We start from the raw sequence: 60,948 nt of genomic DNA on the forward strand, positions 1-60,948 counted from the left end.
TTTAATTAACATTTCATCTATCCTAGTTCAAACTGGGCTAGAAAATGTGGTGGTTAAAATCAGAGCTGGCCAAAACTTGGCATTTCCATTCTGTAGGAAATTCCAACGTCAAAGAAGTTTTTGTTCTGATCTGGAAGAAAGCATAGACATTTCAAAATTTCCCACAGAAAGGAAATTCTGAAATATTTTTGTTTCTGAAACAAAACAGAGCAGCCAGCTGCTCCAGACTCTGGAGGGGGAACCTAGAAAGTACATCTACGCAGTCTGTGGCAGCGAGTGTCAGAGCCCAGGTCAACTGATTCAGGCTTATGGGGCTTGTGCTATTACACTAAAAATAACTGTGTAGATATTTGGGCTGGAGTTCAGGCTCTGAAAGATATTTCTCCTCCGCCCGCTCCCCACCGATGAACTCAGTCAAAACCAAAACATTCTGGTTATGACAAATTTGTATTTTCCTATGGAAAAATGTTTCATCAAAATGTTCCCGACCAGCTCAGTTAAATAGCATCAATAGAAAGGGCCTTATCTACACTCCTGCTCCCCACATTTCTAATATCAATTCATCTTGATTTATGGTAGCAAAGATGGGAAATTTTAGGGAAAAACCATAATGTAGACAAAGATTTAGAGGTTCTTTGAGCAAACTGCTTTACATTATACCAGTGTAAATCTGAAGTCTGTGGAATAACTGCTTTCCATTGCTGTGGATTTACATCAATATAAATGAATACAGAATTTAACTCTTCTTGCCTAAATAGTAAGGATGTATAGACATGTCTTATAGGCTGCCAACTAGACTAGCTTATTTGATGGTAAAATGTTCTATGTAATGATATAGTGCATGAAGGACAGTATGATCCCAATCCTAGGTCTAAAATGTGTGAGGAGAAAGCAAAGCACAACATTAGGTGAAAACATTTATAAGGTAGTTGAAAACACAAGTTAAAAGTTGTGTATCTATGATATAGTATATGAAAAATTGCATACGGATAATGTCTGCTATTTTGAGCTTAACACAGATGATGGATATAAAAGGCATACATGGAAATTAAAGAAAAACTGATTTTAAACAGATGTCAGGAAGCCCTTTTTCATGTAAAGAATCATAAATGTATGAAATGACCAAGCAACAAACCATTCAGATGAAAACACTGCGGCTATTCAAAAACAATTGCACTGAATCATGGGACAGAACTGGATATGAAATTAATGGGCCTTCTTTTGACATATCCCAACATCCTGCATGTGCATTTTTAAATATATAGTGTATACACATATACACAAAAATCTGGAGTCTCCATTGAAATAGCTGTTCCTTAAAAATAACCTGAAAAAAAGTCAGACGTGCTGATGACACAGTAACAAGAAATGAACACATACCACAAACACAACACAGAGCAGGAAAGCCAAGTCCTTAGTTCTTTCTATTTCCACATTTGGCACTCAAAATCAAATTTATTGAAATTCATTTTGAATGTTCATACTATTCACAGTCATGCTCTTTTGGTCTTAAGACTAATTGCTTTGTACTCAAGACCAGAAAGCTCTTGGTTGCAAAATACAAATCCTTTTCTGGTTAAAATACTTGGGTTTTCTTGGGCTTCTCTTCCTCTGAAATCCTTAGAAATTACTCTAGTACCATCTGAAATATTTATACTTTGTAATTGTTTGCATTTACTGTATCTTTGAAAAAATCAACTTTTTAAAAATTGAACCTGCTTCAAATTTGGAAAGTTCAAAATTGAAAAAATGCCATATATTATATTCACGCACATTCAAACAAAGTCACACACATACATCCATAAAGATTCACACAAACACCCCACATATGTGAAGAAGATATCCATGTGATTAATTATAGGCACATATGAAAAATTGCAGAACCATGTGATAAGTTAATTTAACATACACCTTTGACCAGCTTACCAGCTTTGCCCAAAATGGAGCTACCAGGGCTTCTTTTAATATTCCAGCTTCCTGAGCAATGTCAAATTGCAGCTATTTGATCCTCAAATCAACCTCACAGATTCCTTTTCCCTCAAGTTTAGAATTTCCTCCCGGATTACACCCTGGAAGGCCCAGGAAGGGGGGAAAAAAATCAGACATGGTCCAGTATGTTTGTATTGTCAATGTTATGAAAGTTTATATTTATTATTTATATGTCAATAGCTCTAGATCAAGCCCCAGTAAAGATCAAGCCCTCATAGGGTGACCAGACAGCAAGTGTGAAAAATCGGGACAGAGGGTGGTGGTAATAGAAGCCTATATAAGAAAAAGCCCCAAATATCAGGACTGTCCCTATAAAATCAGGACATCTGGTCACCCTAAGCCCTCATTGTGCTAGGCACTCTATGAACACTGAGTAAGAGACAATCTCTGCCCCAAAAAGCTTACACTCTAAATAGAGAAGACAGACACAGGGTGAGGAGAAAGGTTGTAACATGTAAAAAAAGAGAACAGATTGATGGTGTGCAAGTGTCATAAAAGTTCCACCATTTTGGGTGTTTTCTATACATATATAAACCAGAACATGCTAAAAATTTTGTAACAATTTTTCTTAACATATTTGACACATGAAGAATCCACAATGGTCTAGTGTGCTAAAACATTTCAACTGAAACTCTTGTGATGACATCTTTGTGTTACTTGTGGTTTTGTCACTTGTGAACCATATAGTCATCTTCATACCTTCATACACCATTGTGCATACAATAGTCTTGCAAAATTGTCATAAAATATTCACCAGTCCATGCTAAAAATCTATTAGTCAACCCTTACATACAACACTTCACAACTATTTTGCACAGATGCCAACATTCAGCTCTATTTTCAACATTCCACTCAGTCTCTCTCTCACACACACACACACACACACACACACAAAATTTACCCCTATTCAGGGCTTGTCTACACTACTGCTTAGTCGATGTAATTTACATTGTTTGGGGTATGAAAAAGACTCATAGACTTTAAGGTCAGAAGGGACCATTATGATCATCTAGTCTGACCTCCTGCACAATGCAGGCCACAGAATCCCACCCATCCACTTCTATAACAAACCCCTAGCCTATGTCTGAGTTATCGAAGTCCCCAAATTGCAGTTTGAAGACCTCAAGCTGCAGAGAATCCTCCAGAAAGTGACCCGTGCCCCATGCTGCAGAGGAAGGCGAAAAACCTCCAGGGCCTCTGCCAATCTGCCCTGGAGGAAAATTCCTTCCCGACCCCAAATATGGTGATCAGTTAAACCCTGAGCATGTGGGCAAGACTCACCAGCCAGAACCCTGGAAAGAATTCTTTGTAGTAACTCAGATCCCAACCCATCTAACATCCCATCACAGACCACTGGGCATACTTACCTGCTGATAATCAAAGACATCCCCCTGAGCAGCATAACTTACATCAACCTAAGCGCTGTCCACATTGGCACTATGTCAGTGGGAGACATTCTCCCACTGACATAGCTTCAACCTCTTGTGGAGGTGGAGTAATTATGCCGACGGGAGAGCGCTCTTCCTTCAGCACTGGGTGTGCTATAGCAGTCCAGCTGTGCCAATGTAGCACTGCAGTGTAGACTTGCTCTCAGTCACAATTCCATTTGCTTACCGTCTGTTCACTCTGACTTAGGGTAACATTTGCCCAAGTGACTTAGGCTTCTAAATCCCATTTTCAAAAGTGACACGTGCTTAAGAGTTTAAGTCCATTGTTTTCAAATATGTCTAAACTGGTGTCCAAATTCATCAGTTCTATTTTCTCACTTCTTTAATTCTTTTGTATCTCTCTGTCCTAAATTCATGATTTTTTGTTTTCTCAACAACTCTCCAGAATATGTGGAGGAAAGATTCATTCAGGGGGATGGGGTGGGTATCATCCTAAAAATGATAAGCTTAGCTGCACTGAAAATTTGGAAGAGGTAAGGTTTGGTGGTAGGAAGTTTAATCCTGGGAGATTCTGTAGTTGTGAGAAATTCTCTTCAGGAGAATCTCACCATGTTTTGGAGGATTATCAACAATGTTTCCTACCGTGGTAATGGGAATTTATCGAACATAGAAACAATGAGCAGAAAGCATGGCTGCAACTTGTGATGAAGAGGTAAATATGATTGATAGAGAAAACCGCTAAGGTCCTAAAACTTCCTGACAGCTCAGCTCTTTATCACAAGCTAGCTTAAAATCAAGCCATAATTCAGAGCTCCAAACTCCCTTGAATGCTAACCTTTCAATTACTAGAATGCAATCACTACTGCCTGCTGCAGTGTGAAGGAACAAAACACTTCAAATGTCACTTTCTTGATTATAAACTACATTTTCACTACAATACAATTGAAAGAGTTCTAAAAGCCTTAGGCATTAGCCTTACCATTGCAAGTCGTTCTGGTTATCGCCAGCTGGAAGAGCCATGTCAAAATCCTGAGAGTGTCATCTTCCTGGAAAGGGCAAAAGAAAAAATAATGGATGGGAGATATGAAAAAGTCCTACTTGTTTAAGGAAAAATAAAACAACAACTAGAAAGCCTGTTTAATTCTTCTGTGGCCATCTTGAGATGTACAGGAGAAATAAGGAAGAAAATAGTATGAATATAGATTAATCTGAATTGGAAACACAGACCTGAACTTCTACCTCCCCCAAACCTCCTGGAATTTAGGGAACACTGTATTCCATATCTATATCCCAACTTCAGAGTCCAGGTCTGTCTTTGTTATTAACATGAATTACTTTAGAGTATTCAGAAGTACTTAAGTCCTTCAAAAAAGACATAGGAGAACTTTCCCCTTCCCAAGAGATCTTACCATCTAAATAAATGATATGAAAAGTTATGGTACAGAAGACAAGAGATGTGCAAGGACAAGGATGAAGCAACATAACATTCAGTGCAACAATGAGAGAGTTTCCCTTTCTGTACATTGCATACATACATCCTCACTCCCGACCTGATTTTGTAAATGAAAATTGACAATGAAATGTTGATTAAAAGAGTTATATTAAGTGTTTCAATCTTTAATTGTTTTTCCGTGTAATTGGTCCATAAAGAAAATCAAAGTTGGAGCTGAACTTGAGAAATGTAAGAGTAACTGAAGAGTAACTGTACAAATATTCTGCTTACCTAATCTTTCTCTGACCTAGTAGGTGCAGGCATTTAGAATATTGCCTAAGTCACCCCCTATTCCCTTTCAGTAGACCACCTCATCCTGTGGGGGAGGGGGACAAAGCAGGCACCACAGGCTGCAATGTTTCCCCCTCTCATAGATGGACAGGAAGAGGTGGAAAGAGTGAAGCCTTGATTGCACATATGTGCATACACCCCAAAGCACCTCTCATCGTAGTTACACACCAGTGCATTGGGGAGCATATGCTGTCATAAGTATAACTCTCTTGCAGTGTACTCCTCAGTGGCAGATTAACAAATTTGGCGCCCCTAGGCCCTGAAAAATTGCCGCCTCCTCCCACCCCCCCTCGCCAGCTCACCTCTGCTCCCCCGCGGTACGCCTGGGAGGGAGGGGGGAGAAGGGGAGTTGTGGTGCGCTCGGGGGATGGCAGAGGTGGATTGGAGGTGAGCTGGGGCAGGGAGCGGTTCCCTGCTCCCCCCGCCTCCAGAGTCACTCCCCACACCTGCGGGCCCCAGCTCACCTTTGCTCCGCCTCCTCCAATCGTGCCGCTACTCACTTCTCCCTCCCTCCCAGCGCTGTCGCGCAGCAAGCCTGGAAGGGAGGAGGGAGAAGGGAAGCACGGCACGCTGGAGGGAGGAGGCGGGCCAAGGATTTGGGGAGGGGCAGAGTTGGGGAGGGGTCACGAGCAAATTTGCCGCCCCTGCTAATTTGCCGCCCTAGGCCTAGGCCTTGTTGGCCCAGGCAATAATAGGCCACTGGTACTCCTCCTAAGAGCAGTAGGAGATCAAGAGTGATATTGTGACTGCTGGAATCACAGTCTCCGTCCCAGGCTGCTCAACAACGTACTGCCCGCTACTCTGGGCTAGACTGCAAACTGATGATTTAGTCACAAGGAGAACTTTTGGCAGTATCGGTAGATTAACATGGCTGCCCTTATAACAGATCACCATAAGTTATGTTAGATAGAGAACTGAGGTAAAACTTATCGTCACTACTATCATTTGGCTAGAGATTTCAGTCCATGTTATGTTAAGTAGGACTAAGTGTTCATTCAAACAAAGATTTGAGCAAGTTTTATTCAGCTATGCTGAACCAATCCTGAACATGGCAAGTTTGAATCAGAAGGTATCACTGCAGTGCAATCACTGTTATGTTATGGCATCAGCCCAGAGCTCCTCTGTTTCAGGTCATGTGCAAGTTCACTAAACTAAAAGCAGAACCCACACATTGTTCACCTGCTTCCAACATCAAGCATGAATTAAATGCATGTGCTACCAGCAATAAGTAGGTACTACAGGTTTGCAGAGTCAAACTCTTTACATTAGTAGGAACAGAGGAAATAACAGTATATGCTCTGAGCTGAAACCTTATCTTTCAATAGTAGCGCAAGCAGAAAATCTGAACACAAAGACAGTTTGCTCTATTTCCATAACTGGGAGACAAACAAAATTTCAAACAATAAAAAAAAGGAAACTAGATATTTGTGGCTCCAATGCCAGAACAAAGAAAGAAATATAAACTTTCAGCTCAATTGCCATGGAGGAAGTCCCGTGAAGGATAAAAGAGCACTTTAACAAAGTGAGATGCTTAACTGATCAGACCTACTCTGTCACTTTCATCTTTTGCAGCACATAGAAAAGAATGACTTCCGTGCCAGCCCTTGGCATGGTGACCATGGACTGAAAGAAAAGGAGTCAGGAAGGCTGAAGACAAAAGTGGAAGCAGTTAAAGGCAGCAGCCAACTCTACAGAAACAAAGCAGCTGGCAGGAGACAATGACAAGGAAGAGGCTTGCGCCTGTTTGGTGAGTAGAATGGCAACAATATAATCAGAAACCTGAAAGACACAAACAAGGATAGCTGTATGCAAAGTGGAAGAAAACCCTCCAATTACTGCTTTAGACAGCCCTATTAATCCTGAGAAGTACTCCTGACAGAACATCTATTCAATTTTCACTCTATGTGTTCTGTCTAATGAGAACCATATTATGTTTGACAGTGAGAGTAATTACCTCATGAAATTTTTGCATACAAGAGACATAAAGGCTTTAATTTTCTGCAGGTGTCTTGGACACATTCCTTACAAATTCTTTGACCTAAAAGGAGGTGCACATTCCTGTTTTGCAGGGCTGCTCTCAGAGTGGGATGGTTTACATTTGAGGGCCAAGTAAAAGACATTTCTCATACAGTAAATGGAGCAGCACATAATATATTCTCCCATCATCACACAATCATGGGTCATTGATTGCTCCAGCAAAACTAAATTAATAACCCCCACTCCCGCCCCCACTACTTACTAGAATGTTGTGGATTTTAAAATACTCATCCTTTTGCATCAGAAGAACTGAAGGCTAATACTGACCTGGTATCATTTGATTGCTCTTGCAGTTGAAACAAAAACATTAGCTCTTGTATATCAGGGTTGTCATATAATGTTTTATGCAGTGCAGGCCTTACCATGAGGTGAACTGAGGCGGCCGCCTCAGATGCCAGACCGTGGGGGGTGGGGAGCCACTAGGACCCAGAGTGTAGAAAATTGTGTCTGCTGCTGGTGCATGTGTATTCTCTCTGCTCTAGATGCACAGAGATGGTGGACTGCTTTGCTGGAGGAAGGAGGGCACAAGAGACATAACAGGCAGGCAGGAGAAAAGGTGAGAGGGAATAACAGAAAGCAGCAGGAGCTGCAGGGAGAGAGAGGAAGAGGAGGAGCCTCTTATGTACCTCTCTAGCACCCTCAGGAGCCTGGCCTGATAATACCAGCTTCTCAGGGATCTTCTTGTTTCCTGCTGCTTCCCTGAGCCCACTTGAGGAGAACAGAAGACGCTGATATCTTCCCTCACTCAGGCCCTGCTACCAGCCTGCTTATTTGTCCCCTTCAACTGAGTGTTGAGAGCCACTATAACTGGCACAGAACAAAAGTCATGAGTAAAGGAAGAAAACGCCCCTCTGGGGCAGCCTTCAGAAAAGAAAGCAAAGGAAGCTTTTCTATCTAAGCAGGAAGGAGCTCTCCTGAGATACACAGACATAAATGTTCATGGTGAGCCTTCCGGCCCCAGTGAGGATGTGAGTGGTGAGGAGATGCCTGATCTTCCAGTTAGTCAGAGTGCAGGTGACCCGGCAGCTACTGCAGCATCCATATCTCCATCTCAAATTGATGTAACCATGCACATTTCTGAACAAAAGTGTAGATCAGAGAAGACTGTGGTGGAGGCACAAGAAACAGCTGCTGCTGAGTTTATTAAGTCTAGATGGTCCATGACTGTGGACCCACTTGAGTAGTAGCCTGAGGGACTTCCTTGTACTGCATGAGCCACAGCAAGTGAAAAACTTCATGTTCCCTAAAGACAATGAAAATAGAAGTTTCCATCCAACACATTACTGGTGTGAAATCCCCAATGGTGACAAAGTGGAGAGGCCATGGCTTATGTACTCAAAAACCCAGAATGCTGAATACTGTCTTTGTTGCAAACTCTTCCAGTCTAATGTTCCAGCCACAGTGGGTTCTGCAGGAACAAAGGACTGGAAAAATCTGGCTAGAAATCTGGCATGCCATAAAAAGGCAGCAAATCACCAGAGCGCATTCCATAGGTGGAAAGAGCTTGAGATGAGACTAAGGTTAAAGGTCAGCATAGATGATCAGCATCAAGAGAAGATTACATCAGAGTCTCTTTACTGACAAAATGTTCTGAAAAGGCTCATTGCCATTGTGAGAATGCTTGCTACCAGGGCCGGCTCCAGACCCCAGCGCGCCAAGCGCGTGCTTGGGGCGGCATGCCGCGGGGGTCACTCTGCCTGTCGCCGGGAGGGCGGCAGGCGGCTCCGGTGGACCTCCCGCAGGTGTGCCTGCGGAGGGTCCGCTGGTCCCGCAGCTCCGGTGGACCCTCCGCAGGCACGTCTGCAGGAGGTCCACCGGAGCCGCGGGACCGGCGACCGGCAGAGCGCCCCCCGCGGCGTGCCACCGTGCTTGGGGCGGCGCAATTGCTAGAGCCGCCCCTGCTTGCTACCCAAAACCTAGCACTGTGTGGCACTTCAGATCAGCTGTATGTGCCAAACAATGGAAACTTCCTTAAAATCGTGGAACTGATGGCGGAGTTTGATGCTGTACTCCAGGAGCATCTAAGAAGAGTCACCACCCAAGAAATGTACACACACCAATACCTTGGAAAAACAATTCAAAATGAGATTATACATTTACTGGCAATAAAAGTCAAACAGAAGATTTTGGCAGATCTGAAGTCAGCAAGATATTACTCTGTTATTCTGAACTGCACACCTGACATCAGCCATACGGAACAAATTACTTAAATGGTGTGTTTTGCAACTACAACAAAACCTAGTGAAAATGTCCCTGCAATGGTGACTGTCAGAGAGTATCTTCTAGAATTTTTGGCATTGATGATACTACAGGAGCTGGTATGACAAATGTGCTTCTTAAAAAGCTGGAAGATATGGGAATTGTGATAGCTGACATGAGAGGTCAGAGCTACGATAATGGTGCCAATATGAGAGGAAAGAACAGAGGTGTGTAGACACGGATCTGAGTTAAACCCTCAAGCTTTTTTTTTTTGTCCCATACAGTTCTCATTCATTGAACTTGGGGTCAGTGATGCAGCATCAGCTTCTAGGGAGGCTGCTGAATTTTTTAATGTAATTCAAAGCATCTATGTATTTTTCTCTGCATCAACTTATTGATGGCAAATTTTGAAGCAACATCTGGGAACATCCTCTCTGACACTGAAACCACTGAGTGCCACACAATGGGAAAGTCGAGTGGAGGCTATAAAGCCTATCAAACACCAAATTGGGAAGATAGATGATGCCATAGTTGCCATTATGGAGGATAATGCTATGACAGGAACTGTTTGTAGGAGAACAGTGGCAGAGGGAAATGGAATCACCAGAAACATACCTAACTTCAAATTTCTGTGTATCTTACTGTTTTGGCATGACATACTGTTTGAAATAAATGTTGTAAGCAAGAGACTCCAATGTGTTGACCTTGATATACCTGGAGCAATGGAACCAACTGGACAAAGCAAAGTCATACCTACAGTCTTACCGGTCAGATGAGGGATTTCAAAATGTTCTGGAGAGTGCACAGAAGTTGGCAGAGGAACTTCACACTGAAGCTATTTTCCCACCCATTCAAGAATACAAGAGTCACCAAAGAAGAAGACATTTTGATTACATGGCACAGGATAATCCTATAAGAGACCCCAAACAAAAATTCAAAGTTGAATTCTTTAACCAGGTTCTAGATTGTGCAATACAGTCAGTTGAAGAACATTTCATGCAGCTCAAGGAACACAGAAGCATATTTGGGATGTTGTATGATATTCCAAAACTCCTCACTATACCTGAAGAAGACCTACACCAGCAATGTAGGGCACTAGAGACAGTGTTGACATGCAATGACATGTGCGATATTGATGCGAGCGATTTAGGTGATGAACTGAAAGCCCTTTCAAGATACATTTCAGCAGGATCAACTCCAAAGCTATTCTGGAATATATGTGCACAGATAAGATGACCACTCTCCAAATGCTTTTGTTGCTCTGCGCATACTTCTAACACTTCCTGTAATAGTTGCCTGTGAAGAACACAGCTTCTCTGAGCTGAAGTTAATAAAAACACATCTACGCTCCACAATGACACAGGAGAGGCTGGTCAGCCTTGCAACCATATCAATAGAGCATGAGCTGGTCCGGACTGTGGACCTTCAGCAGGAAGCAGTTCAAATCTCTGCAACCAAGAAGGCACAGAAAGCACCACTTTGATTATTCAAACAGATAAAAATGCCAGTGTTTACTACGCAGACAAGAAAAGTTACATTTGCTGTTCAGGCATTTGAAAGTTAAGCATTCCTTAAAATTTTTGAACAAGGCATTTTAAGTTGTTAGTTCTCCTTTATTGGGGTAGGTAGCAGAGCAATACCATGAGAGGAGTAGAACAGGAAGAAGGCTGAATGAGACCTTTCAAAGTTTTGGCCCAAGTGAGGGGGTATGGGGGCATCATTTGAGCTCCCCGCCTCAGGTGCCAAAATGATGTGGGCTGACCCTGGTTTCATGGCACCTTGTGGTTAAAAAATAGAAAACGATAAGATAGGTTTAGGTTGGGGGCAGGGGGCTGTCCCCTGATAAAAAGTTCAGTTCAACAAAAATGTTATGTTTTATTAAAAGACAGCAATATCTGCTCAAAGGTAAGGTAGCTATATTGTTGCTAAATTGCTTGAAACAGTTCATGAAATACAGTATCCAGATTTTGCTGGTTTTCCATCAATTTGCAGACAAATAACAAAACAAGCCTCATCCAAAAGAGCTTTAACATGCAAGCTGTTAAATGATTCATGATAGCAAAACCCTAACATTTGAAAACAAGTTACTTCTTGCCTTTTCCCTGAGATGAATTAGGGAAAGAATCAACAACATTTCTAGGGATTTTTTTTAAAAGAAATCAATAAAATGTCTGAAGTCCTCCACAGTAGATGAAATACCAGGTATTTTTTTGCACAAAACACTAATATTTCACATTTACTAATAATTTACTTATATTTTACATTTGGACGGTATCTTTAATCTGATACATTTCTAAATAGCTACACACACACACACCCCATTGTGTGTACATTCACAAACATAGACTAACTTCAGTGGTTTAATGTAAGAGTGAGGTATCCACATCACTCCACTGCCGCCACCAGCACCACCATCATCACTCCTGTTGTGGCGGGTGGCAGTTTATGAGTATACTACACAGTGAGAAGAAATATTTTTGTCAAGGACATTGAGGTAAACACCTAATCCTACACAAGCTTTTCACAGCATCCACACAAAACTGATCAATGTTTGGTTCATAAGGAATATAACCCAAAACACCACAAAGTAGTAAACTCATGGTTGTAGCTAAGAAACACGAAGAGCTATGTCAACAATCCAGGACTTGAACATTAAATATCAAGCTTCTACATCCACAGTATACTAGACCTTGATGCTAAGCTATCTCTTCTAGATGCAGCATCCCTCTCCTATTTTTGGTAAATGATTCAGCGTCACTACTCCTCTAGATGAGTAGCAGGCACTTGCAACTTTGGCATCACGTCTCTTTAGAACCATTCAGGACAGGATTAGACAAAGAACTCAGGGGACATTCTGAGGCTGCCTGAAAACTGTACGAGTCTGTTGAACAAACCCAAACAAAGGTAGCCAAATTCTAGTATAACTCAGTAGAAATCAGAGGGGTTTAGAGCCATTTAGTTAGCTCTATACACAGATGCACACAAGAAAAAACTCTGCTGAACATGCTCAATATACCGTTTTCATATGTTCATAATAACTTAGTCAAAACAAACACATTTCTCTATAACAAAGTCATGCACTGCTCCTTCCCTTCACCAAAATAAAAACACCCCACCACTCCATGAGCCCTAAAAATACAAATCTATACTGGAACAAATACAAGCAGCATAATAAAGTCCCAGTAAAATAAAAGTAAATTAGCTTGACTTTCCAAAGATTCAAAACAGGAAAACACATTTTAATACACACAAACTGGCCATCCCATCTAAACCCTCAGCCCACCCCAACCACCCTAGCAAATAAATGGTCTTGGCAACTTTCAATAAAAAAGTCAACAGATTTGAGCTATTTTGGAGCCAGGGGGTAGAAGAGGAGCAAGCTCCTGAGCCAAGGTGCCCTCACAGAGACAGTCCTGGCAGCTCCCTCTCCTATACCAGAGGGCTCCTGTTTGAGTGCATCTGTGGACCACAGTAGTGGCCATATCCCATGGAGAAAGGTGGTCTTTGAAGTGAACAGACCCCAAGCTTTATAAGCCTTCATAGAATAAAATGGATTTATTATCTGTGGTGTGTGCTTCCCGATCAGATGGTAATTTTTTTTTTTAAAAGAAGAGAGCAACTAATGAAGTATGGTAAATAAAGCATAATACACTCCAAGGGTGAATTTTGGAATGACTAGTCAAGAGTGTTAAACATTTATGAAACTTAAGGGATTGGCAAATAATTTCATAAATATCTGACTTCTGTCAGAATACTCAAATATGATCCCCGCCAAAAAATGACAGTGAACGTAGTTCATTGCTTACATTCAAAGTATTAGTTTTTGATCTATCCAGCCAGATGTACATGAGTACATATACCTTGAAAACTACAGAATAGGACACCATCCTCATCTATATGCAACAGTTCTCAGTACATTAACAGGAGAAAGTTTATTTAGTAGGAGAAAGTTAGTAGGAGAAAGTTTAGTAGGAGAAAGTTAATTCAGGAGTGCCATGAGTCCCACATTCACTCAAGTTGAATCAGTTCAGTGTATATGTATATGGTATATAAAAGCGGCAAAGAGTCCTATGGCACCTTATAGACTAACAAACATATTGGAGCATGAGCTTTCATGGGTGAATACCCACTTCGTCGGCATCCAACGAAGTGGGTATTCACCCACGAAAACTCATGCTCCAATACATTTGTTAGTCTATAAGGTGCCACAGGACTCTTTGCCGCTTTTACAGATCCAGACTAACACGGCTACCCCTCTGATATAGTATATAAAGTTTTGCTGGGTGTAAACTTGGAAATTCGGAGTATATGAAATCATATGCATTAATCAAAATTCATAATGAATTGCTGCTGTAATTTCCATGCCACATTTGACAGATATTGTTTTAAACATATTGGTAAAAGAATGTCCTATATCTCTATCTCCTTATAAAGGAACATCAATTCTATGATGTATTGGCATCTTGTGGCTCTGGGACAAGCAGTTTACTGCACTGTACACAGTTCCTCAACAAAGTTATAAAATCACCAAATGTATTCCTGGTGTCACTAAACTTCCTTGAAAGGGTTTTCACTATGGGTGAATCATTTTAAAGGCTGCAAACAGAAATTAATTATTACACTGACTTTCTTGCCATGAAGTGACACCAAGACCACAAATATTTATATCAAAACTCTTATATAGCAATTCATCTGCAATAAGGGAAAAAACTACTGGAATGTAATCAGAGAATTTACCATGTGTAACAGCTACACTCCAGAACAGGTCAAATAGGAGGTCAGCAACATAGGTAGTTAGGCATCCAGAAATTTACTGGCTGGGAACGGTGAACTAGGAGCTGCGGGGGGCTGTGCTTGAGGACAGTCAACCTCAGCAAAATATCTCGCAGGCCACAAGTTGCACACAACTGGTTTAGAAGAATCAGCATTTTCTGACAAAACACTTCACCAACATCTCCCTGACCAGCTCTATGTAAGAGCAGAACAAATAAGCAGTAAAACAGAATTCAAACAAGCAAGTCTTACATAAGAAATCAGAATGATGCAAAGGATAAACTGAATTACTTGGCTGTATATTACCATCTGCATATTGAATCAAAGGAACCCAAACTCATAATGCTGATTATTTTTCCAACTTTCATATTCGTAACATTTTCTCTGACAAGAATATTCTCCCACCACATCAATAACATTTGAGTTATGTCTAGAGCCCTGCGCTGATACACAAATGTGTATCTGCACCTGATCCTCAAAAATTATCTGCAGATAGCTGTCTCAGGGAAAGACGTACTGGAAGCTGTGGGGAGTTGTGGCAGACCCTCCACCTGACCTAAGGGGGGGGCCTGAGCAGCCCCCCCACCCAGTGTCCCACGCCCCCACCCAGGGCAGATGGAGGGACTCAGGCTCCCCACAGCTGCCAGTGCGGCTCTCTCTGACCCGGCTCCAGCCAGAGAGGGGGGTGGCTCAGCGCCACAACCTGGCCATGATAAGAGCTGGACAGGCAGCTGTGCAGAACCACAGCGGACCCTCCACCTGCCCTGGGCATGGGGCTCAGGCAGCCCCCAGCCCCTGTCCCTGCCTCCCAGCTCCCCCGTCCAGTGTCCCTGTCCCCCAAGCCTCCATCCCAGGGCAAGTGGAGGGACCCAGGTTCCCCACAGCTGCCGGCATGGCTCTCCCAACCTGGCTCCAGCTGGGGAGGGGAGCAGCTCAGAGCCACAGCCTGACCACAGTAAGAGCCAGGTGGGCAGCTGTGGGGAGCCGCGGCGGACCCTCCACCTGCCCTGGCTGTGGGGCCCAAGCAGCCCCAGGCCCCTGTCCCTTCCCCCAGGCCCTCCACTCAGGGAAGGTGGAGGATCCGCCCCACAGTTCCTCACAGCTGCCTGCCCACTATTACCGTCAGAGCCCTGAACGGATACAAAATTTGTATTCACATCCCGCTGGTATCCGCAGAAATGGTCCACGGATATAAAGCAGATACCCACAGATTTTCAGGGCTCCAGTTATGTCATTGGAGTTCAATAGTGCTTGATCAATAAGAAACTAAAACAAAAAACAGCCACCATCTTACTTGCAGGAAATAGTTCTCACTGCATTCATGATCATTGTACAACCCAACTTTTGTTGTTGGATGCTTTTTATCTATCCCAGTTAAAAAAAGATATACTGATTAATATAAGAAATCCTAAAATCATACTGCTTTTGCTTCATAAATTGTACCCCAAATTACATGAACTCCAGGGCTATCCTACCACATGGATTTAAATACATCTCCTACTGAATTATAATAGTCCATATGTCTGTTAGAATTTAACATTTTATATAACCTTTATCATGTGAAATATAAATTGTGCAAGATTTGATTGGCACAATTACTATTCTTCTCCAGCCAAAAAAACCAAACCAAACCAAAACAAAAAAAACCCCACAAGAACTACAATGCTTTCATCATCATAACCATTCTATGTCAGTACAGTCCTGCATGGAAGTTTCATTTGCTGGTTCCATAAAGTCCCACGTTCCAGAATCCTGAGCAAACTCGAGCATGTCTGTTGAAATAAACAATTGCTAGTTTTTCCTGGAATAGCCTGTGACAAGTAGGTATAAGATCTAACATGCATCAGTATCTCAGATACAAAATTCTTCTACCATCTGTGTCAAACAGTTCAATCATCTGACTACAACGATCTGCAAATATCACGAATGACACATGCTTCAAGCTTTACAAGTTGGACATATTTTGAAACTAGACCAACAAGGAGGATCAAAACATGAAGAAATGAAAAACAGATAAGTAAATATGTAGTACAGACTTAAATGTCCAGCATCTTATATAATAATTAAAACAAAGAAAGCATTTATTTAGCATCTTGTAGTTTCTGGAATTCTTATTGGAAGCATTCCGATATGTTTCATAGAACATACTTCATTCCACTCATACTGAAAAATCAGACCAGATGGAGAAAGCCGGACTCAGAGGCTTGAAAAAAAGGAGCAGGGAAGGTCTATATTTTCATTAACTCGCTAACTGACAAAGAGAGCTGCAATAAAGATTTTTTTTCTTTCATTTCCTCTTTTAATGGTGTTTTCTCAAGTTGATGGAATAATTTGTGTTTTTGTTAGTGTTCTCCTTGCTCCCTGTAATATTCCTCTCCCCACAGTACCATGCATATTTAGTCTAATCGCATTTCTGTGCTGCTGCTTTTTCCTCTGTGTCTGTCTCTCTCTCCCTTCCCCTTGATGAAGGGCATAGAAATGGCCATACTGGGTCTAGCCCAGTATCCTGTCTTCCAACAGTGACAAATCCCAAGTGCTTCAGAGGAAATTAACAGAATAGGCAATCATCAAGTGACCCATCCCCTGTCATCCACTCCCAGCTCTTGACAGTCAGAGGTTTAGGGATACCCAGAGCATAGGGTTGTGTCCATGACCATCTTGACTAACAGACATTGATGGATCTATCCTCTATGAACTTATCTAATTCTTTTTTGAACCCAGTTATTCTTTTTGCCTTCACAACATCCGCAGGCAACAAGTTCCACAGGTTAACTGTGCACTGTGTGAAGTAGTACTTCCTCATGTTTGTTTTAAATCTGCTGCCTATTAATTTTATTGGGTGACCCCTGGTTGTTGTGTTATGTGAAGAGGTAAATAATACTTCCTTATCTCCACACCATTCATGATTTTGTAGACCTTTATCATATCCCCTTTAATTGTCTTATTTCTAAGATGAACAGTCCCAGACTTTTTAATCCCCCGTCCTTTGGAAGTTGTTCCATACCTCTAATCATTTGTTGCCCTTCCCTGTACTTTTTCCAAATCTAATATATCTTTTTTGAGATGGGGAAACCAGCACAACCAGTATGCAAGGTGTGGGCATAACATGAATTTAAAAAGTGGCATTGTGATAGTCTCTGTCTCATCTATCCCTTTCTTAAGGGTTCATAACATTGTTAGCTTTTTTGACCGCTGCTGCACGTTGAGCTGATGTTTTCATAGAACTATCCACAACGACTCCAAGATCTTTTTCTCAAGTTGTAACAGTTCATTTAGACTCCATCATTCTGTATGTTTTATGTTTCCCGGTGTGCATTACCTTGCATTTACCAACATCAAATGTCATCTGCCATTTTCTTTACCAGTCACCCAGTTTTATGAAATCCCTCTGTATCATTTTGCAGTCTGCTTTAGACTTAACTATTCTGAGTAATTTTGTATTCTCTGCAAATTTTGTCACCTCGTTTTTTACCCCTTTTCCCAGATTCATTTATGAATATGTTGAATAGCACTGGTCCCAGTACAGATCCTTGGGGGACTCCCTATTTACTTCTCTCCACTGTGAAAACTGACCATTTATTTTTATCGTTGTTTCCTATCTTTTAACCGGTTACTGATCCATGAAAGGACCTTCCCACTTATCCCATGACTGCCTTCTTTGCTCAAGATCTTTGGTGAGGGACTTTGTCATAAGATGTCTGAAAGTCCAAATACACTATAGCCACTGGATCACTCTTGTACACACTTTTGTTGACCCTCTCAAAGAATTCTAACAGATTGATGAGGCATGATTTCCCTTTCCAAAAGCCGTTGATCTATGCATTCACGCACTGAGGCCCCACAGTTCTGCCTGTCTAACTGGCCATGCAAATGGAAGTGGAAGCATTTCAAAGTATGCTACCATGGAGGTCCTGGACCTATCAGCCTATATTTGGCCTACAGAACCTCTCTCCTACCTTTTCCTATGTCATTGGTACCTACATGTATCACGACCACTACCTTCTCCCCAGCACTGCACATGTCTGTCTGGATGTCTCCAGTGGTCCACAACCTTTGCATCCAGCAGGCAATTCCCCGTGAGATTCTCCCAATCATCACAAACGTAAATATCTATATGTCTAATAATTGAATCCCTCATTACTATTATCTGTCACTTCCTTTCGCTGGGAAACAAAAGCACTTTTCTACATCAATTGCAATGCTATTGACCATCATTGCATTTAGCACACAGAGCTAGATTTTCAAAGCAGCAAAACTACATGCACAAGATGGTGTGAGTGGGCATGCAGTGCCTGCCAAGGTATTTTAAGAAGAAATGGTGGTCACGGTAAACTTGAAAGTGCATCTCTATGGCATCTAAGGAAATGTGGTTAGGGTGCAAAAAACTGTCAGTGCAACACATGGGCCTAGTTCAGGATCATAGGTTAGGCTTATTTTAGTGTACAAAAACAACACATTTAGAAAAGCTAGTCACAAATGGAAACAGTAACAACAGGAAGCAGCTCCCAAGCTCCAACCAGGATTTGGGGCACTTCTGGCATACATATTTCTGCTACATGAATGGACACTGTACCTGAGTAGCAGAATGAAAGTTCTGACCACAGTGGAGAGAGAGAAATCCAGATGTAAATTGGACACCAAAAAACAAAAAAAAAGTGTCCCTATTCTACTTACAGCTGCACCACAGGACCTCATGCGTCTCATGAGATGCAAACTCCTCAAGGAGCAGATGGCACAATAATCTGAAGGAAAAGACCTAATGGTAGTGCATAGTGCATACCCTCCTATGTTTAATTTATGTTTTCAATTTAATTTGGTTTCAATTATGCAAAAAGATGTCAATCCCAAGCCATGCAACAATATTCAAGGTAAAACAGTAGCAAATAAATTCTACGATGATGACAAAATTTATAAATCTCCTTGAAATTTCCTAGCATGAAGCTATCTAGTGGTGTATGCACACACTACAAAGAATAGAGAAAACAAACCTTCCAGCAAGCTCACAAAATACTCCTACATAACTGCTGAGAATGGACGTGTAGCGTTTACATTGTCCCTGAATAGGATTAGTCAGAACATTCTCTGATGCATGGTATCATTTGTTGAGATACTAATCTGTTTTAATTTTCCCAGGCAGACAAACCCTGAGCTGGAGTTATGCACAATTTCCTTTAGGAATAATCCACCATCTTTTTGGTTGCGCCATGCTGAAAACTATATAACTTAGCCCAGTGTGAAATGGGTAACATGGCATGGAATTGTTTTTCTCCTGTCTCTGTCCTGTTTAAAGGTAGTAGTTCAGGGATGGTGGTGAAGTAACTGATTACTTGAAGTCTGCAAGTAGTTCCATGTGTGGGCATCTGTCCGGTCCTGCAAGAGACCAGATATTATTGAGTTAGAGTCAGCCAGGGAAACATCACTCTTTTAGCAGGGTGGCAGTTCAGCTGGGGGAGGCGGGAAAAGGAGAAGGGAAGAGAGACAAAAGAATGCCATCCTAGGTGCTGGGCAGCTGAATAGGAAACAGGCAGATGAGCAGACCTCGAAGGCCCAAAGTTTAGCTGCCAAACCTTTTGGGGAAGTGACGTGTGGGAGGAAGAAGAACAGCCTATAGCATTTACCAATTGTGTCTCCAGTCAGACATGCTCAAGGTGGGGCTGAATAAGGTGGAGAGAGTAGATAATCATTGCACTGAATGAAAAGATGATCACACTTTTGAAAAAAAAATGTTGGGGGTTGAAAGATACATCATTGAAACTAGTGTACCCACCTTTCTTCATTGAAGATAGCTGTAAGAAACAGGTAAGTTCCTTTATTAAATCATAACAGTCTTCATCACAAACACAGGTATACATCAGCACCCAAAACAGAAGCACTTGTGAGCTCAGGAATTATAAGTATGTGGATGGAGAGATTTTCATTGAGCATTGTTCAGTGGGGACATGTTTGTCTGTGTGTGAGGGAAGAGGAGCGGGGAGAGACAGAAGCAGCCAGAAAGCCAAACTGACATTAATAGAAGGTCTGGGAATGTCGCTTTTGAGAAAGCTAAGACAGCAGCTTTTTGGGCCCAGAGTGCTGGCTGGAAAGGCAGTTTTGGAACAAAGAAACTGTCCCTCTGCTGTTCAGTTTGGACTGTGTTCAACAAACAAACAAAACTGAATCAAAGAAAGTACCTAGCTCTATCATCAGTTCCTCCTCCTGGTGGAAACAACCCACTGGTCCCTGAACTTTGGCTTAGCAAAGAGGGGTAACAATACACAAAGCACATGTGATATCTTGGTCAACAGAATTCTAGCTGGGTCTTATATGCATATATGTTAGGCAAAGCCTGACTAATATCTGCACACTTCAGACAGCATCAACCATGAGCTGCCTGTTTCATAAATCCTACCACCACTCATGCAGAGTTCAAAGCTGCCTCTACATTCCATACACCAAAAATGAAGGATTCCTGGACTGGCTTTAGGAGTGGTTGGTTAGTACAATGCAGGTGACTGCTGTATATTGGTTCCTCCATCAGCAAGCAATCAACATGGAGTTTGTGGCCAGATAATTACACTCTCAGCTGCATAATCAGTTTCATCTGTACTCAGGTTGTAGACTAGAACCATGCCCATCTTTTCCCACCCAGCCCTTATCTGTGTCCTTGCAACAAATTTCTCGGTGTAAATTAGAGTCACAATTCCATTCATGTTTTTAAGTTGATCAAAAGATAGCAAGTTTTACTTGCATCTCTCTGGTTGACATACAAAAGCACAACTCTGAAAATCTAGTTCACACAATTCAGTTAAAGCAATTATTTACACAAAGCTGCATTTAAACTAGAAGAAGGCTCAGCCTGAATTTGTATATTAGAATGGAATGCCAGAGAGCACAAAAACCCCTCTCTTAGGATCTCATGACATTCTCGAATTTAGTAAAGGCTCTAAAGTAATGAAATATCACTTAGTTCCCACATCCATAATGTAAGGTAGTAGTCAGAATAAGATGTAAACATTTCAACCCAATAATCCCATTTATATCTTCATTTAGACAAACAAGGCCTCCTTTATAAACACAGTAATAGACACACAGGCTCTACAGTATATTTTGGGAAGAAATTACTACTGGGTTCAGTTAATTGCTACTTTGAAAGTAACTGCACAGATCTGAATGCCAATCAAAAGATTAAAACTGTGGCCTGTGACATATTATTTCCCTTTTAACACTACAGACAACGCATCTGCAGTAACTGTACAACCGGTAAGGCATCTTGGCATCCTGTTGAGCTTCCTGCGGAAGTAGATGGGTTGAAGGAATACAGCTGCCCTTGCAGGGAAAAAGCCACTGATTAAGATTTCAGTACTTTTTTTGTACTTTACGTCTGAATGAAAAATCACACACACATACAAAGGCACATCGAAGCCTTCATTACCAAACCACAATCATTGCTGTTTTGAAAGCCAGAGGTTATTCTGAGTCATGAGCAATCCAAATGACTAAAATAATATCAGGTGGCTACTTTGTGCTACCTTTTTTATTTTATGTTTCATCATAGATGGAAATATGAGCAAGAGAGAAAGTAGTACACGTGTTATATCAGGCACAGGGGTGAAAGATTTAAATTATTTCCTCAAGTTTTAATTCCTAATATGAACAATATTGGGATTATAGTGAGCTATAGTTCTGAGTGTAATTTGTTACATTCAATATTTATATTTAAATTAACGTTTCTGTCCATGCACCAGAACACCTAAACATTCTTTAGGAATGCATTGACTATTTGGATAGAATTCATTCAGAATTTCCATCATTCCAAAATATTTTCATTTGTGAAGAAAATCTAACAGGGTAAATAATGGTCTTTCTTCTATTTCCATGTCTTTGAAAAAACAAGTCTTTGGACAAGGATTTCCAGAGCTCAGTTTTTTTCCACAGAAGGAGAAAGGTAACTCCGATTTACTTTAATAGAAGGTACTCTTATCTTGTGATGGCAGAACCAGGCACCATAATTTCAAGCAAAGAATAAGCAACAGCAGATAAGATGCTAAAAGATCAATCCTATTCTAATGTGATTTTTTACAATAAGAAACAGGAAGAAAAATCCCAGTTGTTTCTAAATATTATGCTTTCTAAAGTTTTACATGAAGCATCAGTGCATCTTTAGTATTTGTGTATGTTAATGAACTTTTCCTGCACTCATTATCAGACAGTTTCAGATTATTTATTTTTTCATGTCTGTGCAGCTACTTACAAGTTGAAGGCTGAATCATGCAATGCTTACTTAGTCTTCACATGAGCCTACAGTATCCATGCACGAAAAGGCAGCCAGATGCAAAACTTTTTTTATTTTTTTGAAAGTTGACATTCATGACAAAGAAAAGCAATTGCACATATAAGGGCATGTTGGTACACAGCAGATCAGTAGTACCTCCTGTTCTGGATACTGCCTGAAAAAGGAAAATTTTAGTAGGGAAAATAAATGTACAAGATCTGATTTTCATTTATACTTAGCCTTTTTGTACTGCTTTAGCAGTGTAAAGGAGCCTTCTAGTGGGTGGAAATGTCTTGAATGTTTCAGTAGGTTTCAGGACTTTTACCAAGAGCTCCATTGTCTGTAATGGCTCTATGGAAAGCTACACTAAATGAATTGTGCTCATCACAACAGTATGAACTCAGAAAAGATTGACACCTCACTAATCCTATACAGAACAAATATTAAGAACACCAACCATTATAGAGAGTCCATTGGATCACCTAAAGACAGATTCAAGTATGTATGTGAAATTTAAAAAAAAGGTTATGCAGGGTTGGATGGCATGTGCCATAAACAGGAAATACAATATATAGTATTATATTATACAGGGCCACATGGGAAATCATAGACACAAGAGAGAATATAGAGGGAAAATCTAATGAACATCTTAGATGTTTATATTCCAATACAAGAAGTATGGGGGAATAAACAGGAAGAACTAGAAATACTAGTAAATAGTTCTGGGCACCACCCTTCAGGAAGATGTGGACAAATTGGAGAAAAAGTCAAGAGGAGAGCAACAAAAAAGATTAAAGGTCTAGAAAACACACCCAACCAGGGACGATTGAAAAAATTGGGTTTGTTTAGTCCAGAGAAGAGAAGACTGAAGGGAGACATAACAGTCTTCAAGTACATAAAAGGTTGTAGTAAAGAGGAGGGTGATAAATTATTCCCCTTATTCACTGAGGACAGAAAGAAGTAATGGGCTTAAATTGCAGCAAGGGAGATTTAGCTTCGACATTAGTAAAAACTTCCTAATTGTAAGGATAGTTAAGTACTGGAACAAATTACCCTAGGGAGGTTGTGGAATCTCTGTCATTGGAGGTTTGTAAAAACAAGTTAGATAAACACCTGTCAGGGATGGTCTAATACTTAGCCCTGCCTCAGTGCAGGGGAATTGGGCTAGATGGCCTATTGAGGTCTGTTCCAGTCCTACATTTCTATGGGTCTATGATTCTGTAGAGTACATTGGCTTTATAAGAAGAGACATTTCATATATCCCAACCACATTTCTCCTATATTCTCTTTCAGTAAATCTGGTGCTTGATTTGAAAAACAGCATGTATTCTTGGGGGTTATAGAAGTTCCTCTTTTTTGAGATATCTGCAAACATACCGCATTGGCCTTTGACATTGTCTGATCACAGTATGCACAGGGCTTGGCAACAGAGTATGAATGAGGAACCTTAAAGGAAAAAGAGGATGCTAAAGGAAGTGGGGTTGATACCACTTTTTGCACCTGTGAATAATTATTTGAGCAGACGTGATTCTACAGCTCACTTTTTTAAAACTTACAGTGTTCACACTAACAAAGGAATGCAATAGTTAAGGTTGGAATTGTACTACCATTAGAATCAGCTGTTTTATTTCATCCCAGGAACTTCATATACTGGTCTCAGCCCAAAGGGGACTTTCACTTGCATATAAACACACACACGGAAAATCTTTTTAGAAACTAATATCATGAAGTAAATGTGCCTCTGCAAAGCAGCAACACATTTACCCACATGGATCTGTCTGAGTACTAAAATTGTTTTGAATTGTTGCTCACTATTTCTATTAGCGCCAACTGACTTGTGTCATCTAGCTCCAGTGGTAGAAAACATATCCAGAAGCAAAGGGAAATTCAGAAAATTAAAATTTCATCTTTCAGTTTCCCAGTTCATGGATGTATTTATTCTAAAAGTGGACTTGAAACAAAACTCTGGGCCCAAAAAATCCACATTTCAAGACAATGTTGAAAATTCAAGATCAGATCCAAATCTTGCAAATAGCACTAATTTTTATAATGCTCAGACCAAAACTTAGGATCCAAATGGCTCAAAGTTTGGAGTTGTTGAAATCCAGATCTAAAGTTTGTAGTGTGAACCCACCTCAAATGTATTTATTGGTCTTTGGTTTAGTTTGATATCAGTACAATAGGCTCCATGTACATGAGCAAAATGTGTAACAAACACAGACAGTTTTGCTTAAACTCACATTAAATATCTTCAGTCCTAAATTAAGATCACTTCCTCCTACCAGAAGGCAGTATGGCCCACTGGATATGTCAATGGCCTGGGAGCCGTGGCGCTGGAACATTTTTAGTTGTGGGGGTGCTGAAAGCCAGCCCCCTTACCCCGCCCATGTCCCACCCCCCTCTCCATCCCCCCAGCTGAGGCTGGGAACAGGGCTGTGTCTCCAGGAGTGGGGGACCTGGGCAGCAATAAGGAGGCTGAGGCTGTGTCGCATGGGGCCAGGAGCAGAGCCCTGGGCAGGGGCTGGCAGCCAGGATACCACATGCAAAGCCAGGAACAGAGCCCTGGCCATGGGGCTGGGCATGGAGCCCTGGGAGTGGGTGATGGGGCCAGGTGCAGGGCCCTGGGCTGGGAATGGGGCCCTGGGGATGAGCCCAGGGCACAGGGCCAGCAGCCAGGGAGTGGGGCCAGTGGTCGGGACCCGAGCCCCAAGTGCAGGATTAGGGAGCAGGATGCGGGTCACATGGCCAGTGGCCAGAAGGAGCAGAGTCCTGGGCAGAGGGCCAGGAGCAGGGCCCCGGGTGCAGAGCTAGCCCTGGTGAGCGGGGCACAGGGCCAGCCCCCGGGACCCAAGCTGGGGAGTGGAGCCCCAGGCCAGCGGCCTCGCATAAAACCTGGGAGTGCTACAGCACCCCCCACACGCCTAAGCCTGGGAGTCAAAAAGGCCAGGTTCTAGTCTTAGCTCTGTCCTTCGTGGACTTTTATCAGGTCACTTGCACAGATCCTCTCTGTGCCATTAAAAATATTAGTTCCCTACCTTTGCAGAGCACTTTGAGAGCTACAGATGAATGGTGTTATATGAGAGCAAAAATATCTTTTATGATCATCTGCTCCCCTCAAGCAAAAAGACTAGGTATAAATAAGTTTTGCCGGTCAATTGACTTTGATTTCAATGAACCAGTAGGGCAAATAAATTGCATAGTCAAAGGCCTTCCACTAAATGTCCTGTTTTCAATCCCTACATGTTCAAATCTAGTGACTGTTAGCAAAAGCAGTGCACCTCACTCCAGCTGCTGTAATGATATATAGTTGCTGCATTGTCCTGTGTCAATGGCACAAAATCCAGCAGCAAGACCAGAAAAGAATTGGTCTATTGGAATCACTACACAGTACACTGATAAAATTGCAAGCAGCAGTAACTGCTGTGAAAACAAATAAAAACCTTTAGTGCACTCTACCTCCAAGATAGAAAATGGTCTGTTTAAGGGAAATAAGAGTAGTTTGACATTTTTGCCACTCATTGGCCATTTCTAAAGTAATGCACCTACAGAGCACTGAATAGATTTATTAAAAATGAAGTTGTCTGTAATTTAAAAATCCCAAAAGCCACAGAAGAGCCCGATCCATTTATCATTATTGAAAATATACCTCAATCTCTAGCACAATGGGGCCTATTCTTGGTTGATCCTTAGGCCTACCATAATAAATATGATTAATAATAATAGTATGTAGATCTACTAGTTAAGGCCTTACAATGGGATCCTGTTTAATTAAAAGACTGTCATAAATCACAGCCTCTTGTGTGACCACAAAGGAATGAGAAGGAGAGCAACATGATCCTTTACATTACTGGATGGAACTTGAACCATTCACAAAATAGTAACACATCTGAGTAATATAAATAGCTTGGTTTCCCTGACCAATAGCTCTGCAGGAAATGGAGCAAGTTAATTTCTATTAAACAAGTTTTCTTTGCCAAGAACATATCGGCAGCCATTCTGTGTTCTGCTAATCTCATTGTCACTTTACAAGTAACATTAGTACACTTCAGGGAAAGAGAGACTGTCACACATACTGAAGAAAAATCAAAGCAGATGGCAGAAAGAATGGATTCAAGGAGGGAGACCCTGGAGACTTTGTGCTCAATCTTCCAGAATAGGGTTTTGCAGCCATTGCAGCCTTTTCAATATTGTTTTGAGTAGAGATGAGCCTGATTATGAAATTTTGAACTAAGTTGTTCAGGTAGAGGGTTTAGTTTTGGCTCATTATTAAGAGAGCCCTGCTGCCAAATTTGGATTCAGACTTTGAATATCACTCCCCAAACTCCAGGGGTGTTCAGATCTGGAATTTAGGGAACTACTTTCCAGGTCCATATGTAGCCTGAATGACTTGCATTTCAAATTTTGAGACTTAGTTTTTCCTGGTAAGGTTCAGTGTGTAAAAACATTAACAAGGCTACATGACAAATGTTTAACTGGGAAAAAACATACAGTATATCTGTTGGCTATTTGTTGATGCTCCTAGACAGTGAGAACATAGGGACTGTTAGTATACTGTCATTGGAAAGGTACAAATGTGCACAGAAGGGATATGCAGAGCTTGATACATGAGACGACTCTCAGCCTGACCTTTTTTGTACCTGCATGGGGATACTGAGAATCCAGACAATGGGTGAAAAAACTTTGACAGAAGCTAAAGATACACAGGTACCTGGTCTCCCAAACCTACAGATCTCAGTCAACCTCATAGAAGGATTCTCCCTCTATTCTCACTTTCTGCTCCCTGCTTTACCCTCACTACAGCAGCAAGACAGAACCCATTAGCCATGCAGCCATAACTGTGCTGTGACACCTGTGTCTGGAGAGGGGAAATTACCTATAGTTTAACATCCTTCAAAAACATCTACCCTCAAAGTAAGTCAGTTCTTTTGGACTTCTCTGAATGCTGCAGATACCCAAAATGCCCACCACCACCACCACCTTAAAGGTTGCCCCAGTCTTATCAGACATAGGCTATGTATTCATTACCTCCCAGCTTTGTTACTGCAGCTAATATCTAGGAATGAAGCCACCCAGCACAGAAAAGCCACAGTCTCTCTGCTTAGTAACGGATGTTACCATGAGCACCCCACCTCCCACTCATGCTCCTGTCTTTGCACTGGCTCCCCATAAAATAGAGTCTAGTTCAAGGCTCGTATTCTGGTATTTAAAATGTCCCATGGAATTGGCCCTTTCTAACAGAGAAATCACCTCCCCCTCTATGACCATGACTTACCACATCAGCTACATTCCATTGCAACAATTCAATTGCAATCAGTGCGAAGAGCTGTGTGCATACAGGAAACAGGACTTTACATAGCAGTTTTTAGAAGGGCAAGAGAATAATTATCCCATTTAAAACTACAGAAGAATGTATGTCAGCAAAATGTAATTTACCTAATTTGTAATCTGGGCAAAACACAGTGTCAAGTTAATCTAATTCACATTATTATTTGTACAGTGCTGTCCATGTTCTAGGCATGGTGCAACAACATACACCGCCAGAAAGAGTTTACACACCCTAAAAAGGAAAAAATAAGAATAATACTAGAAACAGTATTAATCTAAAAATCATTTTATAACCAAATAAAAATATTAGACATGTACTGGATTTGGGCCTGGCTTGCCCCTACACAGAGCATCAAATGAACACAGCCTCAGTTATTCTCAGAGAAGTGGCAGCCTGATATGGGGTGACTGCAGTTGCCATTTGAAAAGTTATCTATTATTGGACAGAAAGATGCTGAGCTTTCCACAGAGTTGCACACACTTTCTGTAGGATGATAAATGTTACATGAAAAAAAATGTCTTCAGGGCAGGGACCATGTTTTTCTTCTGTGTTTGTACAGCGCCTAGCACAGTGGGGCCCTGGGCCATGATCACAGCTCCTAGGGATTATGGTAATAGTAATGTATCAGAGGGGTAGCCGTGTTAGTCTGGATCTGTAAAAGCAGCAAATAGTCCTGTGGCACCTTATAGACTAACAGACATATTGGAGCATGAGCTTTCGTGGGTGAATACCCACTTTGCATGTCGACAAAGTGGGTATTCACCCACGAAAGCTCATGCTCCAATACGTCTGTTAGTCTATAAGGTGCTACTGGACTCTTTGCTGCTGGTAATAGTAATAATAGTAATACTTTGATCATCCATCCAATCCATCTTCCTGAAAAGGCAGGATTGTTCTCTAATGTATGTGTTCTAGTGTTTTGTCTACTGTTACATTTTCTAATTTATATTTCTAAACTACAACCTCCCCATAATTGCTATGCAGCTAAACAAGTAACTATACTGACATTTTTATGTAATAAATTAGCATGCAAGTTCTTCAGGGACAGGCACTGTATTTATTTGTAAGCATACGCTGCTAAGCGGATTGTCTGAAGCTTTCAAATAGTAACAAAATTAGAGAGCAACTAAATTATGGTTATGTAGGTAGACAGTGAGCCTGATTCTCTTCTTGAACCTGGTGTACCTATTTATACCTGTGCAAAGTGGTTGCCAAACACTAGCATTTTGATACAATAGTAATAGGTGACAATATAACAACCTGGGTAAATTCTACATTGGTAGCATTTCATATCCACTTTGCACCAACATAAATGACTCCATGAGGTGCAAGGCAGAATCAAACCCTGGAACTACGTTTAACATGAGAATCTGAAGTGTTCCATAATCTGCCGTATATGTGAATACATTGTTCAACTCATGTAATGCATGGAAGGTATTACAAGTTCTGATAAGCACAATTGTGTATTTACTTAATTTTAGAACAGTCACATTGGAAAAGGTACATTATATTATGCCACGTGTTCACAGAAGAAAGGCCTTGAAAAGGCTGCTGTAACAGTTAGATAAGTCCCACAGTGAGTCACTTATTGCACTTCCCCCAACAAACAAGACTCCCATCCTTCCTCATTATCTCTGTACAGTAGGAATGATTTTGATTTAAACCTGGATAATAACTAAATTAAAAGAGCTGGTAACGGTTAAGTATGTATAATAGGATCATGTTTTAATTCCTTGAGAGGTTTGTTTGCAGCTGAGCATTCTGTTCAATTTACTTTAATAAAAGCAACTGTGTTAATCCAAAGGTTCTGATGAATCAAGCAATAATGTCACAAATCTTTCGTCTGAGCCACAGTGGGACAGTAACTAAAACAGATCTCAGACTGAGGCCGATGATCCTCCAAGCCAGTCTGGGCTGTAAATGTGTACCACATCTATATTTCTCACTGCATATGCCAGGCCAACCGTGAGTTGTTTTTTTTAATATATAAAACTAATCATTGTAAATCCTCAATCTTTAAATAGGTTTAAATGGAAAATTAAAGCAGCTATTGTAGATAATTTATCTCCTATCTCATTTGTACAATCCTGCTTTGAGTTAGGAAGTCAACTGCTGGAGAACTTCTTTTCTTAAAGCATCTGTAAGAACAGATATAGAGTACAGATGTCAAAGTTGTTTTGTTTTTTAACCAGAGCAGTACAAGGATAAAAATATATTATATTACCTTTTGTCTTCCGTGGCTTCTTTCTTTGATTATTTTTACTTGCTTCTGTTTTTTATGTGACAAATAGGTGGTAACGTGGAATTAACTTGAAATAGGTCAAGTGGCTCTGATAAGCAGCAGCTGATGGCAAACAAAGAAAATAAAAATATTTTTCATTTCACTCCTTTTTGGTAAACTGCATACAATCTTATTAAACAGCATGCCTCATAAACAATGCAAACAGCATGCCTCATAAACAATGCAAATTTTCCAGATGCAATAAGATGTCTACCAAAATTCCTTTCTCGTCATATTTTGTATGTATCGTTGGAAATTAGGCAAATTCTGTTAATTTTTTTTTAGGGACAATATGTGATACTCAGTTTACCCAGTCACTTTGTATTGCAACCCTTTGGGTGTGAGGCAGTAATGTCTCTCTGAGGACAGAGGAGAGTGATGCATAGCTGGATGTCACATACACCTATCTGGCTCGGAACAAGATATACCATCAACAACTGATTGGAGTCAACCACAGATGAATGGAGCTCTCTGGGAAGAAAATAGAAGACTAAACAACCAGACATTAACTCTTTATGACTGGGAGCCAAGGCCAGATGAACATGTGAACAGAGGGGGGATAAAGAGAACAGATCTGAACAAACCTGTTTTTAAGTCTGCTACTGCCAAAGGCAGAGTGACAAAGGATGAGGGAGACAGAGGAAGACAGAGAGGGAACCAAGGAGGATCTGAGAAACCTGGGAGATAATACTGCCAAGATGGACTCTGACTTCAGCTTTGCTTTACCATTCTAACCTGGACTCTTAGGGTATGTCTACATTACAGGATTATTCCGATTTTACAGAAATTGATTTTTGGAAACAGATTGTATAAAGTCGAGGGCATGCGGCCACACTAAGCACATTAATTCGGTGGTGTGCGTCCATGTACCGAGGCTAGCGTCGACTTCCGGAGCATTGCACTGTGGGTAGCTATCCCATAGCTATCTCATAGTCCCTGCAGTCTCCCCCGCCTATTGGAATTCTGGGTTGAGATCCCAATGCCTGATGGGGCCAAAAATTTGTCACGGGTGGTTATGGGTAAATGTCATCAGTCAATCCTCCCTCCGTGAAAGCAACAGCAGACAATCATTTTGCGCCCTTTTCCTTGGATTACCCGGGCAGACGCCATAGCACGGCAACCATGGAGCCTGTTCAGCCTTTTTTCATTGCCACCGTATGTCTACTGGATGCTGCTGACAGACACAGTACTGCAGTGCTACACAGCAGCATCCCCTTGCCTTTGCAAGTTGACAAAGATGGTTACCAGTCATACTGTACCATCTGCTGCTGTCATGGGTGCTCCTGGCCAGCCTCAGTGAGGTTGGTCGGGGGCACCTGGACAAAAATGGGAATGACTCCCCAGGTCATTCTCTTCTTTAAGTTTTGTCTAATGGAGAGTCAGTCCTGCCTAGAATATCAGGCAAGCCTACTAAAGAACCAGAGAGGCAAATGACTGCTCCGGGTCAGAGCCCCAGACATGCCGCAGAAATGATGAGCTACATGCCATTCTAGGAGGTGCCCCTGCAACAACACCACCCGTTGCTTCCCTCTTCCCCCACCATTCCTGGGCTACCATGGCAGTTATCCCCCCATTTGTGTGATGAAGTAATAAAGAATACATGAATAAGAAACAACACTGACTTTATTACCTCTGCAAGCAGAGATCAAAGGCGGGAGGGAAGGGCGGTTGGCTTACAGCGAAGTAGAGTGAATCACCATTCTGCACTTGCTCAGCTTATAGCTGAAAATGAGAATCTGTGATAAGCACTAGGATAGAAGCACAGGCAGGCCTGAATCTCCATTTGTGTGTGGGCCTTTTGTTGACACTGGTAAAATACAAAATATCCCAGGATATATATGATGGGGGACAGTTCTAAACGGCATTTTTATTTGCAGCAAAATGTAGAGGTCTAAGTATCTGATTGTGAGCCTGGTATCAAGGAGTAGGCTCAGGTAGGCGTGACCGCGTGGTGCTGCTGACTGGGAGAGCAGCCTGAGGCAGAAGCCTCCAGCTGGCATGATATTCCAGGCAGGACTGAATCTCCATTAGACAAAACTTAAAGAAGAGAATGACCTGGAGTCATTCCAATTTTTGCCCAGGCGCCCCTGGCTGATCTCACCGAGGCCAGCCAGGAGCACCCACGGGACGATGAAGATGGATACCAGTCCTGTATGGTCTGCCGTCCGCAAGGCAAGGCAAGGGGATGCTGCTGTGTAGAACTGCAGCACCGCGTCTGCCAGCAACATCCATTAGATGTACGGTGACATTGAAAAAAGGCGAGAAATGATTTTTTTCCGTTTGCTTTCACGGGGGGTGGCAACATATACCCTGAACCACCCGTGACAATGTTTTTGACCCTTCAGGCTTTAGGAGCTCAGCCCAGAATTCAAATGGTTTTTGGAGAGTGTGGGAACTGTGGGATAGCTACAGTCGTCAGTCGCCCCTCCATCCGTGAACATCCATTTGATTCTTTGGCTTTCTGGTATGCTTGTCTCAGCTCCTTAAATTTCACGCAGCACTGTGTTGAGTCCCTGTTGTGGCCTCTGTCCATCATGGCCTTGGAGAATTTTTCAAATGTTTTGGCATTTCGTCTTTTGGAATGGAGTTTTGATAGAACAGATTCATCTCCCCATATAGAGATCAGATTCAGTAGCTCCCGTACAGTCCATGCTGTAGCTCTTTTTTGATTCTGGGACTGCATGGTCAGCTGCGCTGATCAGCGCTCCACGCTGGGCAAACAGGAAATAAAATTCAAAAGTTCGCGGGGCTTTTCCTACTTGGCCAGTGCATCCGAGTTCAGATTGCTGTCCAGAGCGGTCACAATGGTGCACTGTGGGATCGCTCCCGGAGGCCAATACCATCGAATTGCGGCCACACTAACCCTAATTCGAAATGGCAATGTCGATTTCAGCGCTACTCCCCTCGTCGGGGAAGAGTACAGAAATCGATTTTAAGAGCCCTTTATATCGAAGTAAAGGGCTTCGTTGTGTGGACGGGTGCAGGGTTAATTCGATTTAATGCTGCTAAATTCGAGATAAACTCGTAGTGTAGACCAGGCCTTAAATACAGTACTCAGTAGACTATTAAATGCTGGCTTGGTTTGAAAAAGCTGCCTGTATTGCTAAAAAATATATACTGGTTGCATCACTCTCATAAGGAATAAAATGGCTATTAGGTACCAAAACATGTCAGAGAGCCTTGGTTGAGAAACAGGAGTGCTCTAGCCTGAAGGCCCAGTCTCTGAATCATAGAGCCACAGGACTTGCACTTTCCTAAAAGATAAGCCTAGCATCTAACAAGTAATAGGGGCACTCCCTGAAGAGACTCTATAACGGCTGGGGCATCCAACATCTGGTAAATCCATGACAGTTGGCATCAGCCAAAGCTTTGAGACCACTCTCTTTTATGCTAATTGTAGGTCTGACTCTTACCTGTGCTAATTACTCCCAATTATACTACAGAGCAGTGTAGTTACACCCATGTAAAACTGGAAGAATACAGTGCAGAACAAGGCCCCTTATCGCTAATGAAATGAGATATATTTAAAATAAAAGATTTTTACACGGATTCCCATTCACATTTTTAAAAGCTGACGTATTATGAACAGTTTTTAAAACAAAGACTTTCTTCCTGAACATAATGATCTCAGATCTGAACAAAGCTAGTTCAGGCCAAGTTTTGTGGGCTCCTTATTCTTAGTCATTTTACAGGTCTGAAAGTTAGTGAGGCTCAAGCCAAGGAAAAAAAATTTGAGCCTCCAGAGTGAACCTGAATACATAACTCAGGCACCCTCTAGCGCTAACAGTAACAGCATAGTAACAAGCAACAGTAATGGCATAACAAGAATTATCTCCAATCACATTAATTCTGCTTAATATATAACATGTGGAGAGGCAGCATGGCCTTCCAAAATGTATCTCTTTGAACACTGAATATTAAAACTTATTCTTTTCTAAGATGATTGTGAATAATCACAGTTTATCACTACTTCAAATAAAAGGTTATCTTTGACAGAAACAAACTCTCAGTTGTTTAAATATCTGTATAAAATAAATGAGGCAGTGTTTGTTTATACGAATTTCCTTAGATCCTCTGATGGAGAGCGAGAAACATTTCTGAAAGCAACTGAAATGGGAAACTTTACCTCCGGTGCATCAACGTTTGTGCTATGAGTTGAATCTCAACCAGGGCGGACAGACTGGATTCTCTGATCTAATGAAATGCAGTATCTATTTTGATGAAAAGTCAGGTCCCTAAATTACAAAAACTCTCTTTTTGCAAATCAATTAGGTTTACACCCTAACCCACAGAACCTGGGGTTGTATGCCTTGACCATACCAGGCCAGCATGTTAAAATTTCCACTACAGGATCGTTTTCTAGGAAATAGTGTTGGATCACCAGGAGTATATATTTTCAGAAAAAGGGGAAATTATTTTATATATAAAACTAAAGAACTTCAAGGACTAAGAACATCAAGTACATTTACCATGAGAATCATGTTGTCACCCAGAGGATTCAGCTAAGTAAGAACACACTTCTGAACATTTTGAATTCTGTTTCAGGAATAATGTATGCTTTAAAATATACGTTTACATTTTTTGAGTCATTTAATGACATGTAATGATACTTATTTATATTGTGCATAGTGCTAATATGCACAGCACTCTGAATTCATTAAAGTTGCTTTTCTGGTGAGGTTTTTTTAAAGTATATTTTCAATTTTTAAGATAATTTAATGCCAGTGAAAGGTGTGGGACTGATAGCAGAGGACCCTGAATTCTTGTTACCCACAGAATAAACATAGAATGAGCTGTGGCAATGAAAGACCCCAAATATCTGTTAGTGTGCCTCACCCCAGACTGATGGCCTCACTTACGAGCAAGACAGTATTGCATCCTCCAATCATACATGAAGGAACTGATGAAACTGGTGAAACTGCCAAGAAGGAGTAGTTACAACAATAATGGTGATTTTTGCAATGTGGACATAGGAACAGAACTGAAATAGTTATCCTGTGACATGCTGTACCTCAAAGTAGCACCCTATAACCCCCCTATTCATCATTAATATATGGTTGTGATATTACCCATGCCACGTAAGATATTATATGTAAGGTCATGGTCTGCTGAGACCCATTGTTCTGCCAAAATATATATATTATTAGTGTGTATGAAGTTATGAGATTTTGCTGTATGGTTGTTATTGAAATATGTTGTGAGTTTGGGAGTTGCCCACTGTTAGTTCTCCAGTGACAAAGAAGGAGATGACCCACACCCAGGTGGGCGTTAAAGGATCATTAATCAGGAGGGAAGTTTTAAACAAGAGATTTACAGTTCAGTAAGGGCTTGTCTACACTGGCAATTTACAGCACTGCAACTTTCTCACTTAGGGATGTGAAAAAACACTCCCCTGAGCATAGCAAGTTTCAACGCTCTAAAGTGCCAGTGTAAACAGTGCAACCGTACTGGGAGCTACGCCACTCATGGAGGGAGCTCTCTCCCAGTGCTCTGCCGCGACCACACAAGGCACGTTAAAGCACTGCCATGGTTTAGTGTTGCCAGTATAGACTAGCCCTAAGAGAGTTGCATGAACATCACACAGTGGAGATTGCTCAGTTCTATGACTCAGGTACACAAAACCACACTAGGGGGATTGCTCATCTCTGATTCAGCAAGGCCCAGCAGGACATGTCTGGGTTAGTATTTTTCAGGCACACGGACTGAGGGTAGAAAATAAGGGACAGTGGGATCATGCGACCACCTCTTTCCTCCCCTACCTATGCTGAAAGCAACAAGAACACTGGGAAGAAAAAGACTTGAACTGAGGAGACTGGTCCCAGTCTGAGAAGGAATGTCAACCTGTGTATGAAGGACTATTAAGGATTGCAACATTCAGTGGGATGAGAAAAATTGCTTGACCCAAATACTGCTTAGTCTAATAAGATTTAGGATTTAGACTGTGTGCTTATTTTTTAGTTTCTTTGGTAACTATCTCTGGCCTTTATGCCTACCACTTATAATCACTTAAAATCTATCTTTTTGTGGTTAATAACTTAATTTAATGTTTTTTCTTTACCAGTGAGTTTGTCTGAAGCACTTGGGAAATCTGCTCAGGTTACTAAGGCTGGTGCATGTCCACTTTCCTTTGACAAAGTGGCAAACTAATTAACAAGTTTGTACTGTTCAAAAGAAGGTCTTGAGCAGTGCAAAATGGTATCTTTCTGGGGTGCAAGGCTGGGGGTGCCTCTGCATTCTGGTGGCTGAGGGATAACAGTGCCTGAAAGGGTCTGCTTCTTGTCACTAGGAAAGCATTGTGAGAGCTAGACCACGCTGGAGGGTTAAGGGTGAAAAGCGGTTATGCAGTTCCAGGTTGTACCCCGGGAACCTCATCACATATCCACTGGATGAAATTCCCAAGAGATTTTGTAGATTCTCCGTCTCTTCAGAGCAAGAGTGGCTTCCTTTCTAGAAGATATGCGTTAGACACACACACACATATTCATTTTGGGGCTCAATACAGTGGTAACTGTGGAATTTAATGGCCAGTGATATTTACGAGGCCAGATTAGATGATCTAATGGTTCCTTAACTGTATACCATTATACAGTTTTCAAATGTGAATGATAATCAACCACTATCCACCTAAACAGGTTTTAAATTGGTCACCTATAAGTGAAAGGTTTCCTCTACTACTACTCCAGTACTTCTCATATTTTTTCTCAATCATTACTTGTTAGCAGAAATCAGTCATAGTCATGGTGCTTGTCTCCAAATCAGAATCCAAATCTCCTCCCATCTCAGAGATTGTTCACATATGGTGTTACTTCAGCCATTAAAGTGAGGTGTGAGTTCCAAAAACTAATATCAGGATGTAAAATCAAACTTGCCAAAGCTGGGGGTTTTGCATCTCATGTACCATATTAAAAACAAACAAACAAAAGTTGTCACTTCTTATTTGGATTAAAACTTGGATGCATGCAAGTATCAGTACCTCCCCCACAACTCAAAATGTTAAAACAAACCAAAGCATAGGAGCAGCAGAGAGACAGTAGAGGAGGATGAAAACTGAACATGTCCTAGCAATATTATTTGTTAGTCAAATTTTTCATGTACTGTGAAAGACAAAAACAGGTTGTAGGCTCAGGTAAAGTGAAAAGATTAATTGTAAAAATCTGTCCTCCAATAAAGACCAATTAAGAAATAAGAAAAACTGTATGTCCCCTTCAATCTTTTGTGAGGACATTTTTTTTAAACTAAAATGAACATCATGGAACAAAAATGTCTCACTTGTTTGCTGATTAAAGGGTCACAACCAGATCAATTCTGTACGAATCCTAAATTTTTGGCCAAAGCAAACTTTTACAAAACAAGAAGAATATTTTCATTTATTTATTATTACTATTTCCAATGCAAACAGATTTAAAACATTTAGTACATGACAGCACAGTGATAGTTTCTGACTAGATACCATTTAGGGTCAAGGGTAAAACATGGTCCGAGCATATTAAAATTCAGAAAGCAAACAAGCAGCAAATGTATCAAAAAGGTTAGCTGTTTGATAGAATAGTGTTCATTTGAATGACTCATAAATTTAAGCCACCATCTCCCAAAGATAAGCATATCACAGGTTTATCATTCTTAGTCATTCTTTTCTATACGTACATAGTTACTTCACATTAAAGAAAACCCTGAGTTCTGTACACTTCTAAGTGTAAAAACTGGGAACAAGACAAACCAAAGCAAAACACAAATGCCTCATAATTGTATTCTATTAAGTACATGTCCATACGCTGCACATATTAACATGTACATTTTTCCTCTGTACTTTATGTACAGCTATGTATGAAACAATCTGAGCTGAGACACTTAGCACATTTCTTACAGGTTCAGCCAGAGGGAGGCTCCTACTTGGCTCACCTGGTACAACTGATCCTCTGAGCCACAAGGGCTTTCCAGTTGAATCTCGATTAAGGATGTACACAGCAACCAGCCACACCCAGCAGATAGAGGACTCGGCTAACTAGTTAAGTCCGCTTCAATGTCTGGCCACCAAATGGCAGACACAACCAGCAACTGCAGCACTCATCTCAATTTATTAGACACCCTTTATTAACACCACATTTTAATACTAAACCAAATGATGTTTCAATAGAGACAAACATCTGTGTTGTACATTCCTCTTGAGGAGCCCTCTCCCCTCAGTGGCAACATTTAGTCTCTCTGAAGTTCTTTTAGAAACACATTGTGTAACCTGGCTTTTGTTCTACTGCATATAAATATTTCACAGTGCCTTTTGGAAGTTGTACGGCCTGATTCTCACCACATCAATCCTTGGGCCCTGATCCTGCAAGCACTTTCAGTGCACAAGTAGCACCATTGAGTTCAGTTGCTATTACATGAGGGCAGTGACCCAGAACACAGCCAACCTACAGTTGGGGATCTCAGAACCAATACTTTCAGTCAGGGTCTGCATTGCAGACAACAGTAAATGCTCATTGAATGAAAAGTATGGGAAGACAATCCATAAAGGAACAATTCGAAACAAAGTGATATGTAAAATTGGAGTTTCTGATTCCATTATTCCAAGACTTAGTCTCCCTCTCACACTACTTATAGCAGGTTAGGGGTATACATCAAGCATGCAAAAATTTAAATATAATAGCTTTATCATACTTAAATCTTTAAAAAGAGAAAAGGCATACAGCCCCATCCTGGAGATATTCACATTGTGCTTACTAGCATGAACAATTCCTGAACTGCTCCTGGCGGTGTGCACTACCCTCAGTGTTTGCAGGATCAGGCCATGATTTGAACAATGCCTGCCTACGTACAGTGGACAAACTTAAAGTTCATCCAAAGATGTTACTGATTCAAGTGCTATCCTCCATTTTAAATACAGGAAATTTTTCTGGAACATTTATCATCTCTAAAACCAAATGAACTTTTTCATAGACCAGATTTCAATATCCTTCTTTCTGCTGAACAGTACACCTTACTCCTTGAGTTGTTCCATTGAAATTCTAGAACCAGTAAGATCTACAGAATTGATAGTGACGTCAATGGGAAAACTGAAGGAGTAACCCAACATGAGTAAAGGTATGAGGATCTGGCCTTGCATGTGCATATTGTATTCCACATCTATACTAGTAGAAGGCTCTGGTTTGATATTGAGAACTTGATATTTTATCATTTAATTGGGAGAAAGTAAAGAATTTCATGTAACAAAATTACTTCTTAATGAAACAACACAACAGCTGAAATTCCATACTTTTGGTTTACCTTGGTTCTTTGGGTTGCATACATCTACTGTTTCTTTGTCATATAAATAAAGGCAATAAGCTTATTTAGAATGATGTTTAATGAAAATGAGCTTTTAGCTCCCTGGCTGGATTCATATATAATCTTGTCATACTCTCTAGAAATAGGTAAAACCCAGAACTTTCAGTTAGTAAATCTTCCACCCAAATATGTAGGCGCAGAGCAACACATTTTAAATGTACAGGCTACACTCCCATTGACTTCAGTGATGCAGGCTTAGCTCTTTAGTAAGGACCACTCCTGTTTATTAGTCAGACAGATCTAGAACGATTAATCTACAGTAATTATGTCTAACACTAATAACTGTGTAGGGGTCCTGATTGAAGACTAATAAAACCTAATTAAGAAAGATTTCTTGCTAATTAAATCCTAATATCTATTAAAGACTAATCTAAGTATCATTTGGGCACAGAAGCTAATTTGGCAGTAAAAGCTGTTTTTAATAATGAGATCCAAGCTGATTTACAGGCAAGAGATTTTTGAAATCGTGTTAAAAATAATTGAAGCTTATGTTTTCAATACTATGTCTTCTGAAAGCCAGTTGTAAGAGGCAATCTACATAAACTGCAAGATTGTATAAAGGACACTGCTGCCACTCATGCTATACCCAGCACTCTAAAATTCCTGTGCAATTTTATTGGATTCAGAAATCTCCTTTCCAAAGATTTTCTCTGGGGGTGAACTATAAGGACTGACACCAAATTCAGTCAGGTCAGATTAATTAGCATGTAAATTTAAATCTCTTTTCTTTATTTTGTGCTCTGCCTTGATGAAGATCACAAATTAAAATATTTCAACATCACGTTAGACAATGTTGGATTTTAGTTTAATGTAAGGGAACATATAGTATATCTGCTCCTTCACATTTTCAGTGCTACCAATTAAACTGCAGACCCCTCTTTCATCCAAGGAGGGATGCGTCTCCTATCAAGAAAGTAGCAACATCTGCTTTCAAAGAAGACATCTGCTAGGGAAGTGAAGAAAGCAGAATATAAGCTGCTTAGTCAAATTGTTCATAAATAAAGGAAGAATTAATTACAGGGGATGGGGGAAGCAACAGATTAGGACCTGCATGTAATTAGCTATGCTTCAGATGCCAAAACACACTGCTTGGGAAAATATAATTAATGAGTTATTGAGAGCTCCTGATGAATTTCAGCACTGCAGAGTGATAAAGGTGTTACAATCTGCTCCAAAATGTCTACTGGGCAAAGGTCTAAGGAGTTGGTTTCTGTGCTTGCAATGAGGCATACTCTGGAGCAGAATGCTTTCCCGCTGTGCCCAAGTCCCATTAGAACTGGCAATATATATATATATATATTTGGAACCACTGCCTATGGAATATATAAGCCTGACTCTCAGCCAAAGGCAGTTTCACCAGCAAAGGTTTAGTTTTGTCCAAGTAAAACAGTATAAAAAGATTATATTTTTGGTACTTGCAGAGATTGCACAGATGAAGAATATAATGTAGTTTAATCTCTCACAAGCTAGTAATTTATTGCAGGACCAACTCAGAAGTCATAGCTACATACACTATAAAATATTTAGCACTGAGAAAAAAAGAATCAAGTTAGTACTCTCTCCTGTGCATTTCTTAGTATCTATGTCCCAGATTCTGAAAAGAAAACCACGTAGCCAGATCCTGCCCCTGCACAGAGCCCTGTTGGGGCCTGAACCTTCCACGTCTAGAATTTTATGTCCATCTTAATTTTAATTCATATCAAAATGCATTAGGGCAAAAACTGACATTTTTGAAATATTTCAGTTCACTTCACTTTTCTTGTGTCTCCAAAATGTTATTTCCTGCTCCATGTTGTGTTCCCCAAACTCCTTAAAATGTTTACAGATTACCTAGGGAAATTCATTCTAGCCTGAAATGTCATGAGTCCCACATTCAAAATTCCATGCAAAACTGCTGGTCATGGGTGTTTTGATAATTTTGGCTTGAGAGAGAATTGTCATATAGAAAGTCTCTCTCTCACACACAATGTATATATGGCTTAATTTTGCCAAACTGATTAACAATTTTGGGTACCCAACTTGCAACAAATTCAGATGGCCTGATTTTTAGTGATGGGTACCCAACTTCTGAAAATGAGTTGTCTCCAGATGTCTGAAGTTGGGCACACAAAAAATGGAGGCACTTAAAAAAATCACTAGTTGTTTTTTCAAATTTAAGACATATATTTGCATACATACAATAGACAACACCACACAAGTCCAGGTGGGTACTGCAGTATTCAGGGAAGGATATATATGCTTCTTGTTTGATCACCGGAAGTGATTAGGGATCTTATTGGGTCCTTTATATGTCAGTCAAGTAGTCACATGACTTTAAAATAGAATTCAGGGCCACCACATTGAGATATGAGTTGGAGGCTGGAATTATAATTATTATATTATAATTACAGATATGGTCTTGGATATAGAGCTCATTAAAGTCAATATAGTTTTTCTGTTTACTTCAGTGGAGTTTGGCTCTGGCCCTGTGACTATAAGGGGAATAAAAATCAAACAAATAACATGGCCAAACAATATTTAAAAGCATGCTACAGAGCAGGGGTTCCCAAACTTGGTTTGTGGCTTGTTCAGGGTAAGCCCCTGGTGGGCCACGAGACACTTTGTTTACCTGAGCATCCACGGGCACGGCCACTTGCAGCTCCCAGTGGCCGCAGTTCGCTGTTTCTACTAGCTCCAAAATCTTTGTGAGATAGACTATTCTCCCATCTGGTGTTTGGGAGCTACCAGGAAAAGCCACCACCCAGCTACAATCCCTCCATTCTGCTTTCTTTCTTTCCCAGGAAATGTGTCAATCAAAACTTTATAGAAATTAGGGAGGTTAATCACCCTCCAGCCTGCCTGGTTTCCTGCTTTCCAGCCAGCAGGTAAGCTCTCCAGCTCTGATTTAGTCCTAGATTTTCTCCAAAAAATGTGTATCCCCTCTCCTAAACAGTTCAGATAACAAAGGTCCATTGTCTCTGTAAAGGAACAACATACAGCAACTTGCTACCTTGAATGGAATTACCCACACAGTTCAAAATACTCGATTAATTTTGGTTAATGAACAAAAAAATATATTTAACTACAAACAGATAGGTTTTAAGTGAGTACAAGCAATAAGGCATTAAAGTCAGAAATGGATACAAGAATAATAAAGACAAAACACTTTCTAAACTTAAACTAGACTTGCTTTAAAGTGAAGTTCCCAGTATCATTGCTGACCAATTTTCAGGTCAGAATCTGCATCCAAATGCCATAGCTGTTTCTTTTGTCTTCTGAGGTGGAAAAAAAGAGAGATGGACAGGGGAAGATAACTTGGTGGGGGGCGGGGGTTTGCCTATCACTTTTATAGTTCAGTCACCCTTTGAAATGCATTTCCTGAGAGTGACCCTTGGATAAACTTCTTTCCAGCTGGGAGCAAGGAGACATGGGGTCTCATGAGGGAAAGTTTAATGCTGGTTTTTGCTAAAATCACCTCCTTTTCTTGCCAAAGCATGGCCACTTGATAGGTGATGGCCCATCAGTTTTGATGACACCTGCCTGGGGTGTCAACTTGCCCTTTGTCTTTGAAAACCTTTTTGGGGAACAGGTTTACCCTCTTCCCAGATTTGACTGGTAAACACACTTCAGTCATGATTTTAGCTTATGTTTATAACTTTACATATAATGTTGCTACATGCATTCTGCCATGATATTACTGACCAGCAAGTTATTCGTTTTCAAATGATGTCTCAACAAGGCATATTTTATACAAAGATTACTACCATAGTGTATAGAGTGCAAATACAGGAATGCATTCCATCACAATATGCATATCCTCTGAGAAAATGACTCAAACCTGCATCTGATGGCCCTCCTAAACACATAAGTAGGACTCACACAGAAGTTAAAAGTAAATTAAGAAGGATTTTTCATCACACCAGCCAAGAGGGAGCGGGAACTGTAGGGGCGCACCGCTTGCTCAAGCCAGGGAGAGGAAGAAGGGGCACTATTTTTAGCAGAGGAAGTAAGCTGCATTCCACCCTTCCATTCATACTACCCATTACTTTTCCCCTGGGCTCAGCCAGTCAGGGAACACAAACCAATGCTATGAAACTTAAAACTAGTCACAACCAACCTACCCATCTTAAAATGCAAACACAAAATGTAGAAATTTTCCAACATACATTTTCCTCTAAACCATTAGCAGTTTTTGTGCAAGTTTTATATTGACAAATTGTGAATGTTACCATAATTGTTCCTTTTACTCCATTTTGTTAACCTTGAACAAACAAACATACATATTGGTTGTGAATTGTTAATCCACCTTTGGTTGTTAGAGATCAGTGAATAGTATTTTCAAATTTGGGGGTCCTAATATTTTGAAACATGAATACCACCGAAATGCAGGCTACTTGACAAAAGTTGCTCTGAAGTAGCACGTTTGTAATTGTTTCATATGGTTTGTGAAACACCTACCATTTACTTTGATCTGCAAGGGATTCATGTCACATCCAGTAGTAGTTGGAGCAACCTCTCTCTATTGGGATCTTACAATTAATAAAATACAGAAATGAAATTTTAAACAACCTATGATGAAAAATACCCCGTGATTACTGCTGTACAAGCAAAACAAATGACAATAAGTTTGAACCAGTTTTATTAAACCATGAATATTTTTATGTGAAAACTGAAATTATAATGACATGGGCAGAATCCACCAATTTGTTATTTTTGTATAAAGTCCAAGAGTATGAGATAGGTACATTTTCTAAGTGCAAATATGTCACTAAATAAACCTAGCCATTGCTTAAAATAGCCACCAACCTGGCCATGGAAAATTGAATGTTTTGGCCCTTAAGAGGCTGACATACAGAGAATTATTCTTGGAGTTTCTTTTACTATGAAGCACCAACTAATAAACCAAGAGACACATGCTTCTTATCTCCTCAGTCAACTGTGACATTTTCAGCTTTCAAGTAGTGTGGCTTTTCTAGGCTTTGAGCATTGTTCTACCTGAGCAAAGACATCCAAAACTAAGGTCATGCCGGCCTTAGGAAGAATGCTGTGTTTACACAACCCATCAGCTATGTTAGGTAAACTCATTTCAATCACTACATGTCAATATGAGCCTTCTGGGAAGGCTCTCTTTTAGACATTGCCTGTCCTCCTGGTAATTTTGTTTCTGCAATATGCCGATTGTCAAATCCATCACTGACCAAAGCCATATTAGAATAAGCTGCCCTCTTCTTCAAAGACTAAGTCTAAGAATATTTCTTCCTTTATAAAGTGAGTGTGATTTGATTAAATGACTATTTTACTAACTAATAAAGAACTAAGCATCTTTCAGAACTGTAGCAGTCGCTTATCTAGAGCCAGTGAAGGACACAGGCAAAAAAGCAAATTGCCTTCTTCAACTAAACAAATGCTTTGTATTTTTCATGCTTTCCATTTCCATTAACATTCTTGGTGTTTTTCATTAGCTGATCATAAGAGAACAGATTTTAGATATGATTTTCCACCCTATAGTTTACTCTTTCTTATGCAGTAACACTTTTTGTATACATATATTGTTTTTATTTAAAGTGATTTCAAAGAAAAATTATACAGCTTCATTTCAGGGCTCTCCTTTGAAATATGATCAGCTGCAGTGGACAGAAAACTCAATCCTTCCTAAAGCTGGCAATTTTAAAGTAAAAACCAAGTGGCAGTTTGGTAGAATGCATGGGTAGTTTCAGTACTGCTCCTTGTGATGTGGTATTCACAATACCAAAGCCACCATGAGGATAAGTACTAATTGGCACCCATATTAAGTAGTCAAAATATGATTGACTGAGCATAGATGGACATTGCAATGCCCTCTCAACCCTGGATGTAATTTCCACCTTTCTACCTACATCAGGACTGAGGCATTTTGACAGAGCAGAGGAGAGAAAGCTCGGACTGTTGATGCCTAAGTTGTGAAAGCTCTGTGGGTAGGTAAAGGACATCAGCCTGAGGATAGTCAAACCAATACTTCTTAGGAGTAACTGGGCCCTAGATAGTCTAACAAATTCAGAAAATCAGGAAACCTAGGTTCTCTTTCCAGCTCTGCATACTTCTAGTGTGATATTGGGCAAGTCACTTAGCCTCAGCCTCTAAGCACTGCCATCCTCAAAATGGAACAATCACATTTACACACATCACTGGGGCAATGTGCTTAGAGATCTTTAGATGAAAGGTGCTATAGAAGCACAAAAATAAAATTAAAATACATGTGAACGTAGTACAATGCATCTTTACTTATGCCACGCACCCCCACATGCCCCTTCTTAACTAAAAGCCTGAGTGGTGCTGAATTCTCCAGTGTACAGTAACTCCTCACTTAACGTTGTAGTTATATTCCTGAAAAATGTGACTTTACATAAAACGATGTTAAGCGAATCCAATTTCCCCATAAGAATTCATGTAAATGGGGGAGATTAGGTTCCAGGGAAACAAAATTTTGCCAGACAAAAGGCATTATATACATTTTAAACAAGCAATTTAAGACAAGTACTGTACTATAGTTGGGAGGTGCCCCTGCCTTACCCTACACAGGCACAGCCCACTGGCACTGGAGAGGAGGTAGGCAAGGAGGCTGAAGGTGCTGTAGGCTAGGAGAAGCAGGTTGCACAGCAGGGGCAGCTTCTCCTACTCTGCAATCACCAGGGGTGGGGGGCTCAACCCTCAGCCCACCCACTCCCTCCTTCCCCTAAACCCTCATCCTTGACCTGCCTCTTCTCCCTCCCCCATCTCCTCCCCCTTTACTTCCCACACTGCTTCCGTGCTCCTCCCACCCCTCCCTTCTAAACGCCACAAGCCCGCTGATTGCCCTGGGCAGGAGACAGGGGAGGGAGGGAGAGTCTGCACGCCGAGTCCTTGATCCTCCCCCGTCCCTCCTGCCCCCAAAACACCACAAGCCAGCTGATTGCCACGGGCAGGAGGGTGGGCAGAGGGAGGAGGAGGCGCGCCGAGTCCTTGCTCCTCCCCCACACCTCCTGCCCGGGGCAATCAACTGGCTTGCGGCGTTCGGGAGCCTGTGCGCCGAGTCCTTACTCCTCACCCCCCCATCCTGCCCTCAAAACACCGCAAGCCAGCTGATTGCCATGGGCAGGAGGCAGGGGAGGAGGGGAAAGGTGCTGATCCGCAGGGTCTGCCGGCGGGTGGGAGGCGCTGGGGGGGGGCGTAGGGAGGCTGCCAGCTGTGGAGAAAGCAGGCAGCCAAACAACGTAAGAGTGGAGCACCGCACAACTTTAAATGAGCATTGATCATTTAATTGATCAGCAACGTAACAACGAAACAACGTTCACCAGGATGACTTAAAGTGAGGAGTTACTGAATCAGATTTTGACCTTTTGGTTTCCCTAATAAAGCCAGCTATCAATTACCCCAAGGAGCTATTATAGAATGGATGGATGGGCATAGGAAGGACCAACCAAGACTCCAGGCCTTGCACAGGAACTGAGGTGGCCATTATGTCATCTCCACAGCACCAGAAGATCCCCCTATCTAAGGACTAGATATAGATTACCTTTGTATTACCAGCACAGTGCATAGCAACCCCAACACAGGGGAGAATCTGAGGTTATATTTTTATAACAGACACTCAGAATAAATGTAATCACACTACTCTGATCTGGAAGGTATTAAAGCATGGTGCAAAATCTTCAGTTCTCCTATACTCAGCATAGGATGCAATTTAGCAGTAGTCCTTCAGTGATTACATTCAATCTGAGTATAACCCAATTTAAGTCAATGCATTCAGCCTATGGAGGAATTTGGCACTATGTGACTTCTCCCATCCCCACCCTCCATAAAGAAATCATTAAAAAGACTAAGGTTGTTTTTTTTACTCCAACTTATCTTTTCAAGAGTTCTAAATCACAAAAAGAAATTGACAAAGCCTTAACCCAACAACATTGGTTCATTTAGAATGGCTTCTTGATCATAGATACCATGACAGCATAACCATTATTTTATTGTTAGATTTTCATAGTGCCCTCAAGCACTTTTCAGATACAGAAGGTATCGGCATAGGATCTCACAACTAAAAACAGACATACAGGGATTAGTGGGAAGGGATACAACAAAAGTAGGGCACCCAAGCACCATCTTGGCCACATCTTGGTCAAACAAAGGTTTGGGGTTTTTAAATGTACTTGTCTGTGTAAGTCATCTGGGTACTTACAGATAGCACAGCAGTTTTCATCTGCCACTAATTTCACACTACTTGCACAAATAGCACCAGTATAGATGGTTCCCGGAGCATTGGCTAGGATATAAAGACCAGTACACAGTTTTTAACTTGTTTCTGGTTCAACAAAAAGTTTGCTGTCATACATTATTTCAGGACATTCTTTTCCATTACTGTTTACATTTTTCTAAATACTTGAGCCCTACCCCGTTCCTAACAGTTTACTTCGTTTTCCCATGGAATTGTGTGTGTCCAAAAGCATCTTATTTTTCATGGAAGTCCTAGCGGGAGGCAGGCAATCACACAGCCTCAGCAATTAAAATTTACAGATTAGTCTGAGTACGCCACTGACAAAAGAAAATAGAGAACTTTTTAAATCTCTGTAAAATGTAAGCACCTTCTCCTCCATGTTTCTTTTACTACTTTTCGTATTACTACACTGCATTGTGGAAAAATTATGCCCTGCTTCTGCATTCCTTATGCTCCCAAAACATCCATGATTTCATGTGCAATGCAGATTTAGGTCCTTTGTTCATTTTTATTTTATTTTATTTTTTGCATGTGCGCATAAAATGATCAGTATTCATTTAGCTTGGAAAAAATACTTAGGATAATTGTGCGTCTAGAGAAGAAAAGCTATTGTACTTCCCCTTGACGCAAAGTACTTCATGTGTATGTGAAATCTTCAATCTTCTGCCTACTTTAGATTAAATGAAGCCAAGGAAATACTTGTGTCTATAACATTTAAAGAGTAAGGTACATTTTTAAAAATGTACCATAATTTTCAGTTATGCGCTCACAATCTATAATTGATTGAAAGAAAAAAGATTGCATTTAAAGGGTCAACAGCATGCTCTGGATTCATGTTACAGCAACATCTTCTGAATGGAGACTAGAGAAGTGGAAGAAAACTAATGAAGTAGGCAACCTAAGCCTTATTAAAGACAAAATTTAAAAGGAAAGGAAGAGTATAAAGGTAGGAAAGTCATAATACCCACAGATCAGTTAAAAGCAGTGCAGATGAGATCTGAAGTATCTGATGGTGCAGAATAGGAACAGAATGAAAACACACCACTATCCCAGTCAGAATATGCTCCAATTACTTAACCAAAGGCTCTGAAGGCACTGAACAATGTTCATGCCACAACATGCAAGTTGACCCCTGGTATTTGGTCATGCAAATGAGGAATAAGGAATGTCTCGATCATTTGTTTAGAGACTATCCATGACTCCCTTAGAGAAAGGAATCTACCTGTGACCTTGAACCACAACAGTGGAAGGGGGGAAAAAAAAGATCATTGTCAAATAATCAAAAAATCATCACTGAATGCCAAGTACTGTACCTCACTAACTACCCACTTTGTCTCCCAACTCCCTGCACTGTGCAAAGTGTTACAGAAAGTAGTAGAAAATCTGTTTCAGCAGCACCTGAGCTCCACCAGTATCTAGGCCTTGTCCTCATTTCCAAAATAAACCACCAAAAAAATAAAAGGTTAATTCAAGTTAGCCATGCCATAGCTCCCCACAGTCTTTGTCTTGACATGCTAACTTGTGCAAAAACTACCAGCTTCCTCATCTTCCCTAAAATTTTAACTTTAGTTAGTTAACTAGTGTTAAAAACACATCTTTTATTTTTAAGACCCTTTCTAGTGAGCCTTCAGACTTGCATACAGCACAGGTAATCAATCTTATCCTAGGCAGAGACAAAGGTCAAACATCTTTGCTGACAGTACTAGACTTATCAACAGTTCTTGATATAGTTCCCCACAAACATGCTGATGTGTGCAAAGAGGTAGAGAATTTAAAGACAAGTTAAACTGGCTTTGTTCATTCTTTTCAGGCAGATTCCAAAAGCTCACGATGAGCAACTGTTCCTGCTCCCTGAAAGCTCACATATTCAGGTTCCCACAAGTTTTGATCATATCCCCTCTCCTATTCAACATCTATGCCAGAATCTAGAGGAAATCATATTGTGCCATGGGATCAAATGTCAACATGTCAATAACGCTGAGTTTTAGGTTGTAAAAAGCAGCAGACAATGACGTTCATTAAATTTGATTTTTAGCTTGATGATGTCTCTTTAATTGCCAAAGAATTAACACCTAGACAAAGTTTCTTAGCACCACATTGCCCAAGCAGGGGAGTTAATCCTGTTCATGTGTGCAACTGTCACTATAGAAAAGGAGAGAAGATATATTGAGAAGATTTGAAAACATTTCACCGTGCCATGGGCTGAAAAAATTCCCTTCCTACCTCCTCCCTAAGTAAATCAGCAGGCATATAGCATGTTTTGTGGCTGGAGCAGCAGCAAGAGTGCACACACACAAATTTACATGTTGTGTCCCTGTTTTGTAGGCAAAGCGATAACACTTCAGGACCAGTTCGGCCTTCCGTCACACTGGTGTAACTCCTCTGAAGCCAATGTAGTTACATCAGGATTCTATATATTATTTGTATTACCATAGTGCCTAGGAGCCCTAGTCAATAACTAGGAGCCCATTGTGCTGGCTGCTATACAAAACACAGAACCAACAAACAGTCCCTGCCCCAATCAGCTCACAATTTAACTACAAGACAAGAGACAACAGATAGATACAGACAGACGGGGGAGTCTAAGGAAACAGAGAGACAATATTGAGCAGCATGATAAGCACACCAGCATCCTAATTTAAGTTTTTTGTAGGCATCACAGCAAAGGAGAGTTTTAAAGGGGGATTTGAAAGAGAACAACAAGTAGTTTGGAGGGAGCTCTTCCAAAGCATGAAGGGCAGCTTTTACAACTTACAGAACAGTACAAATGTTAGCTAAAATAATCTTCCCATGGTATGGAGAAAATGAAGCACAGAAGACCTGATTCTCCTCTGCTCTGCTCCTTATGCAATCATGTACAGCTGTACACAGTGGGTGTAAAATGCTACCAGATCAGAATGGCAGCGTTTTACTCCTACTTTAATGACTATGCAAAGTGCAAGAACTTAAGGAACAAGGCCCCCAGAGCATATGTGGCTTGCCCAAGGTCACGCAGCAAGTCAGTGACAGAATTGAGATGAGTTCCCCACTCCTGGTGCTCTGCTAAGCAAAAGAATATGCTCCCTCAAGGGCTGCAGTCCCCAGAACCTTTAATCTGGAACTTTTCCCCAGCACTTCTGAAAGAAAAAAAATTAAGCAGCCTTGCTGTAGGAAGGGGATGAAACTTTTTTATGATCATTAGTCTGATCCCCACAGGCCTGTTTATACTGTAGCTTTTCCCTCTTCAGTCAGAGGAAACAATAAAATAGTATTTTAGAGTTTGGCAAATACCTAATAACTTCCTGGGACACACAATATACAGTACATGAACTGAGAAAAGCTTTTGATCATTATCTTGGGAACTACACAACATAACAGAGCATGAAGTTTACTCTTACGCGAGCCATTTCCTGACACAACTGTTCCAAGAGCTCAGCATCTATTCGCTGGGATAATTGTGACAGCTGGATACTGTACTAACATATATTATAAATATATTTATTACAGTCATATATAGTCTTCATTTTCCTTTACCCAAAGAGGTAATTTAGGAATCTCAAGGAAAGAGTAATTTAGTTCTCTGGATGCCCCACCATGAAAAGGTATTACACTTACAATACAAAGACTTCATTTAATCGAGTATAAAGATCAAATTAAAGAGGGGAGTAGTCACTCAGGAGGCTAGACAACCTTCTAAATTTGGTTATTTGTATTATTAAACTGCTTAAAGACATATGGACAGACTTCTATAAGCAGCCTATTAGTTCATTCTTACCTCTCCTGTGCCATCTAGTGTTTTCAAGCTGTTACTGAGAATTTAACACTGGTAAGGATTCAGCTGACCATTCAGCCTTCCTGTACAGTCAAGGATGGGCAAACAAACAAACAAACTAAAAAAAGAGGGGAGTCAAAGTAATGAAAGAGTTGAAAATGAACAGTAGTTTACATAAACAACATAAAGGGAAGGGTTTACACTTTAAATAGGAAACTCTGGTACACACATATTGAGACACTGCATAATAAAACCAAGAAGTCTCATCAGAGTTCTGTGCAGCACAATGCAAGTAGAATTCAGAGCCCAGCCTACACATCTGTTTGGGAAAAGGCAGAGACACAGCGAGGACTCAAACACAACTATCTTCCCATATTTATGTTTCTACATTTTTGCCCAACTTGTATTTTGGGCTTGGGTACCTCATCTTGTCAAAATAAACACTAATAGCCATGGCTGCAGCACCTACTGCATACATCATTCCCCAGAACTAACCCTACTGTCCTGTGGATACAGCCTATCAGCCCTTTAGCTAAAAGCATGTGATGTTCCCATAGTGCATCGTTAGGGAACCCTTCTTTCCGTCAAGCTGCAGGTTGCTTGACATACCAATATGTGGAAACTGGCTGTTAATTTTGTTGTTGAAATTCCTGACACAAGTAGTGACCCAAAAAATAAACCCACGGCTGTTTTGACATGCTAGACTGTGGGTATATACAGATACTCTCACTGCAAGGCTCAGTATTGTTCAAGTGTAAAACAAAGCTCCCCGCCTTCATAGTGACAAAGAAGCAGCAAGTTTTATCAAGAGCTGTAAGAGTGTGGAAAACCACCTACCAAGCAAGTCTGTTTTTTGTCTAAAATTTAAGAAATGCTTCAAGTTCACAAGCCAGTGGTGAATTCTGGAAGGTAGAAGAATAAAGCTACCCACTTGGGAAGAAGATCACAGATACAATGTTGACAAGCTCTCATGAGTTTATTATGAACACAGCATGTTGAAAAGCAGGATTTCTATCCCATGGGAAATTGGATATTGTTCCAGATCAGGATGAAAAGTTGAAATATCAATTTTCTTTTTTCAGAATAGAAAGTTCCAAAACATTTAGATTCAGAAATGTGACATTCTCAAATGTCTGATCAAAACAGTGACATTCTTGAATCAAAATGTTTTGTTGCAGTTTGTTCACATTTTCTTTCAGCTCAGTTCAACATTAATCTGTCTGCACTTGACCTGCTGCAGTGCATGAAGGGAGTTGTAATTCAGACAATAGTAGTCTGGGTAGGGAGCCTGGCCCATAGAGGAGAATGGGAGCATGAAGCATCCGAATATAATTCCCATGAGGCACTGTGGCAGCTCCCAGGCAGACACAGATTAAATGTCAAACCAAGCCAAATCAAAACATTTCCGTTCAACAAACCAAAAGGTTTCCATTCAGGTTCATCTGACCCAAAATAAAATATTTCATTTTTGATTTTCCTAACAGAAAATCAAAAACCATTTGGCAAAATCAAAAAGACATTAACAGAAAACTCCTGTCCAGCTCAAGCACAAGTCTCATATCTGATGGTTTTCTTAAAACCCCTGCTACTGCAAGCATATAATTACATAAGAATCTGATCTTTCACTTTAAAAAAATATGTTCTTAGCCCTCATGGCTGCAGAAAAAAAAACCCTGAAAACATTGTTCAAATATACCCTAAAAACTCAGGAAACAGGAGGCAAATAAAAACAACCCAACACTTATTTCTTTCACATCATTATTTTCATTATTTTGGGGATTTAGGGGAGGTCAGGTTTGACACTGCACCCCATATTCTTCACAGTGATATTATTATGATATGATTATAGCATAATTATGATGCATTTTGTGCAAGACAGGTCATGTAGGATGTCATTGGAAAAGTTAGGATAATCATATTCAGCCAATCATATTTGTATGCATGTATCATTTTTGTATCTGAAATTATAAATATTGACTAGGGATCTGTATTTCAAATGGGCTTACTCTGGAAAATACCCAAAGCAAGCTTTTCAGATACAACAATAAAGAAGCCAGACAGTGTCGATGGCTCATCAGCAAAGACAATGGACCCTGGAAGAACTTAACCTTCCTGTAAATGTTCCAGACAGCCTCTAAGTAATGGCTGCTATGACTCAGCAAGGTATGCCAGGGCATGTAACCAGGCCACATGACTTTGGACTCCATCTTGGGATGTCTGTATTTTTCCACAAACTGGTCTGGGAATGAAGTTTAAAACAAAGGGTTCCCGCAATATGCTAAAGAAGGGGTTCTCAAACTGGGGGTCAGGACCGCTCAGGGGGTCACAAGGTTATTACATGGGGGGGTCACAAGCTGTCAGCCTCCACCCCAAACCCCATTTTGCCTCCAGCATTTATAATGGTGTTAAATATATTAAAAAGTGTTTCAGTTTATAAGGGGGGGGTCATACTCAGAGGCTTGCTATGTGAAAGGGGTCACCAGTACAAAAGTGTCAGAACCACTGTGCTAAAGCTATATAAGGCAGGGGGTGACATCATCTGTTGTTCTTCACTCCCCACACCAGAGGACTCCTGAAAACACCTGAGGAACAAAGAACTAGGGGAAGTGCTGGACCCAGGCTAAAGGGATTTCTAGCCTGTGTATGAAATGCAGCTTGTGCCTTAAGAATCTGAAAGCCTGTTTGTACCATCACTCAGTGTGAGAATTTATATCCAATCTATCTAGTATGCTAAGATTAGTTTGCATTTTTGTTTACTTGCTAGGTAATCTGCTTTGATATGTTTGTTATCCCTTATAATCACTTAAAATCTATCTTTTGTAGTTAATAAACTTGTTTTATGTTTTCATTTAAACCAAGTGTGCCTTTAAGTGAAGTGTCTGGGGGGAAATCTCAGCTTGGTTTCGCACAGGCTTGTTGCATTTCCTCTCCACCTTGAGGGGGGAGGCGAACTGGATAATAAATTCATACTGGTTGGGGTTTGGACCAGGGCAGGATGGTATAGCTCTGGGGTCTTAGGCTAGGAAGCTGGTGATTATTTTGACTGTAGCCTCTCTATTGTTGGTTTATGCAGTGACTGGTCCAAGAGCCTGCATGTAACTACCTGTTTGAATGCTGGAGGAAGTGTAGGACTGGGAGTGGGTCTGCAGCTTGTCACAGCAGCACAGTGTGAGAGAGAGTCCAGGCTGGTGGGTCAGAGGGCTCAGTGTTACCTCAGTTCCAGGTGGCACCCCAGGGAGAACCAGTCATGGTCAGGATTTTTGAGTTCTTGGGGTTGGCAATACTGAAATAATACTGCATTCTATCTCAAACCTATCAAAGTCTTGTCTATACTAGGATATTTTTGCTAAAATTTCCCATGGTTCCTAGCACCATTTCATTTCCACCAGTACAAGCAACAGTGGAAACTCTAGTCAGTCATTGATATTTAAGCACCATGTCCTCTAACCTTGCTCAGAGAGAAGACATCAACCATTTGAAGCTTTCCTCTACTAGCTCTCCCAACTTTGCTACCAACTAATGAATCTGAAATGCAGGTAGCAATCATGGGAAATTTTGAAAGACTATCAGGAATTTTTTGATAACTTTTGCCTTCAAGAAATTGAAACAGATGGTTTTTTTAAGGAGACATATGGTTTCAATGAAATTTTCATCAAGAGGGTTTCTCAAGTCCAGGATGAAATTTCTGATCAAAACCAAGAGAACACTGCCCAGAATAACCAAGAGTCGAGTGGTTAGGCCACTCACCTGGAATGTGGGAGACCCAGATTCTAGTCCCTGCTTAGAAGCAGAGTGTCTGGGTACCAATATATCTGACTATAAGTGCCTTAATCACCAGCCTATGGAGTCAGTCTTTCTCTAGCCCAATTCACGATGGAACAGCTCTACAACAGGGGAAACTGAGAGAGACTGTGATTTGAGCAGAAATTTGAACCTGGGTCTCCCACATGAGTGGCACAACCACAAGACTATTGGCAGAATTGCAAAGGCTCTCAATATTTGCAAAAAGATCTCTTTTTTGTCCCAAAGTGGAATGAAAACAAATGTCAAAACCCCAAAATTGTTCAAAACACAGAATTCTTGCTGCCTGGCTAGCCCTAAAAAATTGGCAAACATTTTCCTCAAGTAGACATAGAGTGACCAGACAGCAAGTGTGAAAAATCAGGACGGGTTAGGGGGTAATAGGAGCTTATATAAGAAAAAGACCCAAAAATCAGGACTATCCCTATAAAATCGGGACATCTAGTCACCCTAAGTAGACAAGGCCCTAGGATACTCTCATTCTCCAGATAGAGACTTAGCCTTGTCTATGGGGCCCACAGAAACAGTGATTGCACCTCACTAGCCAACTGTGCTTCAATTCTGCTCTTGCTAGGAAACAGCTAGCATATTTTCCATGGCTATTGTGAACAGAGCCTAACCGTGCTAGTCACTAATTTACAAACCATTCTGTTGATTTGGTAAGGGCTAACGCTGGAGAACTTGTCTATAGCAAGGATTTGTAGATTTGTTTACAGCATGGCGAGACTGTCTACAGTACAGTACAAAAAACTGACTAAGCCCAGATGGCTGCTTTTGCTGACCAGAATAAAGAGGGCCTATGTTGCATATATATCCGCAACTCTGATTTTAGAGTATATTGTAGCAACTATCATATTGGGGGACCCATTTATACAATGTTGTCTTCTGACCGTTAAAAGACAATTTGATCTTTCAGCTTGGATGGGATGAATCATGCTGCAGCCTGAGGTTGAGATTTTCAAAGTCCAAGAGATTTAGCCACAGTTTGCATTCACATGAATGGAAGCTGTGCAGCTTGAATATCTCAACTATGGTCTTCAGAGCCTTGTCTATAAAGACAGTTTTTTGGGACAACTTCCCCTGTTGAGGAGCTTTCCCCAAATTGACCATTGTTACACAGTGAACCAGGGTTGATGCATGGTTCAGGAATACAGTTAAAACACGGTTTAGTCCTATCCATACTGGAAGACAAAATAGTCATTTAAGAGTTATAGCCTGTTTCCCTAACAAGATTCCAGTGTAGATGGAATCTTTCAGTACCTGATTTGGGGTTTGGTTTTTTTCCAGTTTTACTGGGTAGATGGAAGTGAGCTTTTGAGCTTTTCTAGAGAGTTCAGCATCTGATCGATTCACTGTTCCTCTCATTCCTTCAGTTTGTGTCAATTTTTCAGGTCAGCAACATTTTCTTCTGTGCCTCTGCTGTGCTTAGATTTAGTCTTATAGCTAGATATAAACAGATATGAAATAGTAATTACGAAAAGTTACCAAGGGGACTGAGTACCCGCATCTCAATCACTTCAGTGCAAGCGGCTGGGAGTTTTAGCACCTCTAATAATCAACAAAAGCACATGTATGTTAAGGCTTCTCTTCATTGCAAAGAACTCAGCATGACTCCTGACTCCAGTCTCACCCACACAAAAATCCTTAACATGAGTGTGGGGGTGCTTCTTTTATCAGCTGGCCTGTGGGGGGATGCAGAGTGGTTCAGTTTACTGCAGTGCAAAGCAACATATGCGCCCCATATATCTTAGTGTGACACCATGCCAGTGTGGACGTGCGCAGCTCAACTGTTATTCACAATGTGGCCCCTCATTCGAGCAAGGTTCTAGTGTCTCTCTGCAAAAATGAAAGCAAATTATTTTCAGTTGTTCCAGAGAGAGCTTGGCACTTAGCTGCAGTCTGTGTCTTAAGGACAGAATTTTAGAATACGAGTTGCATACAAGACCAGACACAGGGATGTGGTTATTTGGCTGGCATTCCACATCATGTTAGTCCCTTTTATGCCCTATATAATTTACAGCGTTAGCACAGGAGAGTGAGTTTCTGTTGTATGAATTATGTGGAAAAAAGAGTTTTCAGGGGTGATATGAAAGCAAAGAGAGAAGTAAACATGGCATATAAGATCAGGGACGACAATCCGGCATAGGGGTTAGCACGGGAAAAGGAACAGAAGCATATTTAGAAGAAGGGAACCAAAGTTGCATGAAGCAAAGTAGAACTGCCAGAGCACAGAGCCTAAAGAGGAGAGTGCAAGTGATTAGCAACTGTTATTGTTACAGCATCCAAAATTATACTGGATGTTTCACAGAAACATGAAAGGGGACAAGGCCCTTTGGGGCTAACACTGGGCTGCTTAGATGAGTTTTAGCGATTATTATAGCTGGAAGGTGGAGGTGGTAATATTTCTCAGCCCCTAAATCTCTGAAATTTCAAACAATTTCCTATTCAACATCAGAATAAAAATGAGACCTTTTAATTTTTTTTCCCCACACATAAAACAGGGAGTAGGGAAGAGAGAACAAGAGACCCCAGATTAGCTAATAGCCTGATGGTTAGGGCACTACCACCTGGGTTGTGGGACAGCCAGGTTCAGGACCCTAGTCTGAATCAGGCAGAGTGATTATGACACACACCTGAGATAGGAGACCCAGATTCAAGTACCTCATCTTCATCAGGGATCAGAAGGTGAGTGCCCTAATCACAGGGCTATTGGCTATTCTGGTGTGTGTGTGTGTGTGTGTCTCTCTCTCTCTCTATTCCAAGCCAAACCACACAGAGCCTTCCTGAAAAAAGTTGTAAAAAAAACTGTCAAGTTTCCACAAAAAGTTTCAACTTTGAGGAATCAGCATTTTCCAACCAAAAAAGTTGCACAAAAAAATTCCTGACCAGTCCTAGTGATGCTCTGTAGGCAGGAGAGCTATGCTGAGCTTTAAAGGCAAGGAGTATGAATTTCATGTGGAAGGAGAAGTGGAGGCAGCACAGAGACTAATACAAGATGAGATGAAAGATACTATAAATCAGCAAAGAACTGTAGAAGTGGCTATCTTTCATGACTATTCATTCACCTTTCAGCAGAGTGACTTGATAGTAAATACATTTATAGAAGTACAAATCAGTATTGTAGCTCTTTTGGCTGACCTCACCCCACTGTCTTCCATTAGAAAAATTGCTACTTCACTACTCCAGTCACAATAGTTTAGCCACACAAGTATGCTCTATTGCTATTGAGCTAACACCCAAGATAATTACCGTGCCCACACATTTCCCCATCTGCAATATTTAACAGAAACAGTAACATTCCATAATTGCTTACAGGTGTCAGGCCTGTGTGTACACTACTTTTGCATTGACTGTAATATTAAGCAAGCATGCAGCAACTGTAAGATAGATATACAAGGCCAGACCATTCTTCCTTTGCATTGCTCTGAATAGGCTGTTAATTTTAAGAAAACCTGTAAAGATACTAGGTCTTTAAGGAACAAATCCCAACCCAGCCTCCGTGGACATCTATTCTTCAACACTAAATGGAATCTGTTGGAATGGAACAGCATGCAGCAAACTCATGAAGTTGTCTGCACCCTTTGTGCACTGAAGAGCTGTGCTCTATGAAAAATCACCTATCCCAGCATGTGGAGGTGTATGGAGAAGGGGTGAGTTCAAGGCCAGTGGATCCACTGGCTGACTTCCAACACAGAGCTGGAACACAGGCAAATCAGAGACTGCGAGTGTGAGATGGGTGAGGAACGGGGAGAATGCAATCCCTTCCCCCATGAGTACTGCAAGAACCCTCTTGCCTGGTGCCTGAGTATTTGGGCTCAGCACAGGGACCAGGAATGAGTCCCAAATAATTCTGGACCTGTGTTTCTGAAGTTTCAGCACAAAGTGGGGGGTCGATCTCATTAACCCAGCAAGTATTCAAATACATCAAAGGCCTTTAAGGAGATGAAAATAAGTCTGGATTGAATCTGTACTAAGATGTATGAATGCTGTCGGGACAGATGAGCTGTGCAGATCTTCAGAGACTCTCTCCTTATGCTCTATAGTGCTGTAACAGCAGAGCAACGTGATAGCTCTTTATAATTGCAGCTCCTATATGAGGATTGGAGGAGGAGGCAGAAAGCAACTCTCGACTGTGTAGGGTGTGAGAGGGAGAAATCATCATTGAATAAACTGTTAAACTTGAATATTGTTTGTTCTCACCTTAAATTTTTTGTGAGAATGAGAGTTCCTGCAAGTGGAAAACTGCTATTCCAGTTTTCCAGAACCCACCACTTCTCCATACTTTGCACACTGTGAAAAGATGTTTTCCCTGGTGAAAATTGCAAAAATAATCACACTCGGTCTAACTTTCGAGCAATTAGTTCCGCTACCTGCTTGTTCATTTTACAATCCACTTGTAGCTCATTTGGAAAACATATTCTTGCCATCAAAATTTCTTGGACTGTTGAAATGTTTTGCTGAAAGGCTGTACTGCATTCACAGGCAAGAGACGTGAAGTAGCAATTTTATTAATGCAAGATAGTGGTATGAGGTCAATCAAAAAGGTCACTCTGCTGTAAGGAGAACAAATAGACTACTGGTGATTTACAGTGTCTTTGATCTAGCCTTGTATTGGTCTCTATACTGCCTCCATATCTCCTTCCACATGAAATTCATACACCTAGCCCTTGCTTTTAAAGCTCATCTTAACTCTCCTGCCCACATATCATCACTAAAGCTCATCAGGAAATTTACAAAAAATGTTTTTGTCAGAAAATGCTGATTTGTCAGAGTTGAAACTTTCTGTAGAAATAACAGTTTTGACAAAACTTTTGTTAGGAAGGCTCCTCATGTCCAGCACAGATTTGTTCTTGGTAATATTCCTGGAATAAAATAGGCTTAGGTTGTGCACTGTGGTTGCTTTGCCCTAATTACAATATAAAAGTATTCACTCTGTCTCATGCATTCTGCATTCGTTTTATGTTCTCATTTTCTTTCTTTCAAAGTGGTACATGCAAGATTCCTACTATGTGGAGTGATTCCTATCTAAAAGGAAGCAATTTTTATCTCCCTGCAATATTACATTCTAGGATTCAGAAAATATTATGTCATCACTGGCATAGCAAAGCCCCTGCCTGGGGCACCTTCAGCATCAGGTTGAGGCATAACCAGTGCACCTACCTCAGTTTCTGCTTCAATTCTTTACAGAATTAGTCTAAACGTTATTTTTACATATACATAGCCCTTGTGGGGCTAATGGATTACAAAAGAAAGCCATGTGCAAATAAGTAATAAATTAAGTCTTCAGTAGACTATCAACCTACAACTCTGGCATCTCTCACGACACAGCTCCTGGCAGCTCCAGCATCTCCTACCATTCTCATCTCTCACCACTTTCTGACCCTCTGCAGCTTTCCCTCAGGCAACTCTCTGCAGCTCCTTCTCTCTCTGGCCCCTGTACTCAGGAAACTCCCACCTGCCACAACTCTCACTCCCAGGCAGCCCTCACCTACCTACCCTTTTACAGATTGATTCCATCTGCGTTCTAAGGCAGCTCTGACTCTCTCCTTTAGGTCCAGGTGCCCTCTTTTAAGCCTAACTGGGATCAGCTGACAAGTCATAGGTGCATTGGTCTCTTTCCTTTCCTCTAGGCTAGGAGATCTGCCTGGCACCAGTCTTCCTCGATCCCTGGCCTAGCCAGCTTTCCTCAAGAGACTCACATCTCTCTCTCTCTGCCTGCACCTGCTCATTCCTTCCTTTTCCTCCAAATTGAGCAGGACTCTTCTTTTTAGCTCCTCCTTGGAAGCCTGTTTCTTGCTCCAGCTGCCTTAATTTGTTCTAATTAACCCTTCCCTGCCTTGCATGG

General features: G+C 41.0%; 1 long non-coding RNA gene across 2 annotated transcripts; it reads right to left on the bottom strand.

Annotated features, from left to right (window-relative positions):
- Positions 1-29,709: 29,709 nt before the first annotated feature.
- On the bottom strand, positions 29,710-60,478 carry LOC123371595. Of its 2 annotated transcripts, none has more exons than XR_006579860.1 (3): positions 60,407-60,478; positions 29,971-30,090; positions 29,710-29,884 (listed from the first exon to the last, which is right to left on the bottom strand). It is a non-coding gene; the product is annotated as an uncharacterized LOC123371595 (long non-coding RNA). The 2 variants fall into 2 exon arrangements; XR_006579861.1 differs by lacking the exon at positions 60,407-60,478 and adding an exon at positions 43,786-43,856.
- Positions 60,479-60,948: the final 470 nt, after the last annotated feature.

Source organism: Mauremys mutica, chromosome 5 (genome assembly GCF_020497125.1).
Source record: "Mauremys mutica isolate MM-2020 ecotype Southern chromosome 5, ASM2049712v1, whole genome shotgun sequence".
Taxonomy (NCBI): Eukaryota; Metazoa; Chordata; order Testudines; family Geoemydidae; genus Mauremys; species Mauremys mutica.